The sequence below is a fragment of the Zingiber officinale genome, chromosome 8A (genome assembly GCF_018446385.1).
Source record: "Zingiber officinale cultivar Zhangliang chromosome 8A, Zo_v1.1, whole genome shotgun sequence".
Lineage (NCBI taxonomy): Eukaryota > Viridiplantae > Streptophyta > Magnoliopsida > Zingiberales > Zingiberaceae > Zingiber > Zingiber officinale.
This window is the reverse complement of record NC_056000.1, coordinates 109,725,630-109,797,000: the sequence shown is the minus strand read 5'-3', so window position 1 is coordinate 109,797,000 and position 71,371 is coordinate 109,725,630. Positions and strand designations below refer to the sequence as shown.

Genomic DNA, 71,371 nt, shown 5'->3' with positions numbered 1-71,371 from the left:
ATGTAATAGATCTTTCAAAGTCAAAGAATATCAATGCAACATTATCATTCTCCCACTTATCTGGTTTTAGAGCCCCTCTTAAAGCCTTAGGTTTCCAGAAGTAATCCCCTCACGACTAGTCCGAGAACGAGCTCACCAGCCCTCTCTGACTTCCATGTCCAGTCCAGAGAACGAGCTACCGAGCCCTCTCTGACCTAGTCCGGAGAACGAGCTACCGAGCCCTCTCCAACTTCCACGTCCGGTCCAGAGAACGAGCTACCGATCCCTCTCTGACCTAGTTCAGAGAACGAGCTACCGAGCCCTCTCCAACTTCGTCCGGTCTAGAGAACGAGCTACCGAGCCCTCTCTGACCTAGTCCGTAGAACGAACTGCCGAGCCCTCTCCGACTTCATCCGGTCCAGAGAACGAGCTACCGAGCCCTCTCTGACTTCGTCCGGTCCAGAGAACGAGCTACCGAGCCCTCTCCAACTTCAGCCGGTCCAGAGAACGAGCTACCGAGCCCTCTCTGACTTCGTCCGGTCCAGAGAACGAGCTACCGAGCCCTCTCTGACCTAGTCCGGAGAACGAGCTGCCGAGCCCTCTCCGACTTCGTCCGGTCCAGAGAACGAGCTACCGAGCTCTCTCTGACCTAGTCTAGAGAACGAGCTGCCGAGCCCTCTCCGACTTCGTCCGATCCAGAGAACGAGCTACCGAGCCCTCTCTGACCTAGTCCGGAGAACGAGCTGTCGAGCCCTCTCCGACTTCGTCCAGTCCAGAGAACGAGCTACCGAGCCCTCTCTGACCTCCCATGCCAAGCTTCCATACTTAGACTTTTCCCGTGCCAAGCTCCCTGCTTGGTCTTTTCCGTGCCAAGTCTCCATACTTGGACTTTTCCCGTGCCAAGCTCCCTGCGATAAATTGGTATAGGTGGGTATAGTACTCTATAAATAAGAGGCTACGATAGGGACCGAGAGGAGGAATTGGTTTTGGTCTCCGATAAAATTAAGCATCCCGTGTTCGCCCCGAACACACAACTTAATTTTATCAATAATAATTCATTTCACTAGAGAACTATTATTGAACTACCGCACCAATTCCAAATTACATTTTTGGGCTCCTTCTTATTATGAGTGTGTTAGTCTCCCTGTGTTTAAGATATCGAATATCCACTAATTAAGTGAGTTACTAACAACTCATTTAATTAATATCTTAGTCCAAGAGTAGTACCACTCAACCTTATCGTCATGTCGGACTAAGTCCACTTACAGGGTTTAACATGACAATCCTTATGAGCTCCTCTTGGGGACATTATCAACCTAATATCTCTAGGACACAGTTTCCTTCTATAATCAACAACACACACTATAAGTGATATCATTTCCCAACTTATCGGACTTATTGATTCATCGAACTAAATCTCACCCATTGATAAATTAAAGAAATAAATATCAAATATATGTGCTTGTTATTATATTAGGATTAAGAGCACACACTTCCATAATAACTGAGGTCTTTGTTCCTTTATAAAGTCAGTATAAAAGAAACGACCTCAAATGGTCCTACTCAATACACTCTGAGTGTACTAGTGTAATTATATAGTTAAGATAAACTAATACCTAATTATACTACGACCTTCTAATGGTTTGTTCCTTTCTATTTTGGTCGTGAGCTACTGTTTATAATTTATAAGGTACTGATAACATCATCTTCTGCATGTGACACCACATACTATGTTATCTACAATATAAATTAATTGAACAACTACAAATAAATTGACCAAATGTGATTCTTTATTCAACATAAATGTTTACAAAAGCTTAGGCTTTCAGTATACACTCCAACAATCTTCCACTTATACTAATGACTAAGCTGTCATTTCTTCTACCATACATCTGATTCCCATTCCCTCCACATGCCGATCAAAGCTTACCTGAAGGGCCTTAGTGAAAGGATTTGCCGGTTATCCGCTGATGCAATCTTGGCGATGACAACTTCTCCTCGCTTACGATATCTCGTATCGGTGGTACTTGCGCTCTATATGTTTACTTGCCTTATGAGCTCGTGGTTCCTTTGAGTTTGCAATTGCACCGCTTATTATCACAATAAATTGTGATAATTTTGGGAAAACCAGAATCACATCTAAGTCCATTAGAAAGTTCCCGAGCCATATTGCTTTTTAGTCGCCTCGAGGTCGCTACATACTCGACTTCCATGGTTGAGTCCAAACGATTTCGCTTAACGCCTCCATGAAATAGCTCCACCTCCTAAAGTAAACACATAGCCCGATGTAGACTGTTGTCCCTATCCGATTGAAATCAAAATCCAGAGCAAATCGTCGCTTGGTAAACTAGCATATAATCTCTAGTCCTTCTCGTGTACTTTAATATATGCTTTACCGCACCAATGTCATTGTCGAGGTTACTCGATATCTGTGACCATGCCACTAAGAAACAAATATCGTGTCTCGTACATAGATCAGCATACATAAGGCTTCCTACAACCAAAGCATAAGGCCTTCATGTCTTCTATCTCCTTTGATGTCTTAGGAGACATCTCTTTAGATAGAGCTATTCCATGCCTAAAAGGTAAGAAACCTTTCTTGGAATCCTGCATGCTAAAACGAGCAAGGATTGTATCTATATATGAAGCTTGGGACAAACACAACATTCTTTTCTTGCGATCCCTTATTACTTTGATCCCAAGAATGTGTGCACACTCTCCTAAGTCCTTCATATCAAATTGTTTGGACAACCATACCCTTACGTCTGATAATACCATGACATTGTTGCCAATTAACAAAATATCATCTACGTATAGTACAAGAAATACCACCACGTTTCCGTTACACTTCTTATATACACAAGACTCATCCGGACTTTGAATAAATCCATATGACTGGATTACTTCATTAAACCGGATGTTCCAAGATCTTGAAGCTTGCTTCAGTCCATAAATGGACCGATTGAGCTTGCACACTAGATGCTCTTTGCCTTTTTCAATGAACCCTTCTGGTTACTTCATATAGATGTTCTCTTCAAGACTTCCATTAAGGAAAGTCGTCTTCCATTTGCCAAATCTCATAATCCATATGAGCGAATGGATAAGAGTATCCGGATAGACTTAAACATGGCTACTGGTGAAAAGTTTCTCATAATCGATTCCCTCTTTCCGAGTGTCCTTTCGCAAAAAGCCTAGCTTTGAAGGTTTCTACCTTCCGTCATCCCTCTTTTCCTTTTGTAGATCCACTTGCATCCAACGGCTTTTACACCATCGGTGATTCTACAAGCTCCAGACCTTATTAGAGTACATAGACTCTATTTCGTAATTCATCGCCTTTTGCCAAGATCTTTGGATCTATATCTTGGAGTGCTTCATCATATGTCCGGGATCAGGTTTATGTAGGGATCAAGTTCAAGACTCTCCCAAAACATGAATCTCTCAGGTTGCCTTACAACCCCCACTACGACGAGACACTGTCCGTGGTTGTGTATCATGTGTGACACGTGTTGCAGTTTCTTGTGGTACTTCATCTTGTATTGTTGGTACTAAAGTAGACGTGTCCTCTCTTAGTTCCTCTAAAATAACTTTACTATTGGGCTTGTGATCCATTATATAGTCTTCTTCTGGGCATTGGTGCTAACAATGACCTTACGGTCTTTAGGACTATAAAATAAACCTCCTTTCGTTCCTTTGGGATATCCCACAAACACTGAACTTCATGCGAGATTCTAACTTATGCATTTGGTTTGAATATGGTCCCCAAATCCGAATATGTCTTAGACTGGTTTTCGCCCATTCCACAATTCCGTGGAGTAGAAGAAACCGATTTAGAAGGTACTAAGTTCATAACGTATATTGTTGTTTCCAGGGCATATCCCCAAAATGGTAATTCTCAATAACTCATCATCGATCTAACCATCTCCATAAGAGTCCTATTCCTTCGCTCGCTACACCATTCTGCTGGGTGTTCCAGTGCACAATTGGGATTAAATCCCCTCGATAAGTAATTCCTAAACTCTCCTAAGAGGTATTCGCCACCACGATCAGATCGTAGTGTCTTGATACTTTTACCTAGTCGTTTCTCCACATCAGCCTTGTATTCTTTGAACTTATCAAAGCACTCGGACTTGCGGCGCATTAGGTAAATGTATCCGTATCTTGAATAATCATCTATAAAAGAGACAAAATATTCAAAACCACCTCTTACCTGGACAGACATAGGACTACACAAATCAGAATGAACCAATTCTAACACTTCTTTGGCTCTATACCCCTTGGCCTTGAACGGCCTCTTGGTCATTTTACCTTCCAAGCAAGATTCACAAGTTGGAAAATTTTCCAACTCTAATGAACCCAAAAGTCCATCGGCTATTATCCTCTGAATCCTACTTAAGTTAATATGACCAAGCCTTAGATGCCAAAGATATGCTTGGTTCATTTCCGAAGGTTCTTTTCTCTTATTTGAGTTAGAAGATGAGTTGTAAATTTTCATGTTTTGCTTTGTGGGAGAAATTGGATTTAAAATATATAAATTGTCAACTAATGTACCAGAACAGATAATCACTTTATTTCTCTTAATAACTACATCGTTACTAAAGGAAACTGAATATCCATCTAAAAACAGTTTAGAAACTGAAATTAAATTCTTTCTAAAACTGGGTACATAAAGATAATTTCTTAAAACTAAATTTTTATTTCTACTAAAAGATAAGTAGACGTCTCCCACCGCAACAGCTGCCACCTTAGTAGCATTGCCCATGTAGACGGTAATCTCTCCTTCATATAGTCGTCGGGTTTCCTGGAACCCCTGCAAGGAATTGCAGACATGATCAGTGGCTCCCGTATCTACACACCAGGTGCTGGTAGATAACACCGCTAAACATGTTTCAACAACTAGAGCATGAGATATACCTTTGTTGTTCTGATTCCTACGAGGATAGTCCGCCTTCCAATGCCCTGACTGCTTGCAGATGAAGCACTTGCCCTTCGGCTTCTTCATTCCAGCTTTAGGTCCTGTACTCTGAGATTTATTCACTTTCTTTGCTGAACCAACTTGTTTCTTCTTCTTATTTCCTTTCAGCTTAGAAGTAGAACCATTTTCAACATAGTGAATATGAGAGTTGTGACGAAACAATCCTTCTGCTGCCTGAAGTTCTGTCAGTAGTTCCGCCAATGAATATACCCTTTTGTTCATATTGTAATTCAGGCGAAATTGCTCAAAACTTCTAGGTAGTGTTTGGAGGATCATATCGATCTGGGTTTCCCCATCAATTTCTCCTCCAAGGATCTGTATCTCGTTCAGATAAGCCATCATCTTTAGGATATGATTCCTCACAGGAGTACCCTCTTGCATGGTGGCTGTCATTATTTTTCTCACGGCTTCTTGCCTAGAAGCCCTATCCTGATGACCAAAGAGTTCCTTGAGATTGTTCATAATATCATAAGTTGTTGGTAAATCTTGATGCTGATGTTGCAATACATTTGACATTGAAGCCAAAATGTAACACCGCGCCATCTCATCTGCTTTTACCCATTTCCTATGATATTCAATCTCCTCTTGGGTAGATTCACCAGTGGGCGCATCAGGATAAGGCTCAGTCAGTACAAACTTATAGCTTTTAGCAGTAAGAACAATATCCAAGTTCCTTTTCCAATCTATGTAGTTAGGACCAGTAAGTCTATTCTGTTGTAGTATGATGGACAGTGGGTTGAAAGTCATCCTAAGAATCACAAATAACTTTTGGTCAGAACTCTAAATTTAGAATAATATTAATTCCTCAAACAATACTATTTTAAATTAACCAACACCTCAAACCACTGTGAATTTTGTATGCCACGATAGTGTGGACGTATACAAATTCAACATTTGTAAAAGGAGGGTTTTAACCCATTAATTTTATTATCTTGTCAACCTAACTTTTTGACAAATAAAATTAATAGTTGGTATCCTTTGGTCACACAAATAATAGCAGTGACTCCGATGGGGAGGATACTATTAGTTGTACCTAAGTGTATATCATTACTTGACACTAAGTCCATTAATAAGATTGTGCCCCTTCCGATGGGAAAGATCACACACTCTTAATTAACTTCCTATAGTCATCCCAAATGGAAGTTTGTTCTAGTGATCCACAAACAAGCTCATCCGATATGGAGGAAGGCACTCAGAGCCAACGCGCAAGCTTGTTTGCATCACTTACAAACCAGTAATGGAGACCATGGGTTTTACTTAAAAAATCCCTCTCCCACTTAGTTATTTATAAATGAGGAATTTTAACTATGCTAGCCTACTAAACATGTATACTAACATACACACACAGCACAATATAAAAGTAATAAATAGAAAATCTAATTTTCAACTATTATGATTTTTATCTATGGTTGTCCTCCGTGTGTTGTCATCCCAAGCTGCTGCCATATTTGGCCACCGCCACCAGGTCTAGCTGTCGCATCCATCTTACTCCTTGTTCCACTGCGCCTCTGGTCCTCAGAAGGTTCCACGCTTTGCAAGATTCGATCCGCGACATAAATAGAATTTTACAATTTTGATCCTATATACCATAAAAGGAATGTACATGTATCTAGATCAAAAATAAAATCCTAATAAAACTAAATACAGCTCTTGCTGTATTTTATAATACAATCATGCACACACATATAAATGCCCTTGACATGTCCAAGGGTCCAATCACACACATAAAACTATAAGCCATAATAGTTGGATCCTGCATCTATAAAGTTAGCACATCCTACTATTATCCTGCCTAAATTATGTATGACATGTGCATAATTAAACTAATACCAAATACACAGAGGCAAAACCCTAGCTCTGATACCAATTGTTGGTTGCTACTCGGAAAACCTAGAAATTTTGTACAAAGGTCTGAACCTTTTTCCTAGCTACCATGTGTTCTTTTAAATTAAATTTTGGATCGCCTGCGGAACTTAACACGTTTGATCCAAAACTTAATCTATTTGTTCTTTTAGGTTTAGACTTGGATCTCCTGCGGAACTTAACACGTTCAATCCAAATCACCTTAAATTATTAATTCCATTAAATATTAATTTCCATAATTGGTTCCCAGTACTGACGTGGCGAGGCACATGACCTTCTTGGATATGGGAGCAACCACCACCGACTAGACAAAACCTTTTATGGAAAGCTAATATTTAATTTCCTAAAATAACTTTAGGTTAACCGAAAAGAACAATCAAATCACAAGGAAAAATAAATCAAAAGAACACAACATCGGAAAACATATTCGAAATACTAGAATCGTAAGCCTCTTATATTTGGTATTATTTCCAAAAATAACTAGTATGATGCGGAAAGAAAAATTACTAGTTATACCTTTTAGAAATACCTCTTGATCTTCTACTGTATTCCTCTTCTAACCTCGGACGTTGTGTGAGCAACGATCTTCCGAGATAAGAAACCACCAAACACCTTCTTCTCCTCCTAGCTAGGTTCGGCCAAAACAAGAAAGCTTCACCAAGAAAGAAGAAAAAAAACACCAACCAAGCTCCAAGGGATGCAAACTTTCTCTCCTTCTTCTTCTTCTTCTCCAAGTAGTATCCGGCCACCACAAGAGCTCCAAGCCAAGAGAAAGGTTCGGCCACCACAAAGAAGAAGAGGGGAAGAGAGGTTGGCCGGCTACACCAAGGAATAAGAGAGGGAGAAAAATAATAGAGGTTGTGTCTCATGAAGGCACCCCAACCCCCTCTTTTATATTCCTTAATCTTGGTAAATTAGGAAATTTAATTACAATAAAATTTCCTTAATTTCTTTGACATGATTTAATTGAGAAAAATAAAATAAAATTTCCCAATTAATCTTATAATGGCCGACCACATCATAGAGAGGAAAAATTAGACAAGTTTCAATCAACAAATTAAAACTTTCTAATTTATTTCCGGAAATTTTAAAAATAAAATTTCACTTCAAAAATCCCTTCATGGTTTATAAAAAAAAATTTCTATAATTTTAATTTTTCAACATGTGAATAATTTTCAAAGAGAAAATAAAATATCTTTCCAATCTACAAATAAGGAAAGAGATCTAATATCTTTCTTTAATCTTTTGTAGATCCTTTTAAGAGAGATATTTTTATTTTAATTCTCTTTAATAAATTATATCTTTCACATAATAAAAAAAATTAAAATTAAAATTCTTTTTAATATTATTATGGCCGACCCTCTCTAGCTTGGGTTCAAGGTAGGGCCGGCCACCCATAAACCAAGCTTAGGCCGATCCTAGCTTGATTCCAAGCTAGCTTGGTCGACCCCCTTTAAGTGGGTATAGAAGGTGGGTATACGTGGGTATAGTACTCTATAAATAAAAGGCTACGATAGGGACCGAGTGGGGGAAATGGTTTTGGTCTCCCGATAAAATTAAGCATCCCGTGTTCACCCCGAACACACAACTTAATTTTATCAATAATAATTCATTCCACTAGAGAACTATTATTGAACTACCGCACCAATCTCAAATTACATTTTTGGGCTCCTTCTTATTATGAGTGTGTTAGTCTCCCTGTGTTTAAGATATCGAATGTCCACTAATTAAGTGAGTTACTAACAACTCATTTAATTAATATCTTAGTCCAAGAGTAGTACCACTCAACCTTATCGTCATGTCGGACTAAGTCCACCTGCAGGGTTTAACATGACAATCCTTATGAGCTCCTCTTGGGGACATTATCAACCTAGTATCTCTAGGACACAGTTTCCTTCTATAATCAACAACACACACTATAAGTGATATCATTTCCCAACTTATCGGGCTTATTGATTCATCGAACTAAATCTCACCCATTGATAAATTAAAGAAATCAATATAAAATAGATGTGCTTGTTATTATATTAGGATTAAGAGCACACACTTCCATAATAACTGAGGTCTTTGTTCCTTTATAAAGTCAGTATAAAAGAAACGACCTCAAATGGTCCTACTCAATACTCTCTGAGTGTACTAGTGTAATTATATAGTTAAGATAAACTAATACCTAATTACACTACGACCTTCTAATGGTTTGTTTCTTTCCATTTTGGTCGTGAGCTACTGTTTATAATTTATAAGGTACTGATAACATCATCTTCTGCATGTGACACCACATACTATGTTATCTACAATATAAATTAATTGAACAACTACAAATAAATTGACCAAATGTGATTCTTTATTCAACATAAATGTTTACAAAAGCTTAGGCTTTCAGTATACACTCCAACATGGCCGACCCCTATTGGTTGGGTAAGAAGGTGGGTATAAATCTCTATATACAAGAGGCTACGATAGGGACCGAGAGGAGGAATTGGTTTTGGTCTCCCGATGAAATTAAGCTTCCCGTGTTCACCCCGAACACACAACTTAATTCCATCAATAATAATTCATTCCACTAAAGAACTATTATTGAACTACCGCACCAATCCAAATTACATTTTTGGGCTCCTTCTTATTATGAGTGTGTTAGTCTCCCTGTGTTTAAGATGTCGAATGTCCACTAATTAAGTGAGTTACTGACAACTCATTTAATTAATATCTTTGTCCAAGAGTAGTACCACTCAACCTTATCGTCATGTCGGACTAAGTCCACCTGCAGGGTTTAACATGACAATCCTTATGAGCTCCTCTTGGGGACATTATCAACCTAGATCACTAGGACACAGTTTCCTTCTATAATTAATAACACACACTATAAGTGATATCATTTCCCAACTTATCGGGCTTATTGATTTATCGAACTAAATTCCACCCATTGATAAATTAAAGAAATCAATATCAAATATATGTGCTTGTTATTATATTAGGATTAAGAGCACACACTTCCATAGTAACTGAGGTCTTTATTCCTTTACAAAGTCAGTATAAAAAAAACGACCTCTAAATGGTCCTACTCAATACACTTTAAGTGTACTAGTGTAATTATATAGTTAAGATAAACTAATACCTAATTACACTATGACCTTCCAATGGTTTGTTCCTTTCCATCTTGGTCGTGAGTTACTGTTTTTAATTTATAAAGAATCGATAACATGATCTTCTGTGTGTGACACCACACACTATGTTATCTACAATATAAATTAATTGAACATCTACATTTGGTATATATAAATGTAGACACTTGACCAATGTGATTCTTATAAATGATTATACAAAAGCTAGACTTTTAGTATACACTCCAACAATAAGCAGTAACCATATCAGAGCTCATCCACGTCGTAATTTCGGCGGGATTGAGGGCGCTCTCCATGGTGTTGGAGGCGCCCTCCACGGGCTACTTAAGCTCAGTTTGACCAGCAGCAAGAGAACAACACATACTTGCAATCCTTCTTCCGTGTGCAGCTGACAAAGTGATCCGACAAAGTCCTAACTCTACTCCGATGACTAGAAGCTTTCAATTCCAGATTTCTTTGTTGTCGGTATAATATTTAATAGTACTTTAATTGTTGTATTCTTTTGTAATATTTCCAAGCTTATAGTGATTGCCCATCGAAAGTGATCAACGATCGCAGACCTTGGAGTAGGAGTCACCACAGGCTCCGAACCAAGTAACCAAAAGTGTTAGCATTACTTCCATGTGTTTTACTTTTCTGCTGCATATTTACTTGATAGTTTTCCGTAACAAAAGTGAAAGTCACGAGCGTTATTCACCCCCCCCCCTTTAGTGCTTTCAATCCTATAATTGGTATCAGAGTGGGGTCGCTTTAAATTGGTGAAAGCACCATTCAAGCAGTTTTTCATGGTAAATTATGTTTTTTATTTTTTGGAGTCGATCAGAATCAGTATAATTGCCACCTTCCAATCTATTTTAATCACAATCGAAATTTTAGCTTGAAGCTGGTGCAACACCACTTGAGTTTGCGTATTTATTTTTTAATCTCGTACTACTAATCCAAGACCAAGTCTTGGAACAAAGTTTTTTTTTGTTTGTGCGAGATTTTCTTCTTAAATGCCCCATCAAGAAGGCTACAGTACAACTCACCCACCTCTTTTTTTCGACGAGGACTTTGGCTACTAGAAGAGCCGGATGGAATACCACCTCAAGACGCAAGTCGAGATGTGGATAATTATCCAAATCAGACTCGAGCTTCCACGAGACGACACTGGAAAACCAGTCTGATGTGTGAACTGGGACACCAGCTTAATGAAGAAGATTGAAGCCGACGCCGAAGCAACTTGCATGCTACAATGTGGGCTGACAAAAGAAGAACTTAACAGAGTTGACCCTTTCTCAAGCGCGAAAGAATTATGGGAAAAATTAATCGAGCTGCACGAAGGCACCTCGGATACAAAAGTAAATAAGCACGATTTAATTCTGAATAAATTATATAACATAAAAATGCAGGAAGGTGAGACGGCTAGTTAACTTCACGCACGAATTCAAGATCTACTAAACGGACTCCACACGATCAGACAGAAGGTGGAGAATCGGGATGTAATAAGGTACGCACTCAATGCTTTTCCGAGGAATACATTGTGGGTATCAATAGTAGACGCCCACAAGGTATCTAAGGATTTTTCTTTAATTAAACTAGATGAGTTGTTTTCGAATTTGAATTGCATAAACAGACTAATGCACGTTCGGTCGAGAAAGGTATTGCGTTGATTGTAGGTACAAGCAAGGTAAAGGAGGCTAGAAAGAAGCATCAGATTGAACCTGAGTCCGAAGAAGAACCGAACTTAGATGATGGCAATGATGAAATAGTAGCTGAACTCGTCAACCTAGTATGCAGACTCTATAAAAAGAAGAAGGGATTCACAAAGAAGGACATCAAAAAGGTGATTCAATCTAAGAAAGTACAAACAAGTCCAAAGGTGAAGTTCGAAGTAACCTGCTATGACTGCAATCAGAAGAGACATGTCAAAGCCCATTGTCTAAACCAAAAGGAAGCAAAGAAGCAGAGGAAGAAGAAAGCACTGCAAGCAACTTGGGATGAGTCATCGTCAGAAGATTCTGACAAAGTGCTCGGGCAGACGAGCTTCCTTGCACTGACAGCCCGAGAACAAATCGATGAATCGAAGACCGAGAGCAAATCGGAAATAGAGTCTGAGAGAAGCCACGAATCCATATCCATTTCCGAAGGGCCTAAACCCACTGTAAGTATTTCTCAAGTAAATAAACTTTATAATTTAGTCAATTACCTTATGCGCAAATTAGCTAAATCCAATGTCTGAGTCAAATCACTTTAAAAGGAGGTAACAACCCTTAAAGAAGTGACTAACCCTAACTCCTTAACTGACCTCATTCAGATTGGAACCTCAACTCAAGCCCAAAAGCTTGAGGAAGAGAATTCTAGCCTGAAAAATCAAATCAAGGAATTAAAGGATACATTGGAACGGTTTGCCTTGGGTTCCAAGAATCTTGATCTGATTCTTGAAAAACAACGAGTTGTTTACAACCGATCCGAACTTGGATTTAAGGCTAAAAGGAAATATAATACAAGTCTTATTTATCCCTTGTAAATAGAGCAAATAGAAAAATAGTCCAAGCATGAGTCCCTAAGTTAAACTTAGTTAATCAAGTTGGACTTGGACAATATTGGGTCCCCAAAGATAAAGTCCACTACCTTGATAGACCTTATTGAGGCTATGATCCAGGGGGAGTCAATAGAAAGACTATTTTTATTAATAAATAGAATTATTTGTGTCACACCCCGAGGGTAAGGTTGTCCGACGAAAATCGGACAGCACCTCCCCTGTAGTAGAGATAAATGAAACTAGTATACATAGCCAAAAGTTACTCGTATGCAATTCACAGCCAACATGGCTAGATCTGCACACATTCATGCAGTTTATAATGCAACCGACACGACTGGAACAAAGCATAACCACACAGATAATATGCAACCCACACGACTGAAATAAAACATAGCGGAAAAAAACCAAATATCAAGCACAACACATCAAAAACTACTCACCACGGGCCAGCCTGGCTTGACTCTTCGACAAAACAAATCCTAATACAAGATAACACCAAGTCCGCGACGGGTTATTACAATACCAAGTTCACAAGTTCAAATCACAATCAAAATGATAACCAACACCAGAAATCCGTCCTCGGAAGCGACGTGGAACCGACAGTTAGGATCCACCATCAAGTGTACTGGTATCAACTATCTGCTACTCGGCGAAAGAAAACCAGTTTACAGGTGGTGAGTGCTAAGATTCAGCGGATAATAGATAGATAGTGCATGAGTATCATAATGAACCAAGGATACAAAAGTATACAGTCTCGAAGAGATAAATAGCAGACACTATTGTGAAATCATAATATTTGACCATACCTGATACTATATCCTAAGCTAGTGGTATAAGGTCAGAAGTAACACTAATCTGCTACAGTGCTGCTCATAATTACCAGGATCACATGTACGGTATACTATCAAAGAAACCAGTGTCCAAGCATATATACCAGGTATATGATAAAAGAACTGCATAAGTAAACACACAACAACACTAGCAAATATAACAAAAAATAGCGTATGCTCGGATGGTCACTCCCGCCCACCCCTCTAGTACCATGACCCTGGTATGATTGAGAGGCTGGGACAATGACAGACTGTACACCACTCCAACTACCACTACTCTCGAGTGGCCGAGGGAACAGTTGCATAGTAGCTAACTAGCTACGTCTGCGATGAGGGTCCCTGCTACTCGCAACTCCAGCTAACATTACCCCATGAGTGAGCGAGTGGGAGCACGTCAAGACAAGCGGCACACTCCAGCTACCATTACCCATGAGTGGTTGAGTGTGCGACCCTGGCCAACGACCCTCTCAACCACAAGGGAGACATGATCACCAGCATGCATGCAATGACATGATGCGTATAATGCAACAACCATTATATATATATATATATATATATATATATATATATATATATATATATATATATATATATATATATATAATAGAAATCAGGTATGATGCATGAAGTCGCATGCTCAATACGATACATAAATAAACAGTAGTCTAACAAGTAAACATAGTGTCTAGTATCTGTTAATTATCAGGGATAATAATGTGAGACTGTATAGATATAAATCTGGGCATCTCGAAGGTTGAGTGGATAAAGTATCAAGCACAAGAACTAATACAAGTGGAGTTAAGGTAAACATATACTCTAATCCACAAATAACTCATGCACTAAGGGCAGTAGCTAAACAAACAAGTCAAGATGCACCCGCCTCTAAATGTAGTTTGAATCCGATGTCACCTTCGTCGCGACACCAGCCTCGATCAAAGACCTGCGTCAACGTATCAATTTTAACCAATTTTGTATGAATTTATATAGCTAAACTATTAGAGTGTATATTAAAAGTCTAGCTTTTGTAAACATTTATTTTGAAATAAAAGAATCACATTGGTCAAATGTCTACATTTATTTGTTAAGTGTAGTTGTTCAATTAATTTATATTGTAGATAACATGAGGTGTGGTGTCATACACAGAAGATCATGTTATCAGTTCTTTATAAATTATAAACAGTTGCTCACGACTAAGATGGAAAGGAACAAACCATTGGAATAGTCGTAGTGTAATTAGGTGTTAGTTTATCTTGACTAATAAATTACACTAGTACACTCTAAGTGTATTGAGTAGGACCATTTTAGGTAAGTTCTTTTTATACTGACTTAATAAAAGAACTAGACTTTAGTTATTATGGAAGTGTGTGCTTTTAATCCTAATATAATAACAAGCACATATATTTAGTATTTATTTCTTTAACTTATCAAAGGGTGATATTTAGCTTGAAAAATCAATAGGCCCGATAAGTTGGGAAATGATATTACTTATAGTGTGTATTGTTAATTATAGAAGAAAACTGTGTCCTATTAATCTAGGTTGAGAATGCCCCCAAGAGGAGCTCATAAGGTTGTCATATTAAACTCTGCAGGTGGACTTAGTTCGACATGATGATGAGGTTGAGTGATACTACTCTTGGACTTAGATATTAATTAAGTGAGTTGTCAGTAACTTACTTAATTAGTGGATATTTGTTATCTTAAACACAGAGAGACTAACACACTCATGATAAGAAGGAGCCCATAATGTAATTTGGGATTGGTGCGGTAGTGCAATAATAACTCTCTAGTGGAATGAGCTATTATTGATGAACTTGAGTTGTGTGTTCGGGGTGAACACGGGATACTCAAGCTCATCGGAAGGCCAAAACTAATTTCTCCTCTAGGTCCCTGCCATAGCCTCATTAAAGCCTCAAGTCCATCCAAATAAAAGCCCTTCTTGGTGTCCAAGAGAGGACCGACCCAAGGCTTGGTGACCAAACCAAGGGCCGGCCACCATCTTCTCTTAAGGGGCCGACCCCTTGCTTGGTGTCCAAGCAAGAAGGGGTTGGCCATATTAATTCAAAAGTGAAGGGGTGTTTTGAATTTTTAAAATCTCCTCTTTATAGAAAACTATAAGTTTTAAAAGAGAAATTTTAAAATGAAAAACTTTCCTTATTTGAATTAGGCTACATGGTTTAATAGAGAGTTTTAAAAGTTTTAAAACATTCCTTTTTTAACCATCCAGGATGGTTTTAGAAAAAATCAAGAGAAGTTTTAAAATTAAAATTTTCTATTTTTGTAAACATGTTAAAAAAGGAAATTTTTAGAAGAGAAGTTTTAAATTTTAAAATATGATTTTAATTTTTAAAACTTTCATTTTTTTAACATCCACTTTAAGAAAGAGAGCTTGTAAAATTTTATAAGAGGATTTCTTCTTTTATAAAATTTTATAAAAATTATTTTTCCTTCTTGATGATGTGGTCGGCCACCCATACTTGGTGCCCAAGCAAGGGCCGGCCAATCAAGACAATTAATCCATGATTGATGATTGATTCAATCAAGAGGAAAGAAAAGGAAAAATAAGAGGAAGATTTTAATTTTTGTAAAAAGTCTTTCCTTATTTGTCTTGGGGAAGTAATATAAAAGAAGAAGAGAGGAGGCCTCATGAGATAACAATTTTATTCTCTTGTTGGTGTTCCTCTTGTGGTCGGCCTCTCCCCTCTTCCCTTTCCCTTGCTCTCTTTTCCTTGGTGGTGGTGGTGGCCGAAACATAGAGAAGGAGGAGAAGTTCTTTGGGTGGTGTTCATCTTGGAGGATCGTTGCCCACACAACATCCAAGGCGAGGCGAGGAATACGACAGAAGATCTCGAGGTCATTAGCATACAAAGAGAAGGTATAACTAGTAATTTTCTTCCGCATCATGCTAGTTATTTTTCTTTGTATGAATTCCAAACACAAGAGATATTAGATTCTAGTTTTTCGAATTTGTTATTCGAGTTTGTGTTTTTTGTTTTTCGAATTTGTGATTCGATTATTCCTTTTGGTTAAACCTAGAGTTATATAAGGAAATTAAATATTAGCTTTCCTTAAAAGGCTTTGTCTAGGAAGTGGTGGTTGCTCCCATATTCAAGAAGGCCTAGTGCCTCGCCATGTTTAACCTGGAAGCCAATTTTAGAAATTAATATTTAATTGAATTTATAACATAGATAGATTTAGATCAATAGTGTTAAGTTCTGCTTGCGATCCAAGTCTAAATCATTAAGAACATATAAGTTAAATTTGGAATCAATAATATTAAGTTCCGTTTGCGATTCCTAATTTAACTTCTAAAGAACACAATAGGTTATTTAGGAAAGGTTTGACACTTGTACAAAATTTTTGTACAGTGGAACCGGTACGTTCTTCCTAGGACTAACCAACAAAACCAATATACGAAATAGGTACTAATCTGGGCTCATTCATTATCCTCTACCATTCCCCATTATTGATCTACTTAAACCAATCTAAACCCCCTAATTTACATTATAATAATTAGGGTTACCAAATCATGAACTTGTTCCCTAAATACCAATTAACACTGATACTGATTCAATTAACACTTGTATTCATAACCCAATACTTTACTCTACAATAACCTCACCTCGACTGCCCCACTGCCAGGAGGTGCTATTGCCGGCACAAGCACAATGGTGTTGTCCGCTGCCACGGATCCACAATCGGAGCTTCTACAAAGCTAGAAACAATTACAATCATTCTAATCAACACCCAATCCAAATTGAATTCCACGCCTAGATCAACAGACCAATCATTTGAAGTCGTAGAGGCCTTACCTACTGATTCATGGCCGGAAAATAACTACTGAGGCTCCCCGCCGGTGATACCTGCTGCTGGAGATTTGCAGCCAAGTCTTTTACTGTGAGGCACTATCAGAACCAAACCTTAGTCAACATAACTTCCCATCCTGGCATCAAACCATGATCTCCATAGCTAAAGAACTCTAATCGAACTACCATACCTCAACCTACCTTGATGATAGAAACCACCATAATCGACGAAGGGAAACCCAGCGAAATCAGCTCTGCTCTAGGGCTCGGGAAGACGAGGCCGCCGTTTGGAGCACAAACTCTCAACTAAGATTGAGCACAGAAATCGGCGATTCAACCCTAGCGACACCGGAGCTCAAATCTCCTCGCTCGACCGAACATCCCTTGCGCGAGGCAGCTTTTCGGAGAGGAACTCTACAGATGATACTTCCATTAAGGAGTAGAGGAGGTCAGAGACTCGACTTGTGACACGACGTCGGCGCGATCGGGTGCTGCAGCAACCGTCGAGCTCTCACTATTGATCAGCGCAATCGGGAGAAGAATCGGTGATTTTTAGGGCACTGTAGCCCTTGTAGCGGTATTTATAAAGGTAAGGTTTGTTTAATATTAATACCTCAATTGGCCTCCTCAAATGGTGATTTCCTTTACCACCTTATACTTAACGATTTATCCCCTTAAATTCTATTATAAAATCTCCAAATAATGCCAGGAAAATTCCTAAAAATTCCCATAAATTACGATATGGTTATTCTCCTATAATCCTTTATTATTTATTTTGCCGTACCTCACAGTTTGATGCTTGTTTTTTTCTTGCTCTTATTATACATGCGTAGATTAGGCTAGATAAAGACCTAGGCATGATTTACACTTGACTAGTTAGACCTAGGGATTTCAAAAAGGAAAAATTAAATATCTAATTTCTTTGAAAGATTTTGTCTAAAAGTGGTGGATGAACTAATATCCAAGAAGGTCTAGTGGCTCGCCACAGCCTGAAAGTCAATCTTTGAAATGAATATTTAATTGACTAATTGAAAAACCTGAGTTTAACTCAAATATAAATTAATCTTTAGATGATAACCTAAATCAAATATGAAATTAACCATCTCACAAAAACCTATAAAGTTCCCGATAACTTAGAAAAGGGTGAAATGAACTTAGGTAAAATTTAGATTTAACCAATTTAATTAATTTAATTAATAAAACTGAATAAATCAATCTTAATTATTTAACCTAATCAATTAATAAATCTAATTAATCTAATTAATAAAATTAAATAAATCAATCTTAATTATTTAATCTAATTAATCTAATTAATAAAATTAAATAAATCAATCTTAATTATTTAACCTAATTAATTAATAAATCTAATTAATTTAATTAATAAAACTGAATAAATCAATCTTAATTATTTAACCTAACCAATTTAATTAATTTAATTAATAAAACTGATTAAATCAATCTTAATTAATATTTAACCTAATCAATTAATAAATCTGATTAATCTAATTAATAAAATTGATTAAATTAATCTTAATTAATATTTAACCTAATCAATTAATAAATCTAATAAATCTAATTAATAAAACAGAATAAAATCAATTAACTCAATTAACCTAATCAATTAATAAATCTAATTAATCTAATTAATAAAACCGATCTTAATTAATATTTAACCTAATCAATTAATAAATCTAATAAATTTAATTAATCTAATTAATAAAACTTATTAATCTCAATTAACCCAATTAACTTAAAATTAATATTACCTAATCTAAATTAACCCAACTAATTCATAACTTAAACCTAAATATGATTAACTCAATTAAACACAAAATTATCTCACAATCACCCATAGGAATATCATATTTGATAATCTAGACTGGGTGAGATGGAATATTAAAGGGTTAATTTCAATCAAACTATCTTTTGATCCATCAAATCGAACCAAATCAAATACTTTATGTGTAGGAGGATAAAGATTTGGATCAATGGATGTTAGATAGCGAATGCTCCAAACACATGACTGGAGACAGATTGAAATTTACTAAGCTGAAATTCAAGAATCTATGGTCAGTTGCATTCGACAACGACAAAACACTTAAGGTAATCAGAACAGGTAATATCCAACTAAGTTCTAATTTCTATATTCGAAAAGTTTTATTGGTTAATCAACTAAATTTTAACTTACTTAGTATTAGTCAATTATGCGTCTTAGGATACTCAGTCATATTTTTAAAAACTGATTGTTTAATTAAAAATGTTGAAAATCCTGAAATTATACTTAAGGGAATTAGAAAAAAGAATATCTATATAATTGACCTACCAACCTCTTCACTAAAGTGTCTATTGACACAACAAGAGGAAACTAAGTTGTGTCACAGAAGACAGGGTCACACTCATACCAGACTCATTTTGAAAATGAGTCAAAATGGCTCAGTTAGAAGTTTATTCAAATTAAAATTTATAGAAAATATAATTTGTAAAGTCTACCAACAGGGTAAACAAACCAAATCAACCCACAAATTAACCAACTTAAATAGAACTAACTCAATACTTGAGCTCCTACACTTAGACCTGTTTGATTCACATGGAGCCAAGCCACTAAGCAAGAACCTTGATGATTACTCAAGGTTTACTTGGGTAAAATTTTTAAAAACTAAAGATGAAACTTATGAAATCTTTAAAACCTTTTGCAACTTAGTAGAAAATGAAAAAGATACTAAAATTAAAAGGATTAGAAGTGATCATGGAGGAGAGTTTGAAAATCATAAATTTACTGAATTTTGTGAAATTAATGGATATAAACATGAGTACTCATGCCCTAGAACCCCCCAACAAAATGGTCTAGTAGAACATAAAAATAGAACCCTACAAGAAGCCGCTAGAACCATGTTAAATGAATATAACCTAAATAGTCAATTCTGGGTTGAGACAATTAATATAATATGTTACATTCAAAATAGAATTTGAATTAATAAATTTCATAATAAAACTCCTTATGCAATATATTATAATAAAATACCCAACCTAAATTATCTAAAAGTGTTTGGATGTAAAGTCCACATTCTAAACGCAAAAGACTACCTAGGAAAATTCACATCAAAATCAACCCCTAGGATCTTTTTAGGGTATTCCACAGCCAGTAGGGCATATAGAGTCTATAACAAAGAAATCCTAAAAGTTGAAGAAACCACTAATATAATTTTTGATGAAGATAATAACTCAATAAATGAAAATGTTAATCAAAACATAGAAAATATTAATTCAAGAAACATACAAGATGATGAAGATGTTCAAATTAAACCTAGTGAATCACAAGAACCAATTATTAACCCTAATATAAGACCATCAAGAATAAGTACCAATCACCCATCTGACCAAATTTTGGGTGACCCAACCCTAGGAGTTCGAACTAGATCATCTTATAAAAACCTAAGTCAGATAGTCCTTATCTCTAAAATTGAACCCAAAACTATAGAAGAAGCCCTACCAGACCCAGACTAGATATTAGCAATGCAAGAAGAGTTAGCTCAATTTGAAAGAAACTAGGTCTGAGAACTAGTACCTAAACCTATAAACAAAATCATAGTTGACACTAAATGGGTATTTAGAAATAAATTGGACGATAAGGGCGAAATAGTAAGAAACAAAGCTAGATTGGTAGCAAAAGGGTTCAGCCAAGTAGAAGGGTTAGACTATGATGAGACCTATACTCCCGTAGCCAGACTTGAATCCATAAGGATGTTGCTGGTCTATACAGCACATAAAGGATTCAAGTTATACTAAATGGATGTAAAATCTATATTTTTAAATGGTTCATCAAAGAAGAAGTGTATGTAAGTCAACCCCTAGGATTTGAGGACTTTGACCACCCAAACCATGTCTTTAGGTTAAAGAAAGCTCTATATGGACTAAAACAAGCACCTAGGGCTTGGTATGAACGCTTGTCAACTTATCTAATATCTAAGGGGTTTAAACAAGGCCAAATAGATCAAACCCTATTTGCAAAAACCCTAGAAAAAGACATATTTATAGCCCAAATTTACGTAGATGATATAATTTTTTGTTCAACTAATACTAAAATTTTAAAAGAATTTACTAAATTAATGGAAAGTGAATTTTAAATGAGCTTAGTTGGGGAACTCAACTTCTTTTTAGGCTTACAAATTAAACAAACCAAAGATGAAATTTATATTTTTCAAACAAAATATACTAAGGAATTAATTAGAAAATTTGGCATGAAAAATTCTAAAAATATAAATACTCAAATGACAACCAATGTTAAAATTGATTCTGATCTAGAAGGAAAACCAGTAGACTTAAAATACTATCGAAGTATGATAGAGAGTCTACTTTATCTAACTACAAGTCGACCTAATATTTTGTTTGCAGTAGGTATGTGTGCAAGATACCAATCTTGTGCTAAGGAGTCACACCTAACAAATGTTAAAAGAATACTTAGATATATTAAGAGAACCCTAAATATAGGAATCTGGTAACCTAGGTCTTGTACCTTTGACCTAATTGCCTATTCTGACTCAGACTATGCCGAGTGCAAACTAGATAGAAAAAGCACAAGGCGTAGCTGTCAATTTCTAGGTCAGTGCCTAGTAAGTTGGTCAAGCAGAAAGTAACACTTTGTTGTTTTATCCACTACTGAAGCTAAGTACATAGCCCTAGGGAAATGTGCATCTCAACTATTATGGATGATGCACACCTTAAAGGACTATCAACTAGAATATAAAAATATAAAAGTTTCAATTGATAATATAAGTTCAATTAACTTAACCAAGAATCCAATTCACCACTCAAGGACTAAACACATAGAAGTGAAACATCACTTTGTAAGGGATCATGTAGCTAAGGATGACATTGTACTCAACTATGTTGAGTCTAAGTCAAACCTAACTGACATTTTCACAAAACCCTTACTTGAACTTGAGTTCAGTGCACTTAGAAGACAAATAGGGATATGTTTAGTAGAATAGAAATTTTTTCTACTTACTATTTCAAAGTTTTTTTGGTTTTAAAAAGTATAGGAAAAATATTTTCAAAATTCCAAGTTTGTTAGTATTTCAAAATTTGGACTTAGCCTAGGTATATACCCCCTAGAAAGCATGTACCCCTAGGTTCCAGCGAGAGCATCTCACAAGCACACTAGGATTACCTTGCTTGTGTATGAAAGACACTTAGAATGGTGTCAGATGCATAGGGTACTGTCTAGACTTCAAAATGCTTATGTCTGTGCATCAACATAAGTCTGAGCATTAAATATCAAATTCATATTAATCAAATTAAGTTGTTCATGCTTAGTCAAACTAACTGGAATACTTACTTAATTTGACTAACCAAGTGAAAGTTGTTACCTCATGGTAAACAACTAGTAACTAAGGGTTAGACATTTGTTTGAAAGTAGATATTTTATTACTCATGCTTGGACTCTAGGACGTTAAATTTTTTTTGATTGACATTAATCAAGGGGGAGTAAAAGAAAGATTTTCAAATTAAGCCAAGTTCATGTTTTTCTTCAATCAGAAGTTTTTTGTTAGACTTTACTTAAAATTAGTTTTAAAACTTGGTCATTTTTAAACTTGGTGTTAAAATGAAATTATTTTTCATGTTTAAAAAAATTATTAAACTTAGTGTTTATTCAAAATTAAAATTATTTTTTCAGCTTATTGTTGAATTAATATCAATTTTTGAAGTAAAATTAGTTTTTAAGCTTGCTCTTTATCAAAGTTTTTTTAATACTTAACTAAGCTGACGCTTTTATCAGAATTTTTATTTAAGATGAGTACTTTTAAAGCTAAGTTATTTTCAATATTTAATTAAAATCTCTTTCAAATTTTTGCTTCTTCTTACAAAACTATAGTTAAGTAAAAGCTACCTTTCAGGGGGAGCTAATTATCTTTTCTCTTACACTCCTTTCTCTATTACTTTTGAAGTGGTACTCTTTGATATATGGTGAAGGGGGGGGGGGGGGGGGGGGGGGGGGGGGGGGAAAGTGAAAGTTAAGTAGCAAGGTGATTAAGGGGGAGATACAACAAACAAATTGTTATGCTGTATTTATGCTATGATCTTGCTATGTTGTATTTACGCTATGATTTGTTATGCTATGATTTTATGTTTTTACTTAACTTTGAATTTTATTGCTATCATCAAAAAAGGAGAGATTGTTAGTGCGAAAAACATCCGATGATCGAACCTAAGTTTTGATAATGGCAAAGGGTTCAAAGTTAAGGTAATTTGTTGTTTAACATGTTTGAATGAGTTTGTAGGAAAGTCCTAAGTGTACTTAGGCAAAAGTCCTAGCTGTGGTTAGGCAGGTTGAAAACCCTAGGGGGTGGTAACCCTAGGCGGAAAGTCTTGACAGATCAAGGGCTTCGGGCAAAAGTCCTAGAGTCGGGGACTCTAGGTGGAAAGTCTTGGTGTTGCGAACCAGGTGGAAGACTGGACGGTCATGGAGCGGACGCCCAGCAGAAAGTCCTCGAGCCTCGGGCGTAGAGCAAAAGTCCATTCAATCTGGAGGACTAATCTGGCAACAAGTAAATTCTCCTCAGTGGAGTAGGTGAGGACGCGTTCCCCGGTGAGGAAACAATAGGCGTCGGTTCGACCTAGGGTTTCCGGATGAGAAATCCGAAGTCAGAACCAGACAATCAGGAGATTGTCAAATACTTTATTTATCATGTCTTATTGTGCTAACTTTCGTTTGCAGGGTATGGTTAGTTTCTGGGACTAACGTATTTTGCAGGAAGTGAATTGGACACATTTACCTCGGATGAGCAGTACCCGAGGCACCCTCCATGGAGCTTGGAGGTGCCTCGGGTGCACTACTGAAGACCTCCATGCAGCAGGGCAGATGGCACCCTCTATGGAGTTGGAGGCGCCCTGGACGTTGGGTGGAGGGTGCCCTCCATGAGCTTAGAGGCGCCCTTAGGTGGATAAGCAGCGACTAGTTCAGAGCTCATCTACGTTGCGATTTCGACGGGATTGAGGGCGCTCTCCATGGTGTTGGAGGCTCCCTCCATGGGCTACTTAAGCCAGTTCGACCAGCAGCAAGGGAACAACACATACTTGCAATCCTTCTTCCGTGTGCTGCTAACAAAGCAATCTAGCAAAGTCCTAACTTTACTCCGACAACCAGAAGCTTTCAATTCCAAATTTCTTTATTGTCGGTATAATATTTAATAGTACTTTAATTGTTATATTCTTTTGTAATATTTCCGAGCTTATAGTGATTGCCCACCAAAAGCGATCAACGATCGCGGGCCTTGGAGTAGGAGTCGCCACAGGCTCCGAACCAAGTAACCAAAAGTGTTAGCATTGTTTCTGTGTGTTTTACTTTTCCACTGCATATTTATTCGATAGTTTTCTGAAACGAAAGTGAAAGTCATGAGCGCTATTCACCCTCCCCCCTCTAGTGCTTTCGATCCTACACGTACCTCATCAACTCTGCAACTTGGACCACCGAAAGCTTGACAGAACCAGTCCCACTGGCAGCCTCAGATTATCCGCTCAGGTCATCTCAATAGATAAGTTAGAATTAATTTTATGTAATTTCAATTTAATAATTTTTCCTAATATCTCCAGCAACAAATTATCCAACATAGGTAACAACAAGTAAAGAATGAAGCAGTGGTGCAAGGTGGATGTTTAAAGGTTAACAAAATAAGGTTAGTCGAATTCTATTGGACCTTCTCCCTTACTCTCTTATCTTTCCTCTTGTAATTCCTTTGTAATCTTGCATAATGCAAGAGGTTTCTCCACCTCCAATAGTTCACTGTTAAGGTAAAAAAAAATAATGGCTTTTCGAAGGTGACTCACTGATGAGTCATAGGTTGTGGCCTAGAAACGAAGGTTCTTAACTACACAAATGTCTAGTACTAGAAGGTTCTTAACTACACAAATATCTAGTACTAGCAATTGATATAATTGCATTTATATTTGTTTTATTTCTACTTCACTAACATTTGTATGGATTTGCTAAGCTAGCAAGAGTAGTTAGAATTCATATTTGCAGGTAGAATCACTATTCATCACATATAATCAGTCATAATAAGTGATATCAGAGTTGAGAAGTTTTGAATGGTAACAAGAAAAGTATAAAGTCAATATTTTCTACTTTACCCAATCATGTCTTGAGCAAGCAAGGAGAGTCTAAAGTGTTAGGACCTTGCGATGTAGGGGTGTATAACTTCGATTGCTTCATCTCCATTGTGGGCTCATCATCTGAATGCACAGTGAAATACTTGAATCAAACTTGATGTTATGCATGCACAATACCTAGATTTTTTACTTAGTATCATCATTTGAAGGTGACTAATCCAGGACTTAGTCCTAGCAATCTACTACCAGTAAATCTTCTCCTCCTCAGATATCTTTCAGAGGTGAAGAAGTCTCTTATAATAAGTTTTCATAATAATACAATAAGAATATGAAATATAAAAGAAAATACACGAAAGTAGTTTACAAGAATCTTGCTTTGGATGTTTCTTTTTCTTTTTAGTTAATACTAGGTATCTAGCTTACACCAACTAATCTTGGGTTTGACCAGCTCGACCCGTAGAAGTTTTTCACTGGCTACTAGAGTAAATTAAGAAGCGCTCACAGCAGGTAGTCCAACAACCCAAGCCCAACGTTCTTAGGTTAACCGCTCATTAAGGAAAATTCATTCGTTAATTCATCGAAATTGGAACTCAATCTTTAGAGGCTTGGGAAACTAAAAAGGTGCCTTGCTATTACACCATCGTCCTAGGAGCTGTCGGGCTAATTATAGTGTGGGGCTGATTACAGTTTAGGCCCAGCAACCAAGTCAACGTGTTATTGACCCGACCGTTGACCCAGTTACGGCCTTGAGCCGGTCACAGTTCTGGCCCAAAAATCGGGTTAACCAGTAACTGACCTGATCCCTGAGTCAAGTCCGATTCAGATTCGGCCAAGGGCAAGTCTATGATTCGCTGATCATATCTGGTTTGATCGACTGATTCATAGTATTGATCGACCGATCCTGTTCTTTCCTTTAGGAGTTGAATCATATCTAGTTCAACCTTATCTCAAGTGTTTGGTCGACCGAATGTGGCAGTTACAACAGGGGTCGGTTACAGTCGGGGATGGACTGATTACGTCTCAAGCCCGACAACCAAGTCAATGGGTAATGGTGCTGTTGATCCGATTATGAGCCCGGCTGGGTCTGGTTCAAATCTGACCAGGTCTAATTCAGACTAGGTCGGATCCGATTCAGATCGAGCCTGGGAGCAAGTCTACGATTCGCTAATCAAATCCAGTACGATCGATTGATCCATAGTATTGATCAACCGATCTTATTCTTTCCTTCCGGAGTTGGATCATATCTAGTTCGACCTTATCTTAAGTGTTTGGTCAATCGAACCTCCTTGTCCAATCGCTCAAACTATCCGATCGACCGAAAGTATCATTCGGTCAACCATACAACTTTGTGTCCTACCGAATAAAATTAGTCCAACAAATAATATTCTTTCAACACAGAGTTAATATAATAGACAAATAATGCATGTTTCTAATTTTGACAGTTAATACTGTCTGATCATTTCGAAATCCGAGTTAGTTTCTTAGTCAAAAGCTTCTCTCTTTGCTTGATGTCTAGTTCAACTGACTCATAAAGTATGTTCTGTCATATCCATCCATATGGTCTTTCTTTACTTAATGTCAAATTCTTCTTATCCATTAAGATTTTGCTGTCCAGTGTCTGATCCTCTTGGCCTACTAAGATTGTGTTACGTAGTATCTGATCCTCCTAACTCATTAAAATTTTCCATATCAAGTCTCCTACATACTCAACAATTATATCAAATACATGTCACCGGGGTTATGGTGCAGCGGTAGGACATTCAGGTTGTCACCCAAACACCTGCGGCTCAAATGAGGCACGCAACTAAAGGATACTGAGCTCCTGAGTTGTCCGTTGCGAGCGCTTGATCCGTAGGACTGGACCGATCTTCTTTAATTATATCAAATACATAATATCTGACCTTAAATCTTTTATCTAATATTAAAATAAGAGTTTGATTATCTAGTGTTGTCTAGACGAACATCAATATCTCAGATCAATTCTAATATAAAAGAGTGTTTTGCCCCCTTCAACGCATTTGAGTCTATCCGTTTTGAACTCAACGATTCAGATTTAGTATCACCTAAAGGATCACACTGACCCTTTATCTGAGCAAAAAATTCCAATCCGTCTACATCGTGTGCATTGCCCCATGCACGCTGACTAGACGCTATCATGTCATTAGCCACTTGATCCTAGTTATGTATGAAGAAAGCCTCCTCAAGCTCCTTGAGACGGCGAAATACAAAGTGGGCCCTAAAGCGCTCAATGTGCGTGCACAAATCGATGCTACAAGCCTCCCTCGTTGGATCCGGGCAACAACATAAAATAAAATATAATATAAGAAAGATTTAATATCCACGTCTATTTTCATAATAAATTTTTAATTGAACTCACTTAATAATTAATTTTAAAAATTTTAAAATTATATACTCAAAATATAAAATTTAATTTTCCTATCAATATTCAATTGTATCAGACGGAACCACATAACTAGCTAGTTAGATATGGACGAACAAAGAGCAATGGCCTAGCAACAAAGAACGCCAATCATTCAAGCAGTGCCCCAAAAGCAATGGAATACGCTAGCAAACAAACATGTAACCACTTGGAAAAGGGACAACTGTCTTCTATTGTCTTATTCCCACTCTCCTCATCGATCACCATGCATTTGGTAGCAACCCCCAAAACCAAATTACTAACCACGATTAAATTCTGGAAATTCTCAAACACAAACTAAAATTTAAAAAAAAAATTAAAAGAAAGAGAAAAAGATTAGTGTATGTTTTGAAAATGTGTGAGTGGAAGGAATAGGTGGTAATTGGGACGTCAACATCCCACTTTGTAGGCATGGCTGGAAGATATATTCTTCCTTGCTTGTTTGCTTGCATGCCAAACCTACTAAACGAGAGATTTTCTACACTTTAGAGGAGATAAGCCACTGGTGGTGGCGATGGCCGGCCGGATTCCGTTTGCCAAGGTTATACACCTACTGCTGCTGGCCTTCTTGATTGTTCCTCCTTTCCTCTTACTGACTCGGTTAAGGACACAGATGGATCCTCTCTCCCTCTGTAAGTCAACTATTTTCTTTTGGATTAGGAACTCTGTATGCTTCCTGTGTCTAAGTAAATTTATCCAAATATACAGTGAATTTGCAGCTATCTACGTTAGCAAATATAAAGTTCAAAGTGCTTGAAGAGAACACAAGAAGCGTTGATGAACAAGGTGAGAATTTATGACTCTTTGCAAACTTTTTTGTTAAGATGTGATCATCCAATTCTTTGCAAACTTTGTTATAAGGCAACAATTTAACTCTCAGATGACGAAATGATGGTGAAACCGATTGCTTTGAGCTCAGAGAGGGAGGAGAAAGCAGGAGGAACTCAGCAACAGAGCAGCAACGATACTGAACTGATCGTCGATTCTGTAGCAGGTCTGATTGTGATCGTTGTAATTTTACTCGAATCTGTGAGCGGATATCAGATCGTGCATTTCTTTTTTGGTCGGAATGATGCAGAAAATGCGATTTCGAAGGCTGTAATTTCCTGCGATTTCTCTCAACGCCGGACGGACACCTGCGTGTTGCAGGGCGACGTCAGAATCCAGCCTTCCTCCTCCTCCGTCGTCCTCGTCGAGTCCCCTGGCGACGGCCTGCCGGAAAACACCACGTACTCCCTCCGGCCTTACGCTCGCAAGTGGGAAACGCCGGTCATGGAACTGATCCGGCCACTGTCTGTATCCGTCTCTGCCGCGCACGGCGCCCGGGAATGCGGGGTCCGGCACGCCGTCCCCGTCGTAGTCTTTTCCACAGGCGGCTTCGCCGGCAGGAACTTCTTCCACGACTTCTCCGACGTCCTCATCCCCTCTTCATCACCTCGTTCCACTACCGCGGCCGCGTCCGGTTCCTGATAACCAACTTCAACGAGCGCTGGGTCGACAAGTACGCCGGGATCTTGAACCGCATGTCAGACTACGAGGTCGTCAACTTGGACGGCGACGAGCGGGTGCATTGCTCCGGCAAGGCCCACGTCGGGCTGATGAGCCACGACGAGCTGGTCATCGACCCGGCCAGGACGCCGGGCAACTACTCCATGGAGGACTTCAGGGAGCTCCTGCGATCGAGCTTGTCGTTGAAGAGGAGATCGATCGGGGAGCGGAAGAATTACTCTAAACCGAGGCTGCTGCTCATGCTCAGAAAGGGGTCGCGAGAGCTGACCAACAAAAGGGAGGTCGTCTCGTTGACTCGGAGACTGGGGTTCAAGGTGGTGGCGATGGGGCCGGAGCAGACCCAGAACCTGTCGCGCTTCGCCGGCGTCGTGAACTCCTGCGACGTGATGGTGGGGGTCCACGGGGCGGGTCTGACAAACATGATCTTCCTGCCGGCGAACGCGACGCTGGTACCGATCGTCCCCTGGGGCGCCCTCCGCCACGCCGGCAACGATGACTACGGCGGGTCGGCGGCGGCGATGGGGGTCAAGTACTTGGAGTACGAGGTGAAGAAGGAGGAGAGCTCGCTGGCGAAGCAGTATCCGAGGGAGCAGCCGGTGTTCATGGATCCGGAATCGGTGCGACGGCAGGGATGGGACACGCTCTGGGCGGTGCTCCTCAACAAGCAGAGCATAACGCTGGACGTGAGGAGGTTCAAGGGGGTGTTGCAGGAAGCCATGAGGTCTCTTCCTCGATGAGAAATTGATTGGAAAGTCGGCTTTTGGATTGATTTGAGTTGATTTTGGTTGTGCAATTCAATTGATTGGATTTGTGTAGCGGGGTCGTGCATTATGCAATTGGCCACTCGAGCGCTCGACCAATCGAGTGTTCAGGTGTTTAGTCTTCTGTGCTCAAGCGATTGACCTCAACCCTTTTGGCAATTCGACAGATCGATTGAGCATGATGATGTAGCTAGCTCAGGATTAAACCACGCAAGTGCACCCTGCCAACCTGGTACGAGCTAGATTAGACCACTTGGACGGCTCAACCTAATTAACCCTAATTGGTTCGTTTAGTCCCACTGTTTGATTGTCTCTGCTAGAGTTAGATCTCATTAGCTTGTTGTTCCTCGTTTGCCCTTCAACCCACCAATACAAATACAAGGTGCAAAGATTATTTTTGTCTTTTTCTAAAATTAATCATCTCTCTCATACAAGAGAAATGAAGTATCTAGTGTTAGGATCAAAAAATTCTCATATCAATAGAGATTTTATAAATTCATAATTTTATTTTAGGGAATTTGATTGTAGTCTCAACAATCCTCTATTCAAACCATTATTCTCATGGTTTGGATCTCCCCTTAAGTATCAGCTCGTGCTTCTTCCGGCAGTTAGTACAGTGAAGAGTGATCTCACTTCGATACCAATTGTTAGGATCGTAAGATTTCAGATATCTCCACAATAGAATGATATTGTCCACTTTGAGTCTAAGTACTCATGATTTTTTTTTAAACTCTACTTAAAAGACCTCATATCAATGAAGGTATCTTCATCTTATAAATTCATGATCTTTCTATATATTTTTAACATAATCATGTGGTTTTGGAACGATTGAGGTTAAATGTTGGATTCGATATAGGCTTCAGGTTGGATCCGATTTATTTAGTTAACTGAAATCAATGAATGAATTAAGATTTCTTGGTTTAATAAGAATTTTGGTTTAGTTATTGGATATACATGAGAGTGGATTAATTATATGCATGTTGTTACAGGACCTTGATTTACGACAAGCCGCTTGACGTGGAGATAGTAATTGACACATGCTATATTTGAGGCGGGTACTTCTTGTTTTGTCTCTTTAGTTATTTGACCTTAGTGCATGAGTTATATTCGGATAAATGTTGAGTTTACCTGGACTCCACTCGTAATATTTTCCTGTGCTTGATAATTTATCCACTCGACCTTTGAGATGTTCAATTTGATATCTATACAGTCTCACATTGCTATCCCTGATACTTAACAGATACTAGATACCAAGTTTACTTGCTTTGACTACTATTTATTCATATATCTTGTTGAGCATGCGGGCTTCATGTAGCATACCTGATTTCTGTTTATATATATATGGTGACTATTACATTTTACGCATCATGTCATTGCATGCATGCCGACGACCATGTCTCCCTTGTGGTTGAGAGGGGCGTTGGCCAGGGTCGCACACTCGGCCACCCATAGGTAGTGGTAGCTAGAGCAGATGCCGCTTGTCCTGTCTTGCCCCCACTCGCTCACTCATGGATAGTGATAGTTGGAGTTGCGAGCAGCAAGGACCCCCGTCGTAGACGTAGCTAGTTAGCTACTATGCAACTGCCCCATCAGCCACTCGAAAGTAGTGGTAGCTGGAGTGGTGTACAGTCTATCACTGACCCGACCTCTCGACTATACAAGGGTTATGGTGTAAAGGGGTGGGCGGGAATGACCATCTGTGCATACGCTATTATTGTTATACTTGTTTATGCTACTGTTTGTTTACTTATGTAGTTCTCTTGTTATATCCATGTGAAATGCTTATATATGTTGAGTTATATACATGTTGCATATGCTTAGACACTGGCTTACTTATTGGTAGTATACCTGCATGATACCCTTGTAGTATAAGCAGTACTATTACAGATCCTCACTATCCCTGATCTATTGTTACTAACCTAGGATATGGTTTCTGGTATGGACATTTACTATCCTATCACTGTAGTATCTGCTATTTTCCCTATGAGGCTATATACACTTTTGTATCTTTAGATATTTATAATGCTCATCCACTATCTGTCTATTACCCGCTAAGTCCCAGTACGCACCACCCTATAAATTGATTTTCTTTCGCCAGGTAGCAGGTAGATGATACAAGGTCACTTGGAGAATCCTGACTGTTGATCCCACGTCACATTTGAGGACAGATTTTTTGGTTTTGTTACTGCTTTGTTTGTGTTTGAATTTGTGAACTTGGTTCTGTAATAATTTGATGTGGATATGGAGTTTAGTCTTGTTGTTGCATGTATTTGGTTTGATGATGTTGTGTTAAGCCGAGCCAGCTCGCAGTATTCGTTTTGTTGGTTTCACGTTTGTTATTTTGTGATTTCCGCTGTGTTTTCTTTTAGCCATGTGGGTTATTTATTAACTGCGTGGTTGTGTTTATATCTAGTAGTGTGGGTTGTTGTTTGCTTGTGAGTAGTCATGTGGCGTTGTATACTGGTTTCATTTGTCTCTGCTATAGGGGAGGCTCTGCCCGATTTTCATTGGACGACCTTACCCTCGGGGCGTGACAATATGTCCCGCCACCGACTCAAAAGCTATCCTTAGGAAACTTGTTTGATTAACCCAAAGCTAAGTTTAAATCTAACATGGGTTAAATAGCCTTTCTCAAAATTCTTAATAATTTAAACCTAAACTTAAACTTACTTGAATTAATTTTAACTAAATAATTTTAAAATCAAAATCAAGAATTAAACTTAACTTAAATTAAAATTTAAAACTTAAAATTAAAATTAATTAAAACTTAAATTAATTAAAGATTAAAACTTAAATTAATTAAAACTTAAATTAATTTTAAAAAATAAACTTAAATTAATTAAAACTTAAATTAATTTTAAAAAATAAACTTAAATTAATTAAAAATTAAAACTTAAATTAATTAAAAGTAAAATTAATTAAAACTTAATTGAAATTAAAACTTAAAATTAAATTAATTAAAACTTAAAACTTAAATTAATTAAAACGTAAATAAAACTTAAACTTAAATTTTTAAAACTTAAATTAATTAAAACTTAAATCAAAATTAAATTAAAACCTAAATTAAAATTAAAATTAAAACTTAAATTAATTAAAATTTAAAACTTAAATTAATTTAAAACTTAAAACTACGTACAATGAATTAAAACTTAAATTAAATTAAAATTTAAACTTAAAACTTAAATTAATTAAAAAATTAAAACTAAAATTAATTAAAACTTAACTTAAATTAAATCATAAATTAATTAAAAATTAAAACTTAAATTAATTAAAACTAAAATTAATTAAAACATAACTGAAATTAAAACTTAAAATTAAATTAAATAAAACTTAAAACTTAAATTAATTAAAACTAAAATTAATTAAAACTTAACTTAAACTTAAACCTAAATTAATTAAAAAATTAAAACTTAAAATAATTAAACCAAAAATTAATTAAAATTTAACTTAAATCAAAACATACACCTAAAACTTAAATTAATTAAAACTAAAATTAATTAGAACTAATCTGAATTAAAACTTAAAATTAAATTAACTAAAACTTAAAATAGAAATTAATTAAAACTAAAATTAATTAAAACTTAATTGAAACTTAAACTTAAACTTAAATTAATTTAAACTTAAAACTTTAATTAATTAAAACTTAAATTAAAACCTAAATTAAAGTTTAAATTAGAACTTAAATTAATTAAAAAATAAAACTTAAATTATATAAAACTTAACTGAAATTAAAATTTAAAATTAAATTAATTAAAACTAAAATTAATTTAAACTTAACTGAAACTTAAACTTAAATTAATTAAAACTTAATACTTAACTTAATTAAAACTCAAATTAAAGCTTAATGAAAACTTAACTTAACTCAATAACTTAACTAAAAATTAAATGAATATTTAATTAAAAACTGAACTAATTTTAAAAACTTTAAAATAAAAATAACTTATTAAAACTTAATTCAAAGTCCATTTAAACTTAAATCAAAACTTAATCCAAAATTAATTTAAACTTAAATAAAAAATTAATTATAACTTAATTAAAAGTCAAATTAAAACTTAACTCAATAACTTAACTAAAACTTAATTAAAACTTACAGTTGTATATGATCTTGTCGAGAATCTAGGAAGACGGGGATGCCGGAATGATGTGTCTGGAATGTTGACCGTATCTCCCTGACTCGAGTGGTGAGCTGTCTTCTGTGTTGACCAAGTCATCCGAAGTCCTCCGATCAACGCTACCGGGGGGGGACGTCGGCGGTCACTCCCCCCTTGCCGGTGGAACAAAAAAAAAAAATCGGGGCGCAGGCACTCGTAGGCCGCAGGCTCGCAGTAGCCGCCGGCCGGAGAAAAAATTCAAGCATCCAATGGTAAATGGAGAAAACGAAGAGTCGAAGCCAGTTCATTTTTTTAATTGTGAATCACCACACGGTCCACACGTTTCCATATATAAAGCATATATAAAGGTTTTTTTATATATATTTTTATTTATCTCTCCTCCATTTTTTTAATTGTGAATCATGTTGACAAGTTTCCTCAATTTATTTTTTATATTTTCATTTATCTCTCACAAAATCTTATGATATTTCTTGCCCTTTATTTTTGCTCTCTGCCGAGCGGTGACCAAAGCGTGAAAGCGGTAAAGCTGAAACCCTACACCCAAAGCTTTTTTCTCTCTGTCAAGTGTCGAGTGCCAATCAAAGGAGGAACCCTTTTGATCCATCTACTTGTGCCAAAGTCCAAAGGTGAAGCCTTCAGCCTTCATTCAGGTGTGGATTTTATTTTATTTTATTAATAATTGTTTGATTATTTCTTGATCACAATGTATACAATTAACAATTTAAAAATTTGATTGTTTAAATGTTTAGTTTCTTTTTGTATTTTGATTATTGGATAATTGAAAATTTAGATTTTGTATATTTAATGGTTGGATTATTTGTAATTTAGTTTTTGTATAAACTCTGAATATATAATTAGTTATTTTATTAGCTGCTAATTAATTGTAATGTGTGAATATTGATAATTTATGTTAAATTAATTTTATTTTTTTTTAAAGAATTGTGTCGATGAATGATGTTAAATAATTTAATTGTGTTATTGTTAAATTGTTCACATTACTCTATGTTGATAATTTTTTCCCATACATTATAATTTGTAGAAAATGTTAAAATATTTTGCAAAGAGGCCTAGGAGTTCAATTGAATCGTCTAGTGTTTCGGATGAAGAGTCTACTCCTGCACCCTAACCACCACCACCTCCTCCTCCGCAAATTTTATTTGAAAATATTGAAAATCTGAGTAGCGAAGTAGAAATTGTTGCTGATCCTGGTTTACGAAAATTGATTGAAGAATATGATGTTGGTGCTAGAGATTGTATTCGAAAAGAATATGTTGCTATTGACCCTTGTCAACCTCGAGGCCATAATTTTCCAAGAAAAAAAATGGGTAAAGACAATAGATGTTTCAGAGAGGTTTGGTTTAAAGATCGTGATTGGTTGAAGTATAGTGTTTCAAAGGATGTAGCCTTTTGTTTCTGGTGTTATCTTTTTAGACCTAGTAATATAGGGTTTGGAGGAGATGAAGTGTTTACGAGATCTGGTTTCATAAATTGGAAAAAAGCAATTGAAAAATTCAATGAGCATGTAGGTGGAGTTGGTAGTGCGCACAATGAGGTAAGAATACAGTTTGAGGGTTTCAAGAATCAAAGACAAAGTGTGGAGTATTCATTTTCATCGGGGAAACATGAGCTTGAAGTTGCTTATCGCAAACGCTTGACTTCCATTTTAAAAGTAATTCAATTTTTGTTGTTACAAGGATTGCCTTTTTTGGGACATGATGAGTCTTCGACATCATCCAATAGAGGAAATTTTTTAAAATTGCTCAAATGGTATAGCTTAGAGTGTCCAGAAGTTGCGACAGTTGTTGGAATGAATCCACTTGGAAATAATCAAATGATTGTCCCAAAAATTCAGAAGCAATTGGTGAATGCTTGTGCAGTTGAGACCACAAATGCTATTCTAGTTGATCTTGGAGATACGTGGTTCACTTTACTACTTGATGAGGCTCATGACTGTTCAGTGAAAGAGCAAATGACAGTTGTTATTAGATATGTGAACAAATATGGAGAGGTGATTGAACAATTTATGGCTGTAGTTCATGTTGCAACAACTACAGCTGCTTGTTTGAAGGAGGCAATCGACTCTTTATTTGCTAAGTATGGTTTGTCAGTGGCGAGATTGAGGGGTCAAGGATATGATGGTTCTTCAAATATGTCTGGAGAATTTAATGGCTTAAAGTCACTGATAATGAAAGAAAATCCGTATGCATTGTATGTTCATTGTTTTGCTCATCAACTCCAGCTAGTGGTTGTAGCTGTTGCTCAAGCAAATCAATATGTTTGTGATTTCATGTGGATTGTTGGTTCGATTGTGAACATATCTACATCATCTTGCAAAAGGGCCGACAAACTTCGACAACTTGAACATGACAGAAAAGTTAAACTTCTTGAAAGAGGAGAGATTAGTTCTGGTAGAGGACTAAACCAAGAAACTAGTCTAGCTAGACCTGGATATACGATGGGGGTCTCATCATTCAACTTTATGTTGTATTGAACAAATGTGACCATCTGTTATAGAGGTTCTTCAAAATTTGATTGATGATCGTGATCGTTCTTCCAAGGGTTTAAGTAGAACTTTGGTTGAAAGAATGGAGATGTATGAATTTGTGTTTATTCTACTATTGATGAAACGTATATTGGCAATCACAAATCATTTGTCAACTGTTCTACAAGAGAAAGATCAAAATATTGTGAATGCGATGCGTTTGATCAATAATGTGAAATGTAAATTGCAAAAGTTGAGAGATTCTGGATGAGATATTTTACTTGAGGATGTGAAAAAGTTATGTAACACTCATTCCATTGAAATAATTAATATGACAGATAACATCAACAACCGTAGTCATTTGAAGAGAGATAGGAAAAATGTTAATTTTTATCACTACTACCATGTTGAAATCTTTTGTGAGGTAATTTCATAATTCTTTTTTTTTGTTTACCGTCAATTAAATTCTTTTAAACATTAACATATTTATTAATTTTTACTTTTGTTGTTTGATTTTTAAATTGCAGGTTATCAATATTATTCTACAAGAGATGGATAGTCGTTTCTCCGAAACAACTACAGATTTGTTGATTTATATGTCATGCCTTGATCCTAGGAACTCGTTCTCTAGATTTGATGTACAGAAGTTAGTGCGTCAGGCTCATTTTTATGAGGATGATTTTTCTTGGAATGAGCGTATGTTGGTTGAACAAGAGTTTGAAACATATATTGATGATGTCAAATCAGATGAACAGTTTGAAGGCATTTCAGATTTGGGAGCTCTTGCAAAGAAAATGATTGAAACAATGAAGAACCGTGTGTTTCCTTTGGTTTATCGGATGATTGAGCTAGCCTTACTTCTTCCAGTTGCTACTGCAACCGTTGAAAGAGTGTTTTCGGCAATGAATATTGTCAAAACAGATTTGCGAAACAGGATTGGAGATGAATGGATGAATGATAGTTTAGTAGTCTATATCGAGAAAGTTGTTTTTAATACTGTCGACAATGAGCCAATTTTACAGCGTTTTCATAGCATGGAGTCTTGAAGAATGCAATTGTCACGTATTCGTTAGTAAACTGCCTTAATATTTTAATATTATTGTACGAGTTTTTTTTCATAATATTGTACATTTTTCTCCTGTATGTCAAGTTATTTAAAAAATATTTTTTTAATTACATAGAAGTTATTAACTGTTCAAAAAAAAATCGCCGCGCTCAAATTGCGACCGCCCCTCCATGATTGAATTCCTGGATCCACCACTGATGATAATGATACAAAACGAAATAGAACAACTCGATGGAAGACATCCAACAATGGTCAGATCTGCGCAGCAAACAGTGGGCACCGGCTGTAGAGTCATCGGAGTCTCCTGTGGGTACACTAGAGTCGCCTGTAAGGCCACAAGAAGTGGTGGCAGCTGCTGGGAGAGATGGCGGCGGCCGCTGTACAGCGCTAGACGCGGGAAGAGGCGGCGGTGGGCAGTTTCCATTGCCGCCGGAAGCGGCACTGTCCACTAGAGAGAGAGAGAGGCGGTGCCAGCCGCTGGGGGTAGAGGCGGTGGCCGCTGGGGGTAGAGGCGGTGGCGCGAGCCACTGAAGGTAGAGGCTGTGGCTGCCGGAGGTGGCACGGGCCACTAGAGGCAGCAGCGGTAGCTGCCGGAGGCGACGCCGGCCGCTGGAGGCAACGGCGATGCCCGCAGGAGGCGACGCAAGCCACTGGAGGCAGCAGTGGTGGCTACCGGAGGTGGCGCGGGCCACTGGAGGCAGCAGCGGTGGCTGCCGGAGGTGACGCCGGCCACTGGAGGTATCAACGGTGATGGCCACAGGAGGCGATGCAGGCCACTGGAGGCAGCAGCGGTGGCTGCCGGAGGTGGCGGGACCACTGGAGGCAGCAGCGGTAGCTGCTGGAGGCGACGTCGACCGCTGGTGGCATCAGCAGTGGTTGCCGGAGGTGACGGCTAAGCTCCTGGGCGGCGCCGGCGTAGAGAAGGGACTCCTTCCCCGCGTGTGAGCTCGGTGGCGAAGAAAAAACGAGCCCCCTTCTTCCCCATGAACAGTGCATCTTATAAACTCAAAGCCCTAATCTTGCAAATAACTGAACTGCCCCTCCCTTTCTCCCTAATCACTCCTACGCCCCAAGCTACATTCGCATCACAAGCCTCCCCTTCAAGTCTAGTCGAAGGAGGCGCGAGTCCGACTGACTAGACCAAGCCTGAAATAGAATCGCTACCAAACGCGAAATCGGATCACTGGACTTGTCTTATCATGTCGAACGAGTAGCCATGGCGATGCCGAGCGAGTGACTCAAGTAGTATCGAGTGAGTGACGAGAAATAGTGCGATCCAGGCAACAGAGATAATGTTGATCAGGTAGAAAGACGGGTGATCGAGTCGAATGCGTGATTGAGAAGATGCCGATCAGCAAACCGAAAAAATATGAACCGAGTAATCGAGAGAGCGTCGCACGAGAGATGGTAGCGATGTCGAGCGAACTACGAGAAATAATGCCAAATCGACAACCGGACCGATGCCGAATCGAGCGGTCGGGCGACAAGCGAGACGCCGAGCGGTCTATCGAAAAAGTATCACCCAATAGATCATAAAATGTTGGCCGAACGGACGACTAAGCAATACCGATCGGATGACTATGAGAGTGCTGAACGAGCATCCCAGAGAATGTCGTCCAGGCGATCATAAACTGACGACCACGAGGATGTCGAGCAAAACAAGTGCGTGGCTAAGTGGACGATCAAGCGTAGGATTAGGCGGTTGCCAAAGTGTTGACCGAGCGACGAAAAATAGTACCGAGTGGCTGCCAGGCAAGCTCTCGGCCAAACGCCAAGTGAGTGCATAGGCGAATACCGAGTGAGCAACGAAGCAATGTCGGGCGGAAGTGGAGCTCAAAAACGGAGCGGAAGCATATCCCGCAAAATCACATGCTCACAGAAACGAAAGTCGTGAGCTGAGCCGGCACATCGCCTGCGAACTGAACGAGAGTATAGCCCATGAATCAGAAACGCACGGAAGTGAAAGTCGTAAGCCGAACGGATACATCACACGTGAACTGAACTGCAGTGTAGCCCGTGACTCGAAGGTGCATTGAAGCGAAAGTCGCCAGCCGAGCGGGTGCATCGCCCGTGAGATATTCTAGTGCGAAACCAATGGAGATACTCTTGTTTGCGACCATCGGAGATAGCTCGACCCCGAACGGGGGAGATAAGATGCTCTTATAAGCCGATCTATGACCAGTGAGAAGCGCCCGACTCTGAACAGGAGAAATGAGAGATCTGATAAGCAGGTCCTCGACCAATGAAGGCCGCTCGACCCCGAGCGGGGGAATGAAGTACACTCGATCCTGAACGGGGGAGATAGCAGGTCTGATAAGCTGGTGTGAGGCCAGCAATGATGCCTTGATCCCAACCAAGGAAAATAGGAAATCTGATGTGCTAATTCGCGAACATCGACGACCGCTCGACCCCGAATGGAGGAGATAGGAGATCCAATACGCTCGACCCCGAACGAGGGAGATAGATGGTCTGATAAGCTCGACCTCGAACGGGGGAGAAAGATGCTCTGATAAGCTCAACCCCAAACGGGAGAGATAGATGCTCTGATAAGCTCGACCCCGAATAGGGGAGAAAGAATATTTGACGGACCAGTCCGTGAAGGCGGGGGTTTAACGTCGTCGCTCGACGGTCTTCAAGCCGGGTATTTATAGTCGTCAGTTCGACTTTGGGGTTTAACGTCGCCGCTCGACGGTCTTCGAGCCGGGTATTTATAGTCGTCGGTTTGACTCTGGCGTTTAACGTCGTCGCTCGACGGTCTTCAAACTGGGTATTTATAGTCGCCGGTTCGACTTTGGCGTTTAACGTCGCCACTCGACGGTGTTCGAGCCGGGTATTTATAGTTGTCAGTTTGACTCTAGCGTTTAACGTCGCCGCTCTACGGTCTTCGAGCCGGGTATTTATAGTCGTCGGTTCGACTCTGAGGTTCAATGTCGCCGCTCGACGGTCTTCAAGCCGGGTAATTATAGTCGTCAGTTCGACACTGACATTTAACGTCGCCGCTCGACGGTCTTCAAGCCGGGTATTTATAGTCGTCGGTTTGATTCTGGCGTTTAACGTCGCCGCTCGACGGTCTTCGAGCCATGTATTTATAGTCGTTCGTTCGACTCTGTATTTAATGTCGCCGCTCGACGGTCTTCGTGCCGAGTATTTATAGTCGTCGGTTCGGCTCTTGCGTTTAACGTCGCCGCTCGACGGTCTTCAAGTATAACTCAAACCCGGCCGATCGGCACGGGGGTCTTCGACAATGAGCTCACAGCTCAGATAATATACACCCGGCCGATCGGCACGGGGTCTTAGACATCGAGCCCGTGACTTGGATAATATACGCCCGGCCGATCGGTACGGGGTCTTCAACATTGAGCCCGTGGCTCGGCTAATATACACTCGGCTGACTGGCACGGGGTCTTCGACATCGAGCCCGTGGCTCGGATAATATACGCCCGACCGATCGGCAGGGATGTTTGACATCGAGCCCGTGGCTCGGATAATATACGCCCGGCCGATCGGCACAGGGTCTTCGACATCGAGCCCGTGACTTGGCTAATATACAACCGACCGATCGGCACGGGGTCTTCGACATCGAGCTCGTGGCTCGACTAATATACACTCGGCCGATCGGCACGGGGTCTTCGACATTGAGCGCGTGGCTCGACTAATATACACCCGGCCGATCGGCACGGGTCTTCGACATCGAGCATGTGGCTCGGATAATATACGCCCGGCCGATCGGCACGGGGTCTTCGACATCGAGAACGTGGCTCGGATAATATACACCCGCCCGATCGGCACGGGGTCTTCGACATCGAGCCCATGGCTTAGCTAATATACGCCCGGCCGATCGGCGCGGGGTCTTCGACATCGAGCCCGTGGCTCGACTAATATACGCCCGACCGATCGGCGCAGGGTCTTCGACATTGAGCCCGTGACTCGGATAATATACACCCGATCGATCGGCACGGGGTCTTCGACATCGAGCCCGTGGCTCAGATAATATACGCCCGGCCGATCGACACGGGGTCTTCGACATCGAGCCCGTGGCTCGGCTAATATACGTCCGGTCGATCGACACGAGGTCTTCGATCGAGGAACTAGGGCAGATCATATAACTGAAAGAGAAAAAATAACGCAAAAACTGATCTGCCGACCAGTAGAAGATCTGACTCAATTTCTCGACTCCTGAATACCCGTGGAGTGAGGAGAATGACACATTTGTCGAAACCTATCGAGGTCATGAGGATGGTAGAATTTTCCGGCATCACCCATCTTCACGTTCCAAATTAGGTGCATTCCCACAGACAACGCCAATTTGATCCTGTCGGGAATCTGGGAAGACGGGGATGCCAGAATGATGTGTCTGGAATATTGACCGCATCTCCCTGACTCGGGTGGTGAGCTGCCTTCTGCGTTGACCAAATCATACGAAGTCCTCCAGTCAACGCTACCTGCAGCCAGCGACCGGGTTGCCCCGGTCTCTAGTATCCTGATGCTCAAAGCAGATTCCACGGATATATGAGTGGCCGAATAATAGTAGAACAACTAACTAAATGCAAGATAAGTACATTGACGTACCTTGGCCCTGGGGGGGCACCCTCGGTGAACTGGTAGTGAAGCTGATAGAGTCGTTGTGACCCGGAATAGTGTATGCATTTGAGCCGACTGAAGAGGAGGTCCGGAGGTGACGACATGGAGCCGAATACGTCCTGGATCTAAAGGTGGCACACAATCGAAATACGATGGAGACACGGCCGGCATATGACCTCGGCTCGCAAGCCGGAATGCGACAACGGCGCGCAGGCCGGATAATACTAATAACTCACAAGCATGATAACGATACGAAACGAAATAGAATGGCTCGATGGTTGACATCCAACAATGGTCAGATCTGCGCAGCAAACAGTGGGCACCGACTGTAGAGTCATCGGAGTCGCCTATGGGTACGCTAGAGTCGCCTGTAAGGCCACAAGAAGTGGTGGCAACTGCTGGGAGAGACGACAGTAGCCGCTGTACGACGCTAGATGCGGGAAGAGGCGGCAGTGGGCAGTTGTCATGGCCGCCGGAAGCGGCATTGACCGCTAGAGAGAGAGAGGCAGTGGTCGCCGGAGGCGGCGCTAGCCGCTGGGGGTAGAGGCGGTGGCCGCCGGAGGTGGCGCGGGCCACTGGAGGTAGAGGCGGTGGCCGCTGGAGGTGGCGCGGGCCACTGGAGGCAGCAGTGGCTGCTGGAGGCAACGTCGGCCACTGGAGGCAGCGGTGATGGCCACAGGAGGCAACGCAGGCCACTGGAGGTAGTAGCGGTGGTTGCCGGAGGTGGCGCGGGCCACTGGAGGCAGCAGCGGTGGCTGCCGAAGGCAACGCCGGCCGCTGGAGGCAACAACGACTATGGCCGCAGGAGGCGACGCGGGCCATTGGAGGCAGTAGTAGTGGCTGCCGGAGGTGGCGCGAGCCACCGGAGGCAGCAGCGGTGGCTGCCGGGGGCAACGTCGGCCGCTGGAGGCATCAATGGTGGCTGCCGGAGGCGACGACTAAGCTCCTGGGCGACGCCGGCGTAGAGAAGGGACTCCTTCCCCGCGTGTGAGCTCGGCGGCGGAGAAAAAATGAGCCCCCTTCTTCCCCGTGAACAATGCATCTTATAAATTCAAAGTCCTAATCTTGCAAATGACCGAACTGCCCCTCCCTTTCTCCCTAATCACTCCTACGCCCCAAGCTGCATCCACATCAGTAAACTTAAACATAAAAGAAAATTAAATCAACTATAAATTAAATGATTAATCAATTAAAGTTAAAATCACTAATTAATTACTAAATAAGTTTAACTTAATTTACATAATTAATCTTTAATTACTTACAACAAATTAAGTACTTAAACCTTAAATAAAATAAAATTGATATTAATTTTAAAATCAACTTAATCCTTAATGAATTAGTAAATTATCTTTACCATTAAACTTGAAATTTGTAAAACATAAATTAATTAATAAATAATATTAATTCAATAATAATAATAATGTTGCCACTAATATTAACTTAATCTTAAAAATCTAATTTTTTTAAAAAAAAATCTGGTTCAGTCGACCGAATGCTCAGTTCAGTCGACCGAACTCGGTGTATATGTCGGAAACTAATAAACCTATCCTCAATTTTTTTGTCGAACGATAACTTAACTTCAATCTCATTGAATATGTAAATATTTGTCTATCATCAATTTATTGGTTAATCGAAAACTCGGTTTGGTTGACCAAAAATCAATCACCTTCTTCTGATCGGTGATAACTCAGTGTTTTTAAGGGATCGGTCGACCGAACTCTTTATCGGTCGACCGATCGAGGTCTATATAACCAATGCTCAGGCAGAAGCTTTGTCTCACTAATCCTCTTTTCACCTTCATCTCTCTCTCTGCCTTCCACGATCCTGAGCCTACATTTCACCGCCTACAACCTTCCTCAAATTAGGATCATGCCTCGTGATGATTTAAAAGCATTTTTTCTTTTAAGCTTAGTTTACTTATACTCACTATTTTTATTATTGTAGCGAAAAATTTCATAAAATTGCCTAAAAAGAGGCTAGCTCCTCTAATCCCAGTCAAGACCCTAAGTTTTCTACAGAACACCTACATCAATCTTTTAGCAACACAACCTTTTAGTTGTATGAATTAGGTGTCTTGATCTACCCTTCTACCAAACCTACTGTCCTGAGATAGTTGATATCATCCAACATTACTCCTTATATAGCCTAGTTCTTTGTAAACACGCATACCATCCCACACTTTGTACTAAATTTTATCATAATTTGTGTGAGATTGTTGCTCATCACTTTAAAACTAGAGTTGCTTCAAGGGATATGTCGTTTGATCTTGACATATTTTCTCATTTCTTACGCATGCACCCCTCCCTTAATTGAATTTTTCCATATCCATCTAATCCTGACTCTTTACCTGCCCCATTTTTCCATTTGACTCTTAACATGTATGTCAACTTCTTCCAAGGTTCTTAACCAAGGAAGATGTCATCAGTATCATTTAGTCCAAACGACAATACACTCTACAAAATAGTCATCTCTTGTATTCATCCTCTTTTTTCCAGAGATCAAGCAATCCTACATCCAATTCATCTTTTTCTAATGTATGTACTTAAGCATAAATTGGATTTGGATTTTGGGTATTGGATCTTTAAGTCCATTATCTACCACTTTGGCTATAGGACTTCGTTTAAAGTACATATGGTTCATTGTCACATCCTTGCCGCTTTCATAACTTCTTTAGGGGTAGAGGTTGTGCATGGGGAATTGATAGAGCTATCTAATTTTAACCTAGTTGGCCTCCGTTAAATGTCCTTGGCTAGGATTAAAGCTAGTTCTCAGGGCTTGGTTTACAAGCACACTCATCCATGTTATGTCGCTTGCTCCGGCAGTGTTTTGTTGGTGCAACATCCCTCAGGTCAAGGTTAATCTGGTTGACCAAGCTTGAGTCTTGGTTTGGGTTTCGATATTTGACAATGCAAGGTTGATTGAAGAAGAGTCAAGTAGGTCAAGGATGACCGGATACTTGATTGGGAAGTCCTAACTGGGATGTTAGGCAGAAGGTAAGACCTAGTGAGTGAAGCTAGGCAGGAGGAAAATCCTGGTGAGTGAAGCCAGGTGAAAGACCTAGTGAGTGAAGCTAGGCTGGAGGAAAATCCTGGTGAGTGAAGCCAGGTGAAAGATCTAGTGAGTGAAGCTAGGCAATTGGGAAAGTCCTGGTGAGTGAAGCCAGGCAAGAGAAATCCAGATGGGTCAAGGTTGACCAGACATCTGGTGAGAGTCCAAGTAGGTCTTAGGGAGTGATCGGATACTTGGTGGGGAGTCTTGGCAGGTCAAGGGAGTGACCAGATGCTAGGCATGATATACCAACAGGTCAAGGTTGACCGAATGTTGGTTTGAAAAGCTTGAGACTTGGTTTTGGGCAAAAACCAAGAGCTGGATCGATCAGTGGATCGATCCAGGCCTTTCCCAGCGAACAGAGAGCCTCTGGATCAATCAGTGGATCGATCTAGAGGTCCCAATCGATCAACCGATCGATTAGGACGCTGCTGGTTCGCGCGATAAGCGCTGGATCGATCCGTAGATCGATCCAGGCATTTTCTCCAGAGCACAGAGGCGCTCTGGATCGATCCGTGGATCGATCCGAAGCCTCCCCGATCGATTGGGAGCTTTCGAATCGATCGGGATCCGACCGTTGCATCGTATTTGAGCTGCAGGCGTGCGATGGCTGCGGCATCTCTTCACCGATTCATTTCAGATCTTCACCAGCTTCTCCACAGCTCTTCTCAAGCTCGAGATCGCCAGTTCTTGAAGGCTCTTGGAGGTTCTTCCAAGTCAAGAGGCGGATCAAAGCAAGAAGAAGAAACTAGGGTTAGGGATTTTGCTCTCATTGTAAGCTTGTAAGCTTGTATTTCATTACCTTTCCCTTTCTTCTTGTATTGAGTCTTGTAGGGCTTCTCCGCCCTTGGTAGTTACCATAAAGGAGAGTTTTATTAGTGGAGGGTGTGTGTGTAGGTGTGAATCCTTGGACTAGTCACCTCTTGTGAGGTGGATACCAAGTAAACCAACCTTGTTAACGTTGTGTGGTTTGTTTCTGTATTTTCCGCTGCACATCTTTGAAGAAACAAGCAACGCCGAGTAACGCCGAGCAACGAGCACGCGACGAGCTATTCACCCCCCCTCTAGCTACTTTTCGGTCCCAACATGTTTGATATTGAGGATGTTCCTATCACTGTTGAGGAGCCCTTTGTTCCATTTTTGTCCTTAGAGTTTCCCCAGACTCCATATTTTGATGCAGCCCAGGGGGCATTGTCTACAACCCCTCCACAATCTAGAGATCTATTCAGTCAGTTGTGTGATGACATCTTTGATCGTTTCGACTCGCTTCAAACTATATTTCCGGGGCAGCTAGCAGGGTTTCGTCAAGACATAACTAAACGAGTCAATACATTGGAGGCACAAGGTGTTTGACTTTTTTGCTTTATGCACAATCCTTTACCACCTCCATCTGATTCTTAACCTTATGTATTTGACTATGTAGACATTATAACTATGGTTGTATTTTGATTTGGTACTTATTAGTTGTAACTTTTTATTTGCCATTTTGATTTCTACATGTGTCTTATAGAATATATTTTATAATTTTCTTCAAAATCATTAGGTTTTTCAAAACGTATTTTCAAAATACCTCTTTCAAAACTTTGTTTTTAAAATAGCTTTTAAAATATTTTATCTTTCTGAGTAACCTAGGATTTACCATAGACTTGCATGCTCCTATAGTTTTACAGCCAACATCTCATAAGCATATTAGGATACCTTGCTTGTATATTTTTAAACATAGAACGGTGTGAGATGCTTAGAACTTAGCCTAAGATTTCATATACTTATATCAGTGTATCGCTATAATTTGGGTTTTAAATAAAATACATTAATCAATTTCAATAATCTGACTAGTAACAAACTAGTCAAACCAAAAGCTCAAATTGATGAACCTGAATCAGCAGCTGTTATCTTGTGGTACTCAGCTAACTATGAAGGTTGGACATTTCATACTAAAGACATTATTTTTCAAACCATGCTTAGACTTATAAGAAATAAATATCATTTTTAATTTTTTTTTCAAGGCTAAGAAATTTTAAATATTTCAACTTACACTAATTTTTTTTATTATTCAAAATGTTTTAAAAAATTAAAACAAAACAAAACAAAAAATATTTTCTTTTAGTTATAGTTTTCAAAATTTCTCTTACTTTGAACTTCAATTTTTCCACTTATATTCAACCTTATATTTTAAAATTTCTCTTTACAAAATATTTTTAAGATCTACTTTTTTTAATATTATTTGATGTATTATTTACAAAATATTATTTTCTAAAAACTTATATTTTTTTTACTTGCTCTTATTTTCAAAACACTTAATTTTTTTATTTAAATATTTTCATCAATTCTAAAATTATTTTCAAAAATCTACTTTTCAAAATTTATTTATTAGAAATCTTGCAAAAAAAAATTAAGTAAGTATTTTTTGCATATTTTCTTTGAAATTTTCAAATAATATCTTTTCATATCATTTAAGTAATTTTAAACTCCAAAACTTAGAACATCTACATTAGCTACCATATCCAAAGATTTTACCTTAAATTTTGGATAGGGTAGTTAAAAAAACATTTGCATCAACTACTCTATCTATTCCCTAAATTTAGATTTGATGAATAGTAATTGTCTAAATTTAGAGAATGAAAACTCTACCCTAAATATATAATAATATTTTTTTTCAATCTCTCTCCTTTCAGTACTCATTCTCTCTCCTTCCACTCATTCTATAAATATAATAATAAAAAATAGAAGAAAGAGAAGAAAATAATAAAAAATTGAAGATAATGAAAATTTTAGGGTAATTGATGTAGTGTGTAGTGAAAAATGATTATCTAAATTTAATATAGTGAGCTATTTACCCTAAATTTTAGATATAGTGATAGGGAAACTGATGTGGATGCTCTTATATCTTAGATTGTTTGGAATATTTATAATATTACCCATTTTATAACAAAAGAGAAGAGATAGTAAATTCAAGGGGTGGTAACAAACTTAGGGGAAGACTTAAGTTAAATGCTTGTTTACTTAACTTTGCATATGTTATAAGTTTAACTATGAACTTTGGTTGTCAAACATCAAAAAGGGAAGATTATTGATATAGGGTGCATCAGAATTGAACCTGAGTTTTAATGTTGTCAAAGGTTCGAGTTAAATCTTGTTGTCATCTAACAAGTTAACTAAATGTATAGGATGTTTACTCGACCAAAAAATTCTTAGCAGATCGTGGAAGCCAGACAGGAAGTCAAAGTGGGTCGAGAGGACTCGACACTCGGCAGGGAAACTCGATAGGTCTGGAGGACCAAAGATCTAGAGGAAGTCCTAGTGAGCCGATCCGATGCTAAGTGGCAAAGTCCAAACAAGTCTGGAGGACCAATGTTTGGCAGGTAAGTTGAGGTAATCAACTGGAGAGGAGCGACAGTGAGGTCGTATTTCGAAAAGGAACAAGCCCTAAGTCATTGATCTAACTAAAGAAATCGGGAAGGTTTTAAGTTGAAATCATGATAGTTCTACTATCATTTACAATTCATGCATCTTATATTGCTATTCTCACTTTATTTTATAGGAATATTTTGTTTAAGACTATTTTTCAGGAATCGTTCTGATCGGTCGACCAAGCCTATAGATCAGTCAACCAAACCAAGTTGACACAAAGCAGTTATCAGAATGAGCCAAAGTAAAAAATGGAAGTCAAGTTGATCGATCGACCGAACACAGGGATCGGTCAACCAAATAATAAAAGCATTAATGGTGAATTAATTTTAAATCTTGGCGAATAGGGAAAGTGCTCTGCTCAGTTGACCAAATAAGGTGATCAGTCAATCAAACAATTAATGCTCTTAATTACGTGAAGATTGGATCTCGACGAAGAAGGAAGGGCGAGTGTTCAGTCGCCCGATACGATGATCGGTCGACCAAAAGGATCAGTCGACCGAACACGACTTATAAAAGGGGAGCTCGAGGTTTGAGATAGTCAATCAAATTCTAATTCACTCTGTGCCAAAGCTCTCGTTCATGTTGCTTTGCTACTCATCTTCAAGCAAGCTACTACTCCAATGAAGTACCGACGACCTTCATCACTATTCTTATCGGTATATTTTATTCAAGCTTGCATTGTATTTAATTTGAAAGAAGATTGTAGTTTGTTACTATCTTCTACTTGCATTTGTACACATTGCTTCTTTCCGAAGAATTCAAAAAGAATAATCATAGTGGATCGCCCAACAGTGCGATCAAGGATCGCAGGTCTTGGAGTAGGAGTCGACATAAGCTCCAAACCAAGTAACCATTTGAGTCATCTTTATTACTCTTTTTGTTTCTGCTGCTTTACTTTGATCTATTTGTTTTGATAAAAAAAAAGTTTTTAACGAGCGATATTCACCCTCCTCCCCCCTCCCCCTTCCCCTCTATCGCTTCATTTTGAACCTTCATAAATTTGGTGGACTCTTAGTCTAAGTGACATGATAAGTTATGAATGGCTCATGCCACCCAAATTGCTAAATTAATATCTATAAATGAGCTCGAAACTGGAAAAAAGGAAAAATCAAGTTGGGAGTTTTCAATATCCCGAGGATACACGATGGGGATCTCACTTGAGGTCACTTCGTAACTTACTTGACTTATTTGATCCTATTCTTCTTATTTTAAATGAAATATGTAAGGAAATATGTTGCTAAATATGCAAACGCGCAGAGGAAAAACATATTTCTTCCAGAAGATCCATGCGAAGGGAAAGAGAAATTCCTACATATACTAAGTTTTCTAATATAGCATGAGAGATTATACCTTTGGTCGTGCTCACGGACTCCCAACAGCTCATATCACACCACGATCTCACGTTCGTGCCTCTACGGTATCCACACGAACAAGCATTCGTTTGTTTCACAAACTCACAAGATGGAGAAAGGTTGTGCTAGCAACCTATGGAGTGGATTTCGACCAAGAGAGGAGAGGAGCAATGAGAATGAAGAACAACCCAAAATGAAGAGGAAATTTCTTAAGTATTTTCATCCAATGAAAACACTTAATTAGCATTAATGGTCTTAATGAGCATTTACACTCCATTAAGGATTACACTTATAACTCCTCATTTCAAATGAGTGTAACTCCTTATTTCAAATCAATTTCGAAAATTGAATGAAATGAATAATTAAATTTCAAAATTTAATAATTATCTCCATTAATCCTCACTTGAGTCTAACTCAAGTCTCCTCATTTGAGTCTAACTCAAGTCTAATTCACTTGAGTCTAACTCAAGTCTAATTCAATCGAGTCTTACTCAATTAATCTTCATGCAATTCAAATTCAATGAATGACTATTTCATTAATTCAAATTGACTCCTTGAGTCTAATTTGAATTGGATTTAATCCAACAATTAGATCCAATTGAGTCCAACTCAATATGTCCAATTCGAATTAGACTTAATCCAATGATTCATCATATGAACCCATCTCCAAATCTACTTGTTCTTTGTGTGTGACCTAATAGGTTCTCGTAATGTTGGCAATGTACCCAAATCAACATTTAGATACATAAGCAATGAGTGACATCTAGCAAGACATCATTGCTACCCAAGTGACGAGAAGGTCAAGATCTGACCTAACCTGTCTGTGGCTATTATCTTGTATGACTTGGTCCCTCTATCCTTGATATCTAGATTGATCAATGAGGCATAGACCGTGTCATCCTCTTATCAACCTTTGTATTTCTTGATCTCTAAGTAGACACACTTAATCAAATAAGCACAATATCTCATATTGAATTATTTATGCATGACCATGCTTTCTTATGTCCTACTAATCAAGGGGCCCATAGATATCGCTTCCGTCATATGAAAGGGATAGATCTCATCTACATCACTCACATCCCTCCGTATAATTCATTGCATACCCAGTGATCGACTTTATTGTCCACCTTGTTACAAGTGGTGTTTGCCGATACCAAAGTACACAACTCCTTATGTAGGGAACCATAGTGACTTCAGGTCTGAGGACTATTCATACCAATAGTCACATGAGAATGTTTATGACACTCATATAACGATCCATGAAATATTCTCATGGCGGGTCATTCAGTATATATTCTTTAATATATACCTATGTGTCAACCTGATATCTCATATGACTTGTGAGATCAAGTCATTCGTTGACCTACATGCTAGTCTCAACGAATTAATATTGTCCTTGTATATTAATGCTCGATTAGGAATAGTTAAGAGTAGTATTCTCTACAATATCTCACTATCAATTTAACCAATTGATATACTATAAATAAGAAACTACTACCCAAGGACATTATTATACTTATTCAATTGACACTGAACTGAAATAAATATAATAACTAACTTTGTTTTTTTTTATTAATAATGATATATGATACAAAATGAGCCATTTACAATCATGTCATAATTGGTACTAGGGCTAATACTAATAAAATCATTAATGATAAATGTAGTTTATCTATTAAAACAATAGCTGATGGAGCTTACGATATGATGACATTATTTGAGTTTGTTTTTATATTGCATTTCATGCTGGGGTTATTGGAAATGGTTGATGATCTTTGTAGAATTTTATAATTCAAGTCTCAAGACATAGTAAATGCCATGGATGTTGTTGCTAATACAAAAGAACTTCTCCAAAAATTCAGAGAGGATGGTTGGGATAATTTACTTAATAAATTGAAGAGTTTCTATAGTAAGCATGATATACATATTCTGAATATAAACTCTCCTTGTCGATCAGGTAGAGGATGACTTCATAAAGAAAAAAATATCAACTTAGAGTATCATTATCTAATTGATATATTCACTAACACAATAGATTTTATATTACAATGGATGAATTATCGGTTTGATGAAAATGTAGTAGAATTGCTCCGACTCAACTCAGTTTTGGATCCAAGAAATGGATACAAACATTGATGATATTTATAGACTTGTCGAAAAGTTTTATCTCAATGATTTCACTAATCAAGAGAAATTGCATATAAAATATCAAATAGAACTTTTTGAGCTTAATATTCGGCACAATACTAGTTTCAGAATGTGAAAACACTTTTAAAATTATGCCAAATCTTGTCGAAGATGGAAAAAATAGAGAGTTACTATCTTGTGGATAGATTAATTAGATTTATTTTGACTCTTCCAATTCTACAGCAGCAACATATGTTTTCACCAATGAAAATTATTAAGACATGATTATGAAATAAAATGGAAATGAATTTTTGGCTCTTATTATTAATGTACATTGAAAAGAAAATTACTCAAACATTCTGCATTGACTCAGTTACTAATGACTTTAAAATTATAAAGAAACATCGAGTACAACTTAAAATGTCTACTTGTAGTAAAAAAGTAAATAAATAATAATATTTCATATATATATATATATACACACACTATGATAGCTACTTTATAATTAATAAAGTTTTTTTTAGCATTTTCTTTGTGCAAAATTGATTGTTGCAGAATTTACTGTAGATAAAGTGTCGAAAATGTTGAGATTCTAGTCATTTTAATTCTCAGGTAATTTATTTTGAATTAAAAATTTCTTATTACTTGTAGTTTGGTACACTAAATTATTATTGTTGTTGTTAATAATATTGATATTTGTGGGTAGGAAATATTTTAATAATCTTGAAATAAAAAAATGTCAACCCCTCCCTAATAAAATGACTAGTTTCGTTTCTGCTAACAATAACAATAACAACACATGTAAGGAGATGCTTCAAATATCCATTAATAGCAAAAGGTAAAATACTCATCTCAGAGGTTTCTCCATGGCGGCCTTCCTATTCTAGAAGGGAGATAAATAATGAAAGATTTCACTCAGTAATAATAGCACATGTAAAAAAAAGAATACGGTAACCAATAACACATTTAACATCTATTAGAAATCGACTCAGGATCTATTAACAACACTTTTATATGAATCTAACTGCGTGAGTTAACGAGGGCGGCGCTTCAAATATCCGTTGTAGCAAATGGATATTTGAAGCGTTGCCCGTATATGTTCAACTCGGAAGGAATATTTGAATATGCTAAATGTTATCTTGGGATTTGAAAAACGCTATGCCATTATTTTGGGAAGATATCCACCAATGGATGCCCTTGTGTCTCTCTATTTCTTTAGAATAACAGTGTCTGGTCTGTTCTGTGCATTTACCCAAAACCATCCAGGACCTGCTTGCGAGACACTCGTGACTTCCCTCAACCCTTAAAATATATTCCACCTCTTCCCATCTCAGCTCACGTTGACTACAAATTAGCTTCCTTCATTTCATCGCAAGCCTGGCGAGCATTTTCCCCCTTTCAGGTTAATTTCCCATCTCTTACTTCTTCCTTTCCGGCAAATAGTGCTAGATCTCAAAAAGTTGCTTTAGTTTCAGTAAAATGTGTTCTTCCCATTGTCTTCATGTCCTTGGAAACAGATTCTTCATATCATGGATACTTTTTCTTCATCTTTTCTTTTCTCTTCTGCTTCCTTGTTGCCAGAGTGTTTTGGGGCCATGAAGCTTCTCCCTTCGATCCTGCTTCTGCTTCTGATCGATGGCGCCTTTGCAGAGGATTCAACGCCGCCATTGCCGGAGCTCATCGAGCAAGTGGTGGAAAGATTGCAAGCGCCGTTGACTTTGTATGTCGACGAGCTCCCGTCGATCCCCAAAATCTATGGCTATTCCCTGTCCGATTCTCGGCCGACGCCCGTGAATCTAACCATCGGCATGTATCAGACTACATGGGTATGTGGAAAGATCTATCGATCGATCTCCAGATTTTCCTCAGAATTTTTTTGTGTTTGAATTGGGTGGATTTTTGTTTTCTTCACTGTTAGAAATTTCACCGCGACATGCCGAACACCACCGTCTTCGCCTTCGGGACCACGGCGGCGGCCGCCACGTTTCCGGGGCCGACCATCGAGGCGCTCCACGCGGTGCCGCTCTGGGTGACGTGGGAGAACCACCTCCCCTCCACTCACATCCTCCCCTGGGATCCCACCATCCATGTCGCCAGACCCCGCCACGGTGTCGGTGTCCCGACCGTCGTCCACCTCCATGGCGGCGTCGTCGCCCCCGCTGACGACGGCTACGCCGACGCCTGGTTCACCGCCGGCTTCGCCGACACGGGCCCCAACTGGACCAAGCCCGACTACTTGTACCCCAATGTCCAGGGCCCCGGCAACCTGATGTACCACGACCACACCTTCGGCCTCACCCGCGTCAACATCCTCGCCGGCCTTGCCGGCGCCTACATCATCCGAGACCCTCTCCGGGAGGCCCGGTTCGACCTCCCCAACGGCAGCTTCGACCTGGAGCTCGTCATCGCGGATCGGATCTTCGCCACCGACGGCTCCATCTACATGAACGCCACCGGCTCGGTGCCGGAGGCGCACCCGCAGTGGCGGGCGGAGTATTTCGGCGAAGTAATCACCGTGAACGGGAAGGCATGGCCGTACCTGACGGTCCGGCGGCGCAGGTACCGTTTCCGCATAATGAACATCAGTAACGCGCGCTACTACAACCTGACGCTCTCCGGAGGCCGCCTCCCCTTCTTCGTGATCGGCTCCGACGGATCCTACCTCACGCAGCCAGTGGCCACGCGATCAATTCTGCTGTCCGTCGCCGAGATTTTCGATGTGATCGTGGACTTCTCGGCGACAGATGCGACGGAGATCGAGCTGCTGAACCACGCACCATATCCGTACCCGACTGGGACGGCGGTGGAGGACACCGACCTGGGTCGGGTCATGAAGTTCGTGATCCGGCAAACTCCAACAGATCCTCCGGCGAACAGAGCACCAATATCACCAACGAGCCTGATCGACTACGCGACCCCAATCGAAGGCGAGGCGACGACGACGCGGTACATCGCCTTCTACGAGTACTTCCAATCGGGGCACACCACGCACCTGCTGATCAACGGGAAGAACGTGACGGATCCGGCGACGGAGACGCCGAAAACAGGAAGCACGGAGGTGTGGCACGTCATCAACCTGACCGGCGACAACCACCCGCTGCACCTCCACCTAGCGACGTTTCAAGCTGTGAGGACGACAGAGCTGGTGGACGTCGGCAATTTCACGGCGTGCATGCAGAGGCTATCGGATCCGGTGGCGTGCGACATTGCGGCGCACGCGGTGGGCAGCGTGACGTACCCGCCGGAGTACGAGAGGACGTGGAAGAACGTGGCGAAGATGCCGCCGTCGACGATGACGACGATCGTGGCCAAGTTTAGGATCGCGGAGACGGATCAAGCTTACCCGTTCGATGCGACGGCGGAGCCCGGCTACTTCTACCACTGTCATGTGATTAAGCTACCTCTCGATCTTAATTAATTTATTTGTTTAATTAAAAAGGATTATAGTGTGATTATGGTCAACTAATTAATTTGATGTTTGGCAGATTCTGGACCACGAAGATAATGTGATGATTCGACCGTTGAAGCTGATCCCGTAAGGACAAGTACGTCAATCGATTCTGACGCTGCTGTAAGATTAGTGTTAGATCTCCGTGTTGATTTGATTAATTGGGTTTATGCGATGTTGCAACTTGAACTATTATTTTTTTTTATTTTTTAGTTTTTTTTGAGAAATGAATGTACAACCCAATCAAGATTGTGTTTATTAGGGTAGCCTTGGGTACAGTCAGTTTCAGTTTGGGAGCATTTGCAGATTCACAATGGGTTGCCACCATTGGTGAAGCACATCCAATCAATGCAACAAGTGGATAATTTGGAGGCCCGAGTAGTTGAACCCGCCCGAGCGGTAGAAGAATCTTAACTTCAAGCGGCTTTATCAGCTCGCCTGAGAGAAGAACTTGAAGCGGCTTGGGCGACCATCTTCCTTGTACTCGGAGGCAGCTACTAGCAGAGAACAAGAGCTCTTTCAAATTAGAGTGGCTCCTCTTGAGGAAGAGCGCGAGTGATTGGCATTGCAGGTGGCTTTGCAAGAAGTCAAAATTGCCGGTCAGAAAGTCACCATCGCCGAACTGCAGACTCAGTTGTCTAAGTCATTTGAGGCGATGGAGACGTTGAATGAGCAGGCCGTTGAGGCGATAGAGAGCCTAGGAGCGGTGACCATTTAGCTTGAGATCAAGCGGGCCAAACTAGCGGCCTACAAGGCTGGAGAGAAAGAGCATCAGGCAAGCTACAAGCAAGACATTTTGCCATCGGAGGAATTCTTCGACTTACTAGGCGTCCAAGTGTGGAAGAGGCTCTGACAAGGCTTCGAGGGCATTGTTCGACAGATCCACAGGATGAACATCTGCCTCTCGATACCTCCTTGAATTTCATTGATCTGCACAAAGTATGGGAGGAGTTGCTCGAGTCGGAGAAGACGAACAAGTGATGGTGCCTTTTCTTGGTTTACTTTTACTTGTGATGGGCCAAGAGGCTGACTTTTACTTGGAATGGATCGAGAGGCCTTCCTTTTGACTAAAAGATCTTTCCAATTCCAGATCCATTGTGTGAATCCGAATGAGGAGGAATCGTGAGAGAGTCGATTGAAGAGTTCAACTAAGAAGTTGGAAGCGGAGATGCGACTGAAAAATCTTGGAGAATTTTGACTGAGAAACCACTGAAGAGTCCTAAAGTCATTGGAGATCCGCTCGGAGAGACACTTAATCCGCTCGGAGAGACACTAGAGAGTCTGACTAAGAAGTCCTTAGAGATTTTTGATGGAGAAATCGTCGAAGAATCGGATTGTGAATTCATTGGAGATCTGATCGAAGAGTCGTTGGAGAACTCCAAGTAATAAGTTTTTGGAGAACCTCTCAAAGAGATGTTGGAAAGTCTGATTGAGAAATTGTTGGAGATCCGCTTGGAGAGACATTGGAAAGTGTGGGTGTAATCGACCTCTAGGGTTTCAATATTTGATAATATACCAATGTTAGGTCAGGTTGACTATGGGTTAATTTAAACATGCGTTGATATTTGGAAGAAAGAAGTCTAGTTAAGACTAGATAACTAAAGGGTAAGTCCTAACCGAAGGTTAGGCAGGTGAGAAGTCTACTAAGTGACCAGCCCTAATTAGAGATTAGGTAAAGGTAAGTCCTAACTGAAAATTAGGAATGCAAGAAGTCTACTGAGTAACTAGTCCTAACTAGATGTTAGATAAGTAGAAGTCCTGGTGAGTAAAGTCAAACTCTAGTGAGTGAAGCTAGGTGAGTGAAGTCTTGGTCAGTGAAGCCAGACCCTAGTGAGTGAAATTAGGTGGTGGAAGTCCTAGTGAATGAAGTCATACTCTAGTGAGTGAAGCTAGATGGTGAAAGTCCTATGAGTGAAGCCAAACAATGGAAGTCCTAATGAGTGAAGCTAGACAACCTTAGGGAGAGGTAACCCTAGGCAATGAAAAGTCTTGGAGAAGTAACTTTAAACATGTGTGACTGATTGGTTTCGGTCAATCGGGCCAGCAAATTCTTAATACTGCTAACACTATTTTATTTTAATATTTTATATCTATTATGTTAACTCAGTATTGCAGGTAAGTCTTAGTAGATCAGATTGATCAGATACTAAGCTGGATCAGAGAAAATTCAAATAGGCTTGGAGGACCAGATATTTGGCAGTAAGTAGAGGTAAGCATTGGATGTGAGAGATCCAGTGAGAATGAACTCAGTGGAACTATAGGTGATGGTCCAGTTTAGATCCATTTTGAAAGTCTAAGATGAGACCATGACTAGATCCTGATCTTGGTAAGACATGATCTAATTAATAACATTGTCTTATTTTTATTATGTTAACTCTGTTTTGTAGAGTATATTTGTTATTTAGACTAATGGGTTTTGCATGAGCTAAAATGCATAACTCAACCTCGGATGAACGGTGCTCGAAGTGTCTCGGAGCTGTGGGAAGGCACCTCGGAGCTTAATAGAGGTGCCCTAGACATGGTAGAGGTGCCCTTGTGCGGATAAACTCTAGAGATAGAAGTTCATTGAGCAAAAGTGGCCTAGAGTGCATTGAAGGAGCCTCAGAGCATATTGGTGGTGCATCGGAGCATATTAGTGGTACCTCAGAGCCATTGGAAGTGCCCTTGCATGGATAGAAACTGAGGATTGTGAATCGGATAAGTGCTATCAGGGCGCCTTAGGTTATTGGAGGTGCCTCCAATGTTGTTTAAAAGGTGGCTTTCAACAGAGGCTTCAGAATTACTTCTTTACGCTAATTCGTGGCCATCTGGCTGCTCTGACATCATCCTACTGCTATGTTACGATGCAACTATTACTCAACTACGTCCAACCACTATCGGTAAATCGACACCAACACATGAGTGCTTTCACTTCAACATATTGTGTTGATAACATTTATTTTAAGGTCACTTAAATTACTGTTTAAAGGTAATGTAGCTTGTTACACTTTCTTAGTGGATTACCCATCGGAAAGGTCCAATGGACCTAAGTCTTGGAGTAGTAGTCAAAGGTTTTGAGTCAAGTAAATCGATCGTGTTGCTGTTTACAATTTTTCGTTTCACTTTTTCTATTTTATTCTACTTTACACTTACACTTAGTTTTAAAAAGTAAAAAAAAATAATTTTTAAAAATACATGTGATCCCCCCCCTTCTTCTCATATGCCTATGATCCTACAGAAAATCCAACTCTAAGTCCTTGAAGAATTTCGAAGGAGAAATCATCAAAGAATCCTACTATGAAGTCATTGGAGATCGGAGAGATGTTGGAGAGCCCGATTGAGAAGTCGTTGGAGATCCTCTTGGAGAGACGTTGGGGAGTTTGATTGAGAAGTCGTTGGAGATCCACTTGGAGAGACGTTGGAGAGTCTGACTGAAAATTCCTTGGAAATCTGCTCGAAAAGATGTTGGAGAGTCTAATTGAGAAGTCGTTGGAGAATTTCAAAGTTGAAATTGTCGAAGAATCCATCTGTGAAGTCGTTGGAGATCCGATTGGAGAGTTGTTGGAGAGCCTGACTTACTCAAAGAGACATTGGAGAGTATGACTGAGAAGTCGTTAGAGATCCGCTTGGAGAGACGTTGATTGAGAAGTCCTTGGAGAATTTTGACAGAGAAATCGTCAAATAATCCAATCGTGAAGTAGTTGGAGATCGAATTGAAGAGACATTAGAGATCCTGACTGAGAAGTCATTGGAGATATGCTTGGAGAGACATTGGAGATTCCGACTGAGAAGTCCTTGGAGAATTTCGTCGAAGAAATCGTTGAAAGTTGAGTCCTGAAACGAACATTTGTTGATGAACAACACTGATCTAAGATCAAGGGATATATGTTTACTCGACCTCGATTGGGAGGAGGTTATGTTCTGAAAAGGATATTTGTTAATAGATGTCACTGATTCGAGATCAGGGGATATACAAGTTTGGAGAGGGAGTACCGATTGGCCTAGGTTTTTTCATTGATAAGAGTATGTACAAAGCATTCAGAGTACATAAAAATAGTACATCAAGGATACTTAAGTTCCTTGGGTCCTATAGGGTTGCCAGTGATTGTCACTCTATGGTCAATCAAGCTCCTTGCCTTAAAATCTTGTAAGTAGTAGGCCCCGAATTTAGCTTCCGAACGATCTGATAATGTCCTCCCTATTGAGGCTTCAACTTGTTGATATCTCCAATCGGCTTGACTTTCCTCCAAACGAGGTTGCACGACTTGGAATGCATAAGAAATGACTCTCTTATTGTAAGTTTGAAGCATCCTTTGTCAGTAGGCCATGAATAAGCAGCGGTCCTTCTCTAATTTCAGTGATGAAGTCCATATCAAAGAGTCAGCAGTTGGCGTTTCTTGATCGTATGTGTTGCGTCAAGTGGATTCTTCACCAAATTCAACCAAGACAACAACCTCTCTGTTGGTGCAACCTTAGGTCAAGGTGGACCTGGTTGACCTGACTCGAGTTGACCTGACTCGAGTTGTATTTTGATGTTTGACTTAGGAAGATTGTTGGTGCAACCTTAGGTCAAGGTTGACCTAGTTGAGTTGTATTTTGATGTTTGACACTCGTGGAAGAGTTGTATTCTTGATATGGGACAAATGTTTGGGAGATTATTGGTGCAACGTAGGTCAAGGTTGACCTGGTTGACCTGATTCGGGAAAGAGTCCAAGTATGGAGACTTAGCAACGGAAAAAGTCCAAGCAGGGAACTTGGCACTGGAAAAGTCCAAGCAGGGAGCTTGGCACGCGAAAAGTCCAAGTGTGGAGACTTGGCACGGGAAAAGTCCAAGTATGGAGACTTGGCACTGGAAAAGTCCAAGTATGGAGACTTGGCACGGAGAAGTCCAAGCAGGGAGCTTGGCACGAGGGAAAGTCCTAACTGGGATGTTAGGCAGGTGGAAAGTCCTGGTGAGTGAAGCCAGGCAGTGGGAAAGTCCTAACTGGGATGTTAGGCAGTGTGGAAAGTCCTGGTGAGTGAAGCCAGGCAGTGGGAAAGTCCTAACTGGGATGTTAGGTAGTTGGAAAGTCCTGGTGAGTGAAGCCAGGCAGTGAGAAAGTCCTAACTGGGATGTTAGGCAGTGTGGAAATCCTGGTGAGTGAAGCCAGGTGAAAGTCCGGGTGAGTGAAGCCAGGCAAGGGAAAATCCAGATGGATCAGGGATGATCGGACATCTGGTGTTGAGGAAAGTCCAAGTAGGTCAAAGGGATTGACCGGACACTTGGCGGGAAATTCTAGCAGGTCAAGGGAGTGACCAGATGCTAGGAATGAAGTACCAACAGGTCGAGGTTGACCGAATGTTGGTTTGGAAGGCTTGGGACTTGGTTTGGGCAAAAACCAAGTCACTAGTTATCTGATCGGTCTGGTGACCGATCAGTAACCGATCAGTGTGCTACTGATCGGTATCTGATCGATCTGCAGACCGATCAGAAGGTGATCAGTAGCCGCGAGAAAGACGCCTGATCGGTCTGTGGACCGATCAGGAGCTTCCCTGATCGATCGTGGCGACCGATCAGGAGACGATGTCGCGGAAGGAAGAGCTTCAAAGCCAAGAGTTGGGATCGGTCTGTGGACCGATCCAGCTGTGGCCTGATCGGTCCACAGACCGATCAGAGTACGCACAGAATGTTTCTGTGCACTGACTGATCGGTCTGGGGACCGATCAGCGCAGGGCCTGATCGGTCCACAGACCGATCAGGGTTCTAGCCGTTGCAACGCAACGGCTAGTTTCTTCGCTGTTTCTTCTTCGCAGGTATAAAGGAGACGAGGGCATCTTCTGTGCTAGAGCTCTTCTCTTCTGCTACAGAGCTGCTGTTCTGGTGCTTGAGCTTTGTTGAGCTCTTCTTCGCAAGCTTCGCGTGAGCTTCTTCCTTCGGCTGGGACTCTGACTGAGCTGCTGCTGTGGTTGGCGTCTGAGAAGCTGTTGCTTCTTCAACAGTCGACAAGAAGGCAAGGGTTGTTTACATTTGCTGTGTATTTACTTCTTGCTTCTCTTGTATTTGTACTACTTATCTTGCTGTTGCAAGAAGTAGTTGTGGCGAGGTTTCTCCACCCATAAGGAGCTCATATTTAGCCGGTTCTCCGGGGACTCATCCACCGATAGATTGGTAGGCTTCGTCCACCTTACGGACACGCCGAGGAGTAAGAGTTCATCTCCGAACCTCGTTACATCGGTTTGTTTTTCTTCTCCTCAGTTTCTTCCTTGTATTTCCGCTGCGACTAACCCTAACTGTAGGAAGAACGCGAGAATTTGGGGCGGCTATTCACACCCCCCCTCTCTAGCCGAGTATGAACGATCCCAACAAGTGGTATCAGAGCGAGGCCGCTCTTCGACGGATCAACACCCGAGGGAGCACGGGCTAGAGATGGATCTCTATGGAGAAGATGTCACGATTCAACCCTTCTACGAGTCTCACGACAACTTCACATATTGGAAGGTAAGGATGATGTATTTTCTTAGGACTAATATGTTAAATTGGTTTTGTGTACAAGAAGGGTTTTTCCCTCCGATGGATGAGGAAGGAAAACCTATCAAGAAGAAGGAGTGGACGAAAGAGCAAATTCGACAATCCGAAATCAATGACGAGGTAACAAAAATTATTGAATTTGCTTTACCTAATAATGTTTTGTGCAAGATAGATAGGTACAACAATGCTAAGGAATTGTGGAACAATTTGGCAAAATTCCATGAAGAGGAGCCTAGTGAGCCAAGTAGCTCACATCATGGAGGAAGCGAATTGGGAGTTAAGGGCTACTCAACATCCAAGGAAGAAGAGGAGGAGAGCTCTTGTTCAAGATCGGAGCAAGAAGAGGCATCTACCTCCGGAAGGGATGAAGAAGAAAGCTCATCTACATCCACAACCCTAGGTAACTCAAACACTGTGATTTCAAGCAAATTACACATAATGTGTTTTGAGTGTAGGAAGTTTGGGCACTACAAGAGTAAGTGTCCAAAGAGGGTTAGAAAGACTCCACCGGCGCCAAAGATCAAGGAAGTCAGAGTCCCAACACGCAAGGGCAAGGAGCACGTGGTGTGCTTCCAATGCAAGCGAAGGGGACATTATCGGAATCAATGTCCGAGGGGGAGGCAATCTCACAAGGACAAGAGACCGAGCACGTCGATAGGGGGAGCTAAGGCAAACCCTAAGGTAACATTTAAGGCACACTCTTGCAATAATAATAAGACTCATGCTAGTAGTTTTATTGCAATTGTCAAGAATGATAAGCATGATAATTCTAGGAACCAATATATGTGCTTAGGTGCCAAAGATGTTAGTCTAGATAAGGATAACACTAGGAAAGCCAACCCTAGGATTAACTCATCTAAGGTTAAGGGAAACCTAGATAGAAATCCCAAATCATCTAGACATATGCCTAGGAATACCTCAAAGAAAAATGAAAAATTAAAAATTGAGGTATTAGAGAAGGAGAATCAAGTCTTGAGGTCAAGACTTGATACTTTGGAAAAGGCTCTTAAGAACTTGGAGAAGTCATCTCTAGGGTTTAAGGGTCAAAAACCAATGTCCAAGGACAAGAAAGGTTTGGGTCACAAACCTAAGTCTCAAGTGGTCAAGCCCACTTATCATAATGTTCCATTCGATTATGGAACAAAACCTAGGGCTAGGAAGACCAACACCAAGGTCACAAGGGGAGTCACCCCTAGAGTTAATCTTGATGAGTCCCAAATGGCCAAGGCTTTAAAGCCTAAGAGGGTCATTAGGAGGGTTGCTAGGGAAGTTATCCCTAGTGAATATTTAGTGAACCCAATGAGCTCTAATAGGTATTGGGTTCCTAGGAGCATCTTCTCTACCCCATAGATGGGTTAGAGAGTGTCAACTCCGATTAGAAGGGTAGTTAACCCAACTTTGAGGAAATTGACATTCAAGGAGCATTTTCAAGGTTTTGAGAACTTTTGAAAATGAAATGGAATTATCATTTACTCCTTTGAAGAGTTAAATGTGCCTAAAGATTGAAAATTTCATTTTTAATCTCAATTGGCACAATTTGGGAAAATCTAGAGAACTCTCGAAAAAAAATGAAACATGCCAAGTTTTGAGGATAAATTTGATCTTTAAGTGACATGAATTAATCTAGAGTTCAAGAAGTGTCAAAATTAGGATTTTGACATTTTGGGGCAATCTAGGATTAAATTTGAAGTTAGCCAAGTGGTTAAGGATACTTAGATAGGTAATCTAGGTATATTTATGCTAAATCTTGCCATGATTGTTTGCCCTCACATGTCATGACATCATGTTTAGTTTTATTATCATTTGAAATGTCATGATAATGCTTAGCCTAGTTTTTATGTCATGTTTATTTAAGTTTCATACTTTATGCCATGACATCATGACATTGGCACATGTTTTCATTTATGATACCATTTTATGCCATGTCATCATCTCTTGCATTAATAATCAATTGAATTGATTTAAGGATGAAAAACACATTTTTATATTGAGATCAAATTTGTGTTTAGAAAATGCATGAGACCTTAGTCTAAGATACCTAAACCCATATCTCACATTAAAATTGCCATGGATGTGTTTGATACACTTTAGATGTGTGTGAGATAGGATCATGAATTAGGATCAAGGTGCATAGTTCTTGTACCTAGATGAGCCTAATTCAAGAAATGGAGGATCATAGGGAAAGCTTGTGTACAAGTCATGTACATTTAGCCCTAAGATTATGGTCCTAAATTAAAAGGTTTAAAATCATTTTAAAATTGATTTGGAAAACCTTGATGAAGCCATCTTAGTGATTGCATTCATCATTGAACATTGTGATACAAAGTTGAGTTAAATTTGAACTATTTCAAAGTTTTTGAACTTTGTATCAAGATTGAAAAATGGAAGTTATTTTCATAGAAAACTATTTTTCCATGATAGTATATGTTATGAGGAATGTATCCTCAAAATTTCGTAATTTTTCGAATTTTCTGGAATTTTCTAGGAGTTTTTGAATTTCGGGAAGGAAATTTCAGAAATCTCCTGTCAGAGTCTGGATCGGTCTGGGGACCGATCCAGGGGGTTTTTGATCGGTCTTAGGACCGATCAGTGCGTGCCAGTTTCTGATTTTCAGCAGGTGTCTAAAATTTCAGTTTTTGGGAGTTGAGTTTCGGGTTTCTAAAGGTTTGAAACTCTCCAAGACATTGTTGGTGCAATGGTCAAGGGGGAGTTGACCTTTAGGGGGAGTTTTTACCTAATTGTCAAGGGGAGTTGACTCTTAGGAGGAGTTTTTACTCCTTAAGACTTTTGAGGATTAGTGACATAGGATTGTCACTAAGTTGATTGTTGAGTTTAGTATCAAGGGGGAAATTAAGAGTTTCAATGAAAGCTATGGGACTTTCATTAGGAAGAAACTCTTGACCTTGATTCTCTCTTTTTGATGTGTGTCAAAAAGGGGGAGAGTGTTGGAGAATGGGAGAATGTTCTAGATAATGTTCAAGGAAGAACATTGAAGAACATTGGGAAACCTAAGTTAGGTTATCGGATTAACCTAACTTGATTATGGTTTTGTCAAACATAAAAAAGGGGGAGATTGTTGGTGCAACCTTAGGTCAAGGTTGACCTGGTTGACCTGACTCGAGTTGACCTGACTCGAGTTGTATTTTGATGTTTGACTTAGGAAGATTGTTGGTGCAACCTTAGGTCAAGGTTGACCTAGTTGAGTTGTATTTTGATGTTTGACACTCGTGGAAGAGTTGTATTCTTGATATGGGACAAATGTTTGGGAGATTATTGGTGCAACGTAGGTCAAGGTTGACCTGGTTGACCTGATTCGGGAAAGAGTCCAAGTATGGAGACTTAGCAACGGAAAAAGTCCAAGCAGGGAACTTGGCACTGGAAAAGTCCAAGCAGGGAGCTTGGCACGCGAAAAGTCCAAGTGTGGAGACTTGGCACGGGAAAAGTCCAAGTATGGAGACTTGGCACTGGAAAAGTCCAAGTATGGAGACTTGGCACGGAGAAGTCCAAGCAGGGAGCTTGGCACGAGGGAAAGTCCTAACTGGGATGTTAGGCAGGTGGAAAGTCCTGGTGAGTGAAGCCAGGCAGTGGGAAAGTCCTAACTGGGATGTTAGGCAGTGTGGAAAGTCCTGGTGAGTGAAGCCAGGCAGTGGGAAAGTCCTAACTGGGATGTTAGGCAGTTGGAAAGTCCTGGTGAGTGAAGCCAGGCAGTGAGAAAGTCCTAACTGGGATGTTAGGCAGTGTGGAAATCCTGGTGAGTGAAGCCAGGTGAAAGTCCGGGTGAGTGAAGCCAGGCAAGGGAAAATCCAGATGGATCAGGGATGATCGGACATCTGGTGTTGAGGAAAGTCCAAGTAGGTCAAAGGGATTGACCGGACACTTGGCGGGAAATTCTAGCAGGTCAAGGGAGTGACCAGATGCTAGGAATGAAGTACCAACAGGTCGAGGTTGACCGAATGTTGGTTTGGAAGGCTTGGGACTTGGTTTGGGCAAAAACCAAGTCACTAGTTATCTGATCGGTCTGGTGACCGATCAGTAACCGATCAGTGTGCTACTGATCGGTATCTGATCGGTCTGCAGACCGATCAGAAGGTGATCAGTAGCCGCGAGAAGGCGTCCGATCGGTCCGTGGACCGATCAGAGCTTCCGATCGGTCGTGGCGGCCGATCGAGAGATGTCGCGGAAGGAAGAGCTTCAAATCAAGAGTTGGGATCGGTGCGTGGACCGATCAGTGTCTTTGATCGGTCCACGATCGATCGAGTACGCATGTATCGACCGATCGGTCCGGGACCGATCGGTAGGATCGGTCCACGATCGAGATTCTAGCTGCAACGCAAGCGGCTAGTTTCTTCGATGTTTCTTCTTCGCGGATATAAAGGAGAGGGCATCTTCTGTGCTGCTGCTTCTTTCTCTTCTCTTCTCTTGGCTGCTCTGGTGCTTGAGCTTTGTTGAGCTCTTCTTCGCAAGCTTCGCGTGAGCTTCTTCTTTCGGCTGGGACTCCGACTGAGCTGCTGCTGTGGTTGGCGTCTGAGAAGCTGTTGCTTCTTCAACAGTCGACAAGAAGGCAAGGGTTGTTTACATTTGCTGTGTATTTACTTCTTGCTTCTCTTGTATTTGTACTCCTTATCTTGCTGTTGCAAGAAGTAGTTGTGGCGAGGTTTCTCCACCCATAAGGAGCTCATATTTAGCCGGTTCTCCAGGGACTCATCCACCGACGGATTGGTAGACTTCGTCCACCTTACGGACACGCCGAGGAGTAGGAGTTCATCTCCGAACCTCGTTACATCGGTTTGTTTTTCTTCTCCTCAGTTTCTTCCTTGTATTTCCGCTGCGACTAACCCTAACTGTAGGAAGAACGCGAGAATTTGGGGCGGCTATTCACACCCCCCCTCTCTAGCCGAGTACGAACGATCCTAACACTCTCCACCTTAGACAAGATGGAAAGAGGTTTGATCGGTACTTTCTCAAGGCTTTGCTCAGTAAGCTTAAAGGATATCCTTCACATGGACGAGTTTGAACTTGTGCCCCCGAATGATTTCCCGACTGACTACTTCTGTCTAATCATTGTTTTGTGGGTAGGTAACGAATGTGAAATCGTATTGAATGTCAAAATCTTCGCATCATTCTTTGAGTTTGTGACCTTAGAACTACTAAACATTATTGGAGACAAGTTTGTAGGGTAAGTCGAACTGGCGAACAATATTATTCCATAAGAACTTCATGACAACCTATTTAGTTATCAAAGCCAGAGCTTCCTCTTCCACCCATTTGAAGAAGTAATCGATAGCGACTAAGAGAAATTTCTTCTATTGAATCTCGATCGGGAAGGGTCCCACTATATCTATCCCCCATTGATCGAAAGGATAGGTGATGGTTAAAGTCTTTAGGAACTCAATTGGATGGTGGGAGAGATGTTGATGCTTCTGACAATGGTCTCAGGTGGCAACATATTTAATAGTATTATCTTGTAAAGTTGGTCAAAAAATAATCAGTCAATAAAACTTTTCGAGCTAGCATCTGCCCCCAAATATGATTTTCGTAAATGCCCTCATGAATTTACCACATGTTATAATCAATGGCATTAGGACTAAGGCACTTGAGGAGGGGCATGAGAAAGCTCAACTGTATAAGTGATCGTCGATCAAAGTAAATTGAGCAGCTCTTGTTTTGAGTAATCAGGCTTGCTTGGAGTCAGCGAGCAAAATCACATGTTATAAAAAAGAAATAAATGGAGTCCTCTAATCGATCGGTTTATCAATTCAAGCAACAAGTAAAGTCTAAGAGACTGAATCATCCAAAGTCCATATAGCCAACACACTTGTAATTTTTGTCAACTCATCAGCCTTTTGATTATTAACTCAAGGAATCTTCTAGAGGGTAACTTCTTAGAAATCCACCTTCAGTTGGATAAAGGCCTCAGCATACTGTCTTAGTTAGTCATTTTTGATTTCAAATATTTCATCTAACTGCTAAGCAACCACTGAGAATCCGAATGAATAATTACTTAAGAGCCACTGACTTGCTTGGTTGCTGGAGACGAGCAAGTAACGCTGCATACTTTGCTTCATTATTGGATGCTTAAAAATTAAGCCGAATGGATATATGAAGTACATCATCTTAGGGAAAGATCAACACTAACCCGACTCCATTATCTTATCGGGAAGAAGATCCATTCACAAAGATTTTCCAAGTTCCTTCCAAGTCAGGGCTCATTGTTTCAGTCATGAAATCCGTTAAAGTTTAATTTTTAATGGTCGTTCGGGGTTGATAATGAATATCATACTTACTCAGCTCCATCATTTATTTGATCAGTCTGTCTAAAGCTTTCGGATTAGTTAACATATGTTCCAAAGTTCTATTGGTGAGGAAAGTGATTGGGTGAGATAGAAAATAAGATATTATTCGTCATGCGGTCAAGACTAACCACTAAGTCAATTTCTCCAATATAATGTACTTGCTTTTAGCATCCTTCAATAAATGTCTGAAAAAAGTTAATAGAGTATTATGTGTTTTCTTCTTCATGTAGTAGGATAGACCTGATCGTCCCCTCGATCACTTACAGGTACAATCATAGTCTCTCTCCTATAATTTTTTTTTTTTTTTTTGGTGGGGGAGAGGGAGGTATTATACTCCCCAAAAGAACAAAATACAATCATATGATGTCTACAAAGTGCATAACAGTTTTATGACTTTGTAAGACACCATTAAGCAAACTTCATACATAATATTACACATCAAGGCCTCACTAATGTTTACAAAGTACCAAACATGACTTGGACTTTATATGACATCTGAGCACATTACAAAGCATTACCACACATTACAAAAGAATTACTTGATATCCACAAACCACCAAACATGAACTTGGACTTTGTGAAATATCTTTTCAAAGCAAGGTACAAGATTCTCAAATCGGCTCATGTTATGTGCATGCTATATGAGATAAATCATGGAAGATAGAGTAAGATGTCTTGCTTTTATTTGTCATCCTTTACCTTTGTAATGTTGTCAAAATGTATCAATAAAGGAGGGCATATTAGTGATGTCAAAAGGGATACCCCATCCATGTCTTGACTTTATCAAGTAGGGCTTGACAATGTCACAATCAAAGACAATATGATTATTGGATTCATCTTGTTGGTAACACAATTCACATAATTTGTTGGACTCATATGAGATGGTGTCCGCTGTTCTTAGTCTTCCATGAGCAAGTAACCAAGAGATAAACCTATTCTTGGGCAAAATATATGGCTTCCATATCTTCGAAAACCAATTCACTTTAGCCACTCTTGGATGGAAAAACTCATATACCAAAGCCGACCCATTATTTTCCCCAGCAAACCACTCTATCATCTTCATGTTTGCGGTGCTAATGGAGGTAGTTCGCTGTACAAGCTCATCACGAATATAAAGTAAGGGTTTAATAAGGGGGGAGTCTGAAGGCTTACTCCTCCATTAACAAAAGTCCATATTTCAGAGATAGTGATGATGAATCCATCGGACCCAAAGGGACTCCCGTCGATTTTGAATATTCCATAGAATCCAACATAAGAAAGTCATATTCCATGTTTGCAAATCATGTAAACCATATCCTCCTTCTTTGGGTAGACATATAGTAGCCCATGAAATTGGTGGATGTTTTGTTGACCATACAAGGAAATGAGAGATGCCATAAATCTTGTCAATAACACCACTTGGTATTGGAAGGATAGACAACCAAAAACATTTCACTCATTGAAGTACCGATCTTACAAGTTCCAATCTTCTGGCATGGGAAAGTGTGTGCTTTAGCTAAGATACAACCTTCTTTCTTATGAAGTCAAGAAGTACCCCAAAATTCACAATCCTCAATTTCTCCGTCGCTAATGGAATACCAAGATATCAGAAGAAAAATATGTCTTGTTGAAAATTGATTATGTCTAACAGCTCTTCCCGTAGTTGGTCACTAATCCCGACCATATATAAGTTGGATTTCATTGGAAGGCCCGCTTTATCACCAAAAGTCAATAGGGAATCCATAATGAGGCTAAGAGTAGAAACATTGGCTCTTGCAAATAACAATAGGTCATCGACATATGCTATATGTGTGAGTTCCACTTCTTGACATTTTGGATGATAATGAAAAGCACTTAGCCTTGATATAACTTTCATAGAACGTGAGAAACCTTCTAAACATAGGCCAAATAACAAAGGAGAGAGAGGGTCACCTTGCCTCACACCTCTTCTTCCACTAAAGAAACCATGCAATCCACCATTTACACTAACGAAGTAAGAAACCTTGGTTATGCATTCCCTTATCCATCCATAAAATTATTAGGGAACCTCAAAACCAACAAGTGCGGACATAAGGAAACTCCAATCAACCGTGTCAAAAGCTTTGCGCAAATCAACTTTGATCATACGCCTTGGAGAAATCCGCTTACGAGCATACTTTCTCAATAATTCTTGGGCAAAATGAATGTTATCACTTATGGACCGACCTTTGATGAAAGTCACTTGAGCCGGATCCAACAATATATCTATAACTTTTGATAATCTTGCCGCAAATACTTTGGGGATGACCTTGTAGAAAATCGTACAACATGAGATAGGTCTAAAAGCCGAAACTCTTGGAGCATGATCAGATTTAGGGATAAGAGCTATCAATGTGTGATTCCATTGCTTGAGGAGCCTACCATTAATGAAGAATTCCTTTATCTCCTTAATGAAATCAACCCTTATGTTGTCCCAAGCTGTCGTGAAGAATTTTGCATTGTAACCATTCGGACCCGGGGCTTTATCGACGCCTATATCAAATAAAGCCTTCTTGATTTCTTCCTCCATGATTGTGACTTCTAGGGTTGATGCTTGGGCTTGAGATAATCTAGTCCCATGCAAGAAAGAAACATCAAATGGAGAGCTTTGACCAACCTTACCCAAGAGGCCTTGAAAATATTCCATAAATTCTTCGATAACTTCATCCAAACTAGTTGTTTGTTCCTCGGATTGTTTGATGAGTCTAATAATAGCATTTCTTTTGTTGTTTTTCTTCACTAAGTCATGAAAAAAATTGATGCATCTATCACTATTCTTGAGATAGATACTCTTGGCACGTTGTTAGTAGAAAAGTCTTTCTGCCTCCGCTGGCAATATTGTCTTCTTTCTTATTGTGTCATAGCCACTTGGGAACTCTTCTCCATTAAGAAGGGTTCTTTGAACATCTTCTAACTTTGATTTTGCTTTTGATGCTTGCTCCTTAATATGTTGAAAATGAAGCTGATCAAGTTCCCTTAGTTTACCTTTCAACCGTGTAAGTTTTGTATTGAAAGTAAATTGTGCATTACCATAGATGAGTGCCTCCCATGTGTTTGCCACCAAGTCTTTGAAACCATC

At 39.7% G+C, this 71,371-nt stretch overlaps 5 protein-coding genes and 1 long non-coding RNA gene across 8 annotated transcripts; 4 read left to right on the top strand and 2 right to left on the bottom strand.

Moving 5' to 3' along the window:
* Window positions 1-13,934: 13,934 nt before the first annotated feature.
* On the bottom strand, window positions 13,935-17,648 carry LOC122012445. Its single transcript, XR_006120220.1, has 4 exons — window positions 17,295-17,648; window positions 17,100-17,192; window positions 16,910-17,002; window positions 13,935-14,230 (listed from the first exon to the last, which is right to left on the bottom strand). It is a non-coding gene; the product is annotated as an uncharacterized LOC122012445 (long non-coding RNA).
* Window positions 17,649-28,062: 10,414 nt separating this feature from the next.
* Window positions 28,063-28,900, top strand: LOC122011120. Its single transcript, XM_042567548.1, has 5 exons — window positions 28,063-28,250; window positions 28,327-28,404; window positions 28,499-28,612; window positions 28,697-28,832; window positions 28,876-28,900. The coding sequence occupies exons 1-5, from the start codon at window positions 28,133-28,135 to the stop codon at window positions 28,898-28,900; spliced, it is 471 nt and encodes a 156-aa protein (XP_042423482.1). The 5' UTR covers window positions 28,063-28,132.
* On the top strand, window positions 28,899-32,215 carry LOC122009936 (alpha-1,3-arabinosyltransferase XAT3-like). Of its 2 annotated transcripts, none has more exons than XM_042566254.1 (3): window positions 28,899-29,848; window positions 30,878-30,939; window positions 31,991-32,215. In XM_042566254.1, the coding sequence occupies exons 1-2, from the start codon at window positions 28,947-28,949 to the stop codon at window positions 30,936-30,938; spliced, it is 963 nt and encodes a 320-aa protein (XP_042422188.1). In that variant the 5' UTR covers window positions 28,899-28,946; the 3' UTR covers window position 30,939; window positions 31,991-32,215. The 2 variants fall into 2 exon arrangements, with proteins under 2 accessions (XP_042422188.1, XP_042422187.1); XM_042566253.1 differs by having other exon boundaries at window positions 31,987-32,215.
* Window positions 32,216-35,807: 3,592 nt separating this feature from the next.
* On the top strand, window positions 35,808-37,528 carry LOC122011118 (zinc finger MYM-type protein 1-like). Its single transcript, XM_042567547.1, has 3 exons — window positions 35,808-36,408; window positions 36,515-36,714; window positions 37,010-37,528. The coding sequence occupies exons 1-3, from the start codon at window positions 35,808-35,810 to the stop codon at window positions 37,526-37,528; spliced, it is 1,320 nt and encodes a 439-aa protein (XP_042423481.1).
* Window positions 37,529-37,697: 169 nt separating this feature from the next.
* LOC122011117 (proline-rich protein 36-like) lies at window positions 37,698-42,951 on the bottom strand. The gene is made up of 3 exons (XM_042567546.1): window positions 42,444-42,951; window positions 42,118-42,353; window positions 37,698-38,405 (listed from the first exon to the last, which is right to left on the bottom strand). Exons 1-3 carry the CDS (start codon window positions 42,949-42,951, stop codon window positions 37,698-37,700), a joined length of 1,452 nt encoding a protein of 483 aa, XP_042423480.1.
* Window positions 42,952-53,329: 10,378 nt separating this feature from the next.
* LOC122009935 (multicopper oxidase LPR1 homolog 1-like) lies at window positions 53,330-55,814 on the top strand. Of its 2 annotated transcripts, XM_042566252.1 has the most exons (4): window positions 53,330-53,469; window positions 53,649-53,893; window positions 53,986-55,455; window positions 55,553-55,814. In XM_042566252.1, the coding sequence occupies exons 2-4, from the start codon at window positions 53,663-53,665 to the stop codon at window positions 55,604-55,606; spliced, it is 1,755 nt and encodes a 584-aa protein (XP_042422186.1). In that variant the 5' UTR covers window positions 53,330-53,469; window positions 53,649-53,662; the 3' UTR covers window positions 55,607-55,814. The 2 variants fall into 2 exon arrangements, with proteins under 2 accessions (XP_042422186.1, XP_042422185.1); XM_042566251.1 differs by lacking the exon at window positions 53,330-53,469 and having other exon boundaries at window positions 53,569-53,893.
* Window positions 55,815-71,371: the final 15,557 nt, after the last annotated feature.

Bases quoted from the DNA above. Each gene is read 5' to 3' on its own strand.
- LOC122011118 (XM_042567547.1), top strand. From the start codon at position 35,808: ATGAATCCACTTGGAAATAATCAAATGATTGTCCCAAAAATTCAGAAG. The intron at 36,409-36,514 runs GTAGAGGACTAA...CATCTGTTATAG, and splicing joins AAGAGGAGAGATTAGTTCTG to AGGTTCTTCAAAATTTGATT. The intron at 36,715-37,009 runs GTGAAATGTAAA...TTTAAATTGCAG, and splicing joins CGATGCGTTTGATCAATAAT to GTTATCAATATTATTCTACA.
- LOC122009935 (XM_042566251.1), top strand. From the start codon at position 53,597: ATGGATACTTTTTCTTCATCTTTTCTTTTCTCTTCTGCTTCCTTGTTG. The intron at 53,894-53,985 runs GTATGTGGAAAG...CTTCACTGTTAG, and splicing joins GCATGTATCAGACTACATGG to AAATTTCACCGCGACATGCC. The intron at 55,456-55,552 runs GTGATTAAGCTA...GATGTTTGGCAG, and splicing joins GCTACTTCTACCACTGTCAT to ATTCTGGACCACGAAGATAA.
- LOC122011117 (XM_042567546.1), bottom strand. From the start codon at position 42,951: ATGGCCCGCGTCGCCTCCTGCGGCCATAGTCGTTGTTGCCTCCAGCGG. The intron at 42,354-42,443 runs GTTTGCTGCGCA...GTGAGTTATTAG, and splicing joins CTCTACAGTCGGTGCCCACT to TATTATCCGGCCTGCGCGCC. The intron at 38,406-42,117 runs GTACGTCAATGT...TGATGCCACCAG, and splicing joins GGTGCCCCCCCAGGGCCAAG to CGGTCGACGTCGCCTCCAGC.
- LOC122009936 (XM_042566254.1), top strand. From the start codon at position 28,947: ATGCGGGGTCCGGCACGCCGTCCCCGTCGTAGTCTTTTCCACAGGCGG. The intron at 29,849-30,877 runs GTCTCTTCCTCG...ATGTTGTTACAG, and splicing joins GTGTTGCAGGAAGCCATGAG to GACCTTGATTTACGACAAGC.
- LOC122011120 (XM_042567548.1), top strand. From the start codon at position 28,133: ATGGCCGGCCGGATTCCGTTTGCCAAGGTTATACACCTACTGCTGCTG. The intron at 28,251-28,326 runs GTAAGTCAACTA...CCAAATATACAG, and splicing joins GATGGATCCTCTCTCCCTCT to TGAATTTGCAGCTATCTACG. The intron at 28,833-28,875 runs GCCGGAAAACAC...TACGCTCGCAAG, and splicing joins GAGTCCCCTGGCGACGGCCT to TGGGAAACGCCGGTCATGGA.